The sequence below is a fragment of the Crinia signifera genome, unplaced genomic scaffold, assembly GCF_055691185.1.
Source record: "Crinia signifera unplaced genomic scaffold, ASM5569118v1 HAP2_SCAFFOLD_106, whole genome shotgun sequence".
NCBI lineage: Eukaryota > Metazoa > Chordata > Amphibia > Anura > Myobatrachidae > Crinia > Crinia signifera.
In genome coordinates, this window is record NW_028142000.1 from 14,840 (window position 1) to 76,213 (window position 61,374).

At 46.0% G+C, this 61,374-nt stretch overlaps 2 protein-coding genes and 1 long non-coding RNA gene across 3 annotated transcripts; 1 reads left to right on the forward strand and 2 right to left on the reverse strand.

The window, feature by feature from the left end:
* Window positions 1–19,999: 19,999 nt before the first annotated feature.
* LOC146052145 (uncharacterized) lies at window positions 20,000–30,399 on the reverse strand. The gene is made up of 10 exons (XM_083167918.1): window positions 30,330–30,399; window positions 29,907–29,969; window positions 29,338–29,418; window positions 28,885–28,944; window positions 28,604–28,684; window positions 27,879–27,947; window positions 26,317–26,493; window positions 25,406–25,456; window positions 23,531–23,566; window positions 20,000–20,331 (listed from the first exon to the last, which is right to left on the reverse strand). Coding segments are annotated over exons 1-10 (696 nt in total). The 5' UTR covers window positions 30,331–30,399; the 3' UTR covers window positions 20,000–20,254.
* Window positions 30,400–36,276: 5,877 nt separating this feature from the next.
* On the forward strand, window positions 36,277–38,669 carry LOC146052143 (uncharacterized). Its single transcript, XR_014467202.1, has 3 exons — window positions 36,277–36,673; window positions 36,856–36,933; window positions 38,639–38,669. It is a non-coding gene; the product is annotated as an uncharacterized LOC146052143 (long non-coding RNA).
* Window positions 38,670–47,057: 8,388 nt separating this feature from the next.
* On the reverse strand, window positions 47,058–53,023 carry LOC146052137 (uncharacterized). The gene is made up of 2 exons (XM_083167913.1): window positions 52,339–53,023; window positions 47,058–48,779 (listed from the first exon to the last, which is right to left on the reverse strand). Exon 2 carries the CDS (start codon window positions 48,758–48,760, stop codon window positions 47,369–47,371), a length of 1,392 nt encoding a protein of 463 aa, XP_083024039.1. The 5' UTR covers window positions 48,761–48,779; window positions 52,339–53,023; the 3' UTR covers window positions 47,058–47,368.
* Window positions 53,024–61,374: the final 8,351 nt, after the last annotated feature.

The following is a 61,374-nucleotide window of genomic DNA, read 5'->3' on the forward strand; positions in this document are numbered from 1 at the left end:
TAACAATGTGGGGCCATTTCACATACTTAATACCCAAAAATCGGGCCCATTGGGCCATTTCATATTGTTCCATACATGTATGTAAAATCGCGTTGATCGCGTCGGTCGCATTGCATGCCATTATAATGGCATGCGATGGACGCGATGAACGAGATTTTATCCATGCCGGCAATAAAGGCTAAAAATAGCCTAATATTGCATCGGTCGCGTCAATCTCATACCTTAAGTTACCTTAACTTAAGGTATGCAATTAACCACGACGGGACCCGTGCTAGAAAACAAGTACCAAATAAATAAATAAACTGTCTCCCTCATACATACATACATACATACATACATACATACATATATACATACATACATACAGTATATACGTACATCCATGCATATATTCAATGTCTCCCTGTACATGCATGATATGATCTCCCTATATAGTGCAGCAATGTCTGGGGAACACATGGGCAGAATTCCATGGGTGGCAGATAGTACCCCCCCTCCATTAGGGTCCATGGCAGTAGCCCCACTTCCTGATCTCCCCCCCCCCCCCAATAGGCTCCATGGCTGCACAACACTCCCCCAGGAGGCTCCATTGCATACAGTAGCCTCCCCCCCCCCCCCCCCCCAGCTAGTGGTGCGCTGTAGTTGCCGGCGCTGCTATTCATTGGACCTCACTCTCCTGTCCCTTATTTGCAGGTGGGCGGAGCGGTTGTAAGCAGCCAGCACCGTGAATGTGACTGTGTGTATCTTCCGGTGCTGCTGCTGCCGACCCGCCGGCGGAGAGACAGGGATGGGGGAGCCACAAAAGACACGGCAGTGCTTCTCTTAGCAAGGAGTACACCCGGCTACACCGCGGTGGTGGATAAAAAAAAATACTTGGTGCAAGGGGTTCCTTGCTGTGCCCACGGTCACGGGCCCCCTTAAATGGCAGGTGCACCCCCTGCACCTTCTATCGTTACACCACTGGCTGCTGCCTAGAAAGAGAACCCACCCTGTGCAAGCCTGCAAATGAATTAACAAAACTACCGCAAAATACTATTGTCCATTAACATCTAAAGGATTTTGCCATATGCAAATGTGAGAAACTCTGAGGCTTCAGAGAGTGCTGCTGTCTAAGAGTGATGATGTCACAGTGCACTACTGATCACATGGTCTGAGCTGTTTGGCTCTGGGCTCATATCTTCACGGAAACTGGATGAAGGAAGACGTTATCCGTGAAGATGGGCTGTTTATCTTAGCAAGTGCTGTGATGACGATGCTGATGTGCAGTGCGCTGCACCTGCGAGATCCCAGAATGCCGATGTCTGTGATAGAGATGGCGATTTCCCCACTGAAGAACAGAGATATTTGTTATGGAAGTGGAAGATAATTTCCACACCACCGGCGTTTAGCCATAGAAGGAGCAGATGGCTCAAGCGCCATAGGTTTACCACCAGAAAGAGCAGAAGGCGCAAGCTCCCCAGGTTTACACCTAGCCTGACCCCCATAGAGGAGGAGGAGCCTGAGATACTGTTGGCCCGGGTATTGGCAACTTGGCGCCTGACATCGGGCTACCAGAAGTGGAGGGATTTGTACCCTATAACATCATTATATTGATGCTTATACAGAACTGCCTTATCAGACTGTGTATATATATCCGTACTACTGCTGGTCGGTGGTGACATGGACAGTGTATACCTTTGTGTATATTTGTATATATGTAAATATTGTAAATATTGTACATAGTTATAGATAGATCTATCTATCTATCTATCTATAGATAACCAATGTACAATAAAACTCTGTACAATAACAGTCCGCGAGTGTGTGTGATGTGTGTGACACAACCCTGGTGCTCACGCTGCTGGCGCATACCTACACATATCCAACATCACACTAAGACCAGTCACTACCTTTGCTGTGCAGTGCTTCTCAGTGTCAGTAGTGGCACAGAAGGGTGTGTGTGGGGGGGGGGGGGGGGGGGGGGGGGGTACTTTCTACCTGGGCCTTTTGGAGAGTCCTGCTCCTCCTCCTTCATTTCAGGTTGAGAGAGACCAACTGTCACTGCAACTGCCTCTCTCCCCAGCTCAGCACATGCTGCTTAGTACTATGTCCTGAGCTGGGGAGAAAGGCTTCTGCAGTGCCCCTGAGTGTCAGTCCTCAGGGTACCTAGCAGTGCATGTTTTCCTCAAAGCCTAGCCAGCATACTTACGTACCATCTCGGAATGTCTGGGAGTGTCCCAAAATTCAGGTCCCACTCCCGGAGGGCGAAGCTAAAATGACGCAAATCGCATCATTTATTACCACCCCCTCCTCGAAGAGCGGCGAATCACGGCATTTACGGCACGGCATCTGCCCCCCAGACAAGCTGCAGAGAGTCTCATCTCCGGGCTTTTCCCAGAGAGGAGACAGTTGTGGTAGGCAAGTATGCTAGCCAGTACACAGGTGCAGTCATTACTAACTCACACCATATTCTGGGGAAGATGTATGAAGCAGTGATAAGGGAGGAGAAGTGAGCCAGAGTAGAAGTGGCCCATGGCAACCAGTCACTTAAGTCACATCTTTTATTTGCATAATATGAAATTATACAGAGCAGCTGATTGGTTGCCATGGGCAACTTCTCCTCTGGCTTATCGTATCTCCCTTATCACTGCTTCATACACCTACCCCAATATGTGCTGCATTCATTCCTAACTGACATACTGTAAGGATCCACAAGTGGTCTGTAGATCATTATGGGGCAGATGTACTAACCAGAGTTAATGCAGAAATGCACTGAACGCTGGTTAACTGGGGGCAATTACGTTTTCCATAATGTATTACTAGCGCACCTGATGTGCGCTGGTGACAGCCCGCCGAGTTACGCTCAGCGTGGCTGTCCCTGAAATCCCCCCAGTGATTAGCGGCCGGGGCGATGTATTAACAGCCGCTTCGCCAGCTCGGGGCTAGCGCTGTCCTATCCCCCACTTCGGGGACAACGCTAGCCCTGCTGCTGGCTCCAAGCTGCGCTGGAGATCTCATGATAAAAGTGAGATCTTGGCATGCCCATTAGAGCCGGCCCTGGGGAAAGCACGAGTGCACATGCACTTCGCCTCCGGGGCTGCTGATAAGGATTTAATACTCACAAATGGTGACAGGATATCAGACATACAGTATATGTGGGTGAGAACCTGGGATCCAGTGATCATCAAGCGGTATGGTTAGTATCAAGGCAGAGTCCAACTCCAGTCACACAAAAACTAAGGTGTTGGGTTTTAGGAAGGCTGACTTGCAAAAATGGGGAGATGTTTAAGCAATTCATTGGCGGATTGGAGGAACTTGAAAGGAGTGCAGGAGAGGTGGAAAAAAATAAAAAGTGCAATACTAAAAACAACTTTGTATTAAAAGGCTCAATATAGTATCAAGGGTACTATAATGGAAACTACTGAGGAGGAAAGAGATCTAGGAGTCACTATTTCAAGTGACTTAAAGGCAGGAAAGCAATGTTGCATAGGGAGAGGAATCAGTAGCAGAAAAAAGACGAAATAATGCCACTTTATAGGTCATTGGTACGGCCTCATCTGGAATACTGTGTCCAGTTCTGGAGACCATATCTTCAGAAGGATATAAATACATTAGAGAGTGTACAAAGAAGGGCAACTAAAATGGTGCATGGCCTACATCACAAAACGTACCAGGAAAGACTAAAAGATCTTAACATGTATAGTTTGGAGCAGAGAAGGGAAAGGGGGGACATGATAGAAATCTTCAAATATATCAAGGGTTTTAACATAGTACAGGAGAGAAAATTTTCTTCAAAGGAAAAGAAGTAATAGAACACGATGACATGCACTGAAACTGGGGGAGGTAGGTTCAGGGGAAATGTTAGAAAGAATTACTTCACAGAAAGGGTAGTGGATAAGTGGAATAGCCTCCCATCAGAGGTGGCTAAGACAGTAGAACAATGTAAACATGCTTGGGATAGGCATATGAATATCCTTACAAAGAAATAAGGATTAAAAAGGGTTGAGATTACCTGAAGGGTAAAAAAGGGGCAGACTAGATGGGCCAAATGGTACTGATCTGTCGTCAAATTCTGTTTCTATGTTTCTAAGTAGAGCCATTAACGCTGGGCATAACGGCTCTCTTTATCGACTGGAGGGGGGGGTCAATACATTTCCCCATAACGGGTGCCTGCTTCTCCACGTTATGCAGGAGAAGCAGGACCCGTTATTTTAAAAACGTTATAGCCATCTTAATCCATCTGCCCCTACAGTATGTAACTAGAGGCAAACTCACAGGCTGGGCCTCCTATTTTAATGTCTTGAAGCCCTTAGGTCTACATGTGTAGCTGCAGCCATGTAAGATCCAACGGAGTCACACCGGGAACCAACAGATGAGGAGGGAGCTGTACAGAATGCTGGTCAGAGGCACCCATTATAAATACACCACTGGCTGCACTGCATCCAGGTGTGATGATCCATTGGAATGGCCCTAGAACCGGCCCTGGTAATATTGTTCAACAATGGAAACTGATTCGCAACATGATGAGTTGGTGAAGCTGGCATACAGTCTGAGACACATAAACTGCAAACTATGGCAGGGCATGCTGGGATGTGTAGTTCCACAGCAGATGGCGGGTCGCTCACACTAAGTGCAGTGTATTTGGCCAATGAGTAGACAATTCTATCCAATACAAATCTGTTGGACAGGGCGGGATCCCCAGCAGCCAGTGGTGCACATCAGTATATGTACAGCATCACTGGTCTATCAGCAAGAGGAGAATAATGTGTATAACTGGCCATGGCCTCACCGCCAGATACACCACCAGGTATGGGGAGAAGTGGCAATAAGGCAGGTGTATAGATCTGCAGGTCTATGGTGGTATATAGAGGTGTATGGCGGTATATGAGGGTTTATGGGGGTCTATGGTGGTATATAGAGGTGTATGGCGGTATATAAGGGTTTATCAGGGTCTATGGTGGTATAGAGGTGTATGGCGGTATATGAGGGTATATGGGGGTGTATGATAGTATATAGAGGTGTATGGCGGTATTTGGGGGTATATAGAGGTGTATAGCGGTAAATGAGGGTTTATGGGGGTGTATGGTGGTATATAGAGGTGTATGGCATGTATGGCGGTATATGAGGGTTTATGGGGGTGTATGGTGGTATATATATAGGTGTATGGCGGTATTTGGGGGTATATTAGGGTATATGAGGGTGTATGGGGTATATGGGATCTCCTGCCAAAATATAACACTAGTGAGGAACCACTTCCAGCCACTGTGACCACCAGAGGTTTATAGAATGCCGGGAAGACCTCAGGTAAGACAAAGACATGAAGTAGCCTATCGTGTCATACTCTATGGGGGACATTTACTAAGATGGGAGTTCTATTTCAGATGGAATATTGCTCTGGGAAACCAATCAGATATTGTCTATTATCTTCTAGAAAAGAGGTGGGCAACAGGCGGCCCGGCCCGCATGACACTTAGGTCTGGCCCGTCACACTGACATATATTACTATGACAAGCGGCCCGACTATAGCCGCTTGTCAGCGCCATGACAGACATAACATAAGCTTTGCAATATGATTACTTTTATACTGCTGCCGACGCTGTTAATGCCCTTCTATGCCTGCCGCGCACAGCATTACTAAAAGCGTGGGAGGGGTCGCTTAAATTGCACTACATGTAGATCACTCATTGCCGCCTCCAGCTTCAATCACCCCCGCAGTGGTAAGCCTATTAACATCAGGTATAGGATATCATGCCAAACCAAATTCATTATATATATGATAATTTGGTTATGCTACGTGGGCAAAACTGAATGTACCCTGCGAGAGCGGATGGCGGGCCACCGCTCTGCGATAAAAAAGGCCTTGGAAAAGGGTACCGGTGACCAGCCTGTGGCAAGGCATTTTGCCGAGGCTGGACACAGCATGGCAGTACTACGATACATTATAATAGACCACATTCTCAGCAGTCTGCGACGGGGTGATCGGGATTGAAATTATTGCAGCGTGAATCAATGTGGATTCACAGGTTGGGGACATTGTCCCCGGGCAGTCTTAATGAGTATGCTGGACTCCACTGTTTTATATGAAGTATCTAACAGTACAGCCAGGATGTACCTTGTCAGTTTGCGCAATGTTTGTATTGCGTATAGTAAATCGAGCACATTATAATATATACCCTATAATAGCTGTCTGGATTATCTATCTTAAATGGGCGTATTTAATGATTAAATGTATAATTGTTGCATTATGGATTAGCAACATATGAGGCGTGTTATATATATCTATAAATGCATATGCCCGGTACTGATGTTGTAATTCTCTACGTATTTTAAAACTTTTGTAAATGTTTGTATTTGTTTTTGTTGTATCTAGTTGTAATTAGATGCAGCCGTGCTGGCGTAGCGCTCAGGAGTGACGTCATTGTGGGCGTCCCCTGACGTGCTCCAATGGCAGTGACTGTTTGCACGTGGTGTGGGGTATTTAAGATGCTTATATTCACTTTGTAATTTGTATCCTGAAGAAGAGATAAGTAATAAAATCTCGAAACGTTGATGACGACAGAAAGGCTGTCGACTACTTTCTTGCTGTTGTGCCGCCTCATCTGCGAAATTGTATGTGGGTCCCTTAGCTGGGATACCTGGAAGGCACCCGGCTGACGATTTGGAGAAGGAGTGCTGCTCGCTATGTATTATATATATATATATTTATATATATATATATATATATATATATACACACATACAATATATAATGTATGCGGCCCTCAAATATTTACTGGTTTTATTAAGCGGCCCCCCAGCCAAAATAATTGCCCACCCCTGTTCTAGAACATCCCATGTGGAATCGAACTCCCATCTTAGTAACTGTTTCCCTATGTGCTCTATAATGGTGCAGTGGATTCAGGTAATAAATCAGGGACAAAATAAAGATTGTTATACAGTATAGAAATGGGTGAATGACAGAAGTGAGGAAATGACACACACGCGTGTACACATCCCTGTATATCTCACATAACAGGGCCCTAAATACACGGCATTGCGCTTAAGGTTTGGGTACAGCTGCATCATCGCCAAGGGCATAACTACCATAGGTGCAAGGGGTGCAGCTGCTATGGGGCCCAGAGATGAAGGTTGCCCATCTTTAGTATGCATTACCAGGCTCGCCCACAACAGTAATATGTTTTACATACATTTATAACCATCAGTTACTAAATAGGGGGCCCTTATAAACGTTTGCTATGGGGCCTACGAATATCTAGTTCCGCCCCTGACCATTGCCAAGGGCAACAGAACTATTCTTAGGCAGCAATAAGGCCAATGTTACTTTCCCTTCAATGTGACCAACATAGATAGAAGCGCACAGATCCCTCCACCGTTGACTTTTCCCTCCTCTGCCATGGGCCTGATTCAGATCTGCTCACATGACAGTGAATTAGTAGCACGGTGCTAATAGTTAGCCGCCACCGCCGAGTACAATTCCTACCTTCCCAAACCTGCTAATGGGCAGCTCACTCACCATCAAATGATTTCATCACTATGGGCAGCCTGTGCGTAGCCCTGGACTCAGCGGCTGCAAGGAAATCAGCCTGATCGAGGCCAGAGCTAACGTCACACACCCTCCATTGAAACGCCTCGAAACACCTGCTTTTTCCCTAGGCACGCCTGCGTTTTTTCTGGCACTCCCAATGAACTTCTGCGGCTGAGGGGGCCCGATGGACAGCAAGCACTCCCCTGCACCATGCTTAAGTTTTTTTTTTAAAGAGAGCCGCGGCCGCCTGTATGGGGCAGCTCGCCGGAGGGGAGAGTAAGGACTGGGAGGAGCCGGGCGGGGGGATGGGAGGGGGCGCGAGTCCAGAAGAGAGACTGTCTGCGAGGAGGGATTGTCTTGTCTACGAGTCTGCCTAGCTGCCTCTGGCACGGCAGTGGGGGACTGACAGTGAGGGGCAGCCAAGGGAGGAATCCTGAGAGTGAATTGTGATGGCAGTGTCCGACACAGCCACTCACCACGGCCGCCACCTCCCCCAGCCTCCTGCCGGCTGACGGTGAAACCTTCCCCGCCGCCTCCACATGCTGCGGTCCCCGGCAACCACCCCCTCCCCTCCAGGCTCCTCTGCTCCCCAGTAGTGTCACACTTGTAGAAACAGGGCAGCAGCATTTTGAATCTACTGCTGTCAGTGAACTAATCCCTGCTCGCAGATCGGCAGTCGCTCCTGATTGGCTGCCGGTCCGTGAGCTGCGATTTACTTCAGGAGACCTGCAAATTCAAAATGCCACAGCGCTGTCTCAATAATACCCCTTTCACACTGACTGTCTGACCCATGTAATTGCTAGGACAAGCTGGTGCATCCCTGGTCCTGGCTCAGCATGAAAGAGTTTACCCAGTTGTACGGAATGGGATCATTCGTCAGACTGCATTTAGGTCTACAAGCAGTAGGTCCACACCATTAGGTCGACTTGCATTTAGGTCGACCTGTCTGAAGGTCGACATGGGTTAGGTCGACAGGGTCATTAGGTCGACATGTGTTAGGTCGACAGGGTCATTAGGTCGACATGTGTTAGGTCGACAGGGTCATTAGGTCGACATGTGTTAGGTCGACAGGGTCATTAGGTCGACAGGTATAAGGTCGACAGGGTCATTAGGTCGACAGTGGAAAAGTCGACATGTTTTTTTTTTCCGGCACACTATTTTATTCTCCCACCACGCCCTAGTGGATTGTAGGGCATGAAATACCGCCTGTCGGCACATGTCGGCTCAAAAAAAAGTCAAATGATCCCATGTCGACCTTTTGCCTGCCGATCTTCCCCATGGCAACCTAATGACCTTATAAAAGTTGACCTAATGACCTTCAGTCATGTCGACCTAAATGCATGTCTACCTAAATGCAGGTCGACCTAGTGGTGTAGACCTAATGCTTGTAGACCTAAATGCTGTAGACAATATGACCGTATCACGTCGTACAATCAGATTAGCTGTTGTGTGAAAGGTGGACCTGGGTCATACCTAAAAGGCTCCTTATTGGCAGACTAAGGATTCTTGGAGATAATGTAATCTCCAAGCATACTGTATTGATGGTGACAATGTGGGAATAAACCAGGTTCACCAAGGTGGTGTGAAAGGGATAAGTGTTTGGCTGCCAGTCCCCGATCTGCTTGACTCAGAGCAGAGACAGTCCTAGGGGGGGCGGAAATAACAGCAGTCTCCAGTCTCCTGCAGTTCAGGAGCTTTGTATCTGGGTCCACAATCTCCTGCCATGCCCCTTGTTTTTGGGTCTGATGCACCAGTCCCATTTATCCACCTGATGGTGGTCCTGCAGCAGCACGTACACCTGCTCCCCCACTCCAGCTATTGTCACATTATTAAATGGACCCCCATGCTCCCACATGTACTGCCCAGCAGTAATGTGATGGTGCAAAGGCCTCTCGTACTCCCACACCTGTGATGCAGACGAGCCGCGGTGCCTGAGGAACAGCGTGGGACAGAAGAAGAAAGAACATTGGTAAGTTTGTAACTGTTGCATAATGTGTGCTGGGCTTTGCGGTGTGTCGCATAATGTGTAATGGACTTTTCGGTGTGTCCCATAATGTGTAACGGGCTTTGCAGTGTGTCATATAATGTGTAACGGGCTTTGCGGTGTGTCGCATAATGTGTAATGGACTTTTCGGTGTGTCCCATAATGTGTAACGGGCTTTGCAGTGTGTCATATAATGTGTAACGGGCTTTGCGGTGTGTCGCATAATGTGTAATGGGCTTTGCGGTGTGTCGCATAATGTGTAATGGGCTTTGTGGTGTGTCGCATAATGTGTAATGGACTTTTCGGTGTGTCGCATAATGTGTAACGGGCTTTGCGGTGTGTCATATAATGTGTAACAGGCTTTGCGGTGTGTCGCATAATGTGTAATGGACTTTGTGGTGTGTCGCATAATGTGTAATGAGCTTTGCGGTGTGTTTCATAATGCGGTGTGTCTCACTCACGGTGCGACGCGCAATGGTAGAGACCTGAGTTAGGGGGGCCCCATTATAAATTTTGCTATGGGGCCCACAAAGTTCTAGTTACACCTCTGCATGTAATGTATTTCCATACTAGATTTCGCCTGACAGTCTAAGGGTAATTACTTGTTTTTAGAATTCTCTAATATTTTTACTACAGGTTGAGTATCCCTTATCCAAAATGCTCGGGACCAGGAGAATTTTGGATAACGGATTATTCCGTATTTCGGAATATTTTAATATTTCAATGATGTATTTTGAAGTATCTTGCATTTATGCTGTATAAACACATAATATACACACAAATATAGTTTATTACCACATAAAATACACACAAATATATTTTAATTGTTCAAAAAACAAGGGCCCTTATTCAGATCTGATCGCAGTACGAATTTGTTCTTAAACGGGCAAAACCATGTACACTGCAGGTGGGGCAGACGTAACATGTATAGAGAGAGTTGGATTTGGGTGAGTTATTTTGTTTCTGTGCAGGGTAAATGCTGGCTGAATTATTTTTACTCTGCAATATAGATTTCAGTTTCAACACACCCCACCCAAATGTAACTCTCTCTGCACATGTTACATCTGCCCCACCTGCAGTGCACATGGTTTTGCCCATTTTGAGAACAAATTTGTACTGCGATCAGATCTGAATAAGGGCCAAGGTTTCAAAACGTGAAACAAAATGTGTGTACTATCTCAGCACTGAATTTGAATGCCAAGCAATCATTGTCTTGCACATACAGTTATGGCCTGGTACATCGTGGTTTACAACGCGCCATTGAGGGCTCTGACTCGCGAGTTGCAGATCACGTTATGTCCTGCGTTATGTACCACGCCATGCAATACATAGTTTAACCACTGGGTGACTAATGCTCCACGTTAAGACTTTACGCTACGGATTTTTGCTAACCACTTTTCACTACGGATTTTGTCCTTACTTTACGGACAGATTGTTTTGTATTTATTCGCAGAAGCAGCTACGTACGGTCATTTATGTAATTGGTACAGAAGCCATGCTAACCTTTGCTATTGCTGGATGACTACTTAAAACATTATTTGAGGACCTACAGTATCATACTTTACACTACGGATTTTGTCCTTACTTTACGGACAGAGTTCTTTTCTTTTATTCGCAGCCGCAGTGACGTACTGGATGGTCATGAACTGTATTTGATTGGTGCAGAAGCCATGTTAACCATCTGCCAGGAATGAAGTCACAGGCAATAGTGGCCTAGCGGGTAGAGGCACGGCTTCACTATCTCAGTATCAGTAGTTCGATCCTCAGTTGATTACATTATATTTTTATTTTTTAAACGTTTTTTTTCGCAAAATAGATTTAGCTTTTCAGGTAAAACTCCTTGCCTTGAGGACCGTGTTTCGGGATTAAATTCGCTAACCATTGCTAACCAGCCACTTTTCACTACGGATTTTGTCCTTACTTTACGGACAGATTGTTTTGTATTTATTCGCAGAAGCAGCTACGTACGGTCATTTATGTAATTGGTACAGAAGCCATGCTAACCTTTGCTATTGCTGGATGACTACTTAAAACATTATTTGAGGACCTACAGTATCATACTTTACACTACGGATTTTGTCCTTACTTTACGGACAGATTGTTAGTACAGTATTTATTCGCAGAAGCAGCTACGTACGGTCATTTATGTAATTGGTACAGAAGCCATGCTAACCTTTGCTATTGCTGGATGACTACTTAAAACATTATTTGAGGACCTACAGTATCATACTTTACACTACGGATTTTGTCCTTACTTTACGGACAGAGTTCTTTTCTTTTATTCGCAGCCGCAGTGACGTACTGGATGGTCATGAACTGTATTTGATTGGTGCAGAAGCCATGCTAACCATCTGCCAGCAGTAAAATCACAGGCAATAGTGGCCTAGCGGGTAGAGGCACGGCTTCACTATCTCAGTATCAGTAGTTCGATCCTCAGTTGATTACATTATATTTTTATTTTTTAAACGTTTTTTTTCGCAAAATAGATTTAGCTTTTCAGGTAAAACTCCTTGCCTTGAGGACCGTGTTTCGGGATAAAATTCGCTAACCATTGCTAACCAGCCACTTTTCACTACGGATTTTGTCCTTACTTTACGGACAGATTGTTTTGTATTTATTCGCAGAAGCAGCTACGTACGGTCATTTATGTAATTGGTACAGAAGACATGCTAACCTTTGCTATTGCTGGATGACTACTTAAAACTTTATTTGAGGACCTACAGTATCATACTTTACACTACGGATTTTGTCCTTACTTTACGGACAGAGTTCTTTTCTTTTATTCGCAGCCGCAGTGACGTACTGGATGGTCATGAACTGTATTTGATTGGTGCAGAAGCCATGCTAACCATCTGCCAGCAGTAAAATCACAGGCAATAGTGGCCTAGCGGGTAGAGGCACGGCTTCACTATCTCAGTATCAGTAGTTCGATCCTCAGTTGGTTACATTATATTTTTATTTTTTAAACGTTCTTTTTTTTTTTTTTAAACTAATACAGTTACAGTAGTTGGTGCTTATCAAAATCTTTCGGACTTTTCCACAAACAAAAACGATAGTTAATACCCATACTGTACATACTGTACTGCGCTACAGAGAACGTTTTTTTTCAGCAACAATACAGTAGATTTCTCCAAACTCAGACACAGACCGACACCTCAGACAATAAGATGTTGATTGCAGTCATATGTTAATTTCAGTCTGCCTTTTTGTTTCGCTGGTAATTGTACATAATTCAAATGCACCTATCAGCTTCATGAAGGATTTCCTTTGTCTCTGCCAGCATAAATTCAGCTACATTAAAATTGTCAAACAATCCAGTTTTTTTTTCTGCATCTAAACCGTGTAGAATTGCTACGGATCGTCTCTTCATCTCTTGCCTGTATACAAGCACGAGATTCTACCTGTACACCTGGACTATTCATTCTGCTGAATCCAAAGTCAAGTTGTTGCTGCGTTCGTGTTTCTACCGTTTTACCATCATACTGCCTTCCTTCCGCAAGAACACTACTGTATCTTCTCGCTGGAGCAGTACAGTAAGTACACTATACAGTAGTACAGTCTTTTGTACATTTCACTGATTGCTGCATTACAGTATACAGTAAGCAGCACTACAAAATGGTCCCTGCGCGGAAGCGCTCGGTTCCCACCCTTCCCTGAATGAAGCTGTTTCCCTTCTTTTCCTACTGTTCAAATGCACCCGGTGCAGAATACTGTATACCATCGCTTGCTGTGTATACTGTATTCAGATACTGCAGGCTGCCGCTATGAGTATTGGGGCAGATGTACAGTATTAAGCGTTAACAAGAGATTCAATCCAAGGGTGATAAGGAGAGATAAACGTCCAGCCAATCATCTCCTTTCTGACTTTTTTCAAACACAGCCTGTAACATGGCAGTTAGGAGGTGATTGGCTGGATGTTTATCTCTCCTTATCACCCTTGGATTTACAGTACCTCTTGTTAAAGCTTAATACACCTGCCCCACTGTCCATAAATACTAGAGTCTGTTTCGCAGACTTACTGTATACAGTATCTACAGTGGTAGTGATATCGTGATTTTTGATGCCTTACACGTTCAGTGCAGTGCAGTAGAGATAGCGCCATTGAGAATATTGTACAATGTGTTAAAATTGCCTGGTGTGTATGGGCCGCAGATCCCCGACTAGCGATGACAGTACTCTATTAGGGTGGGCTACTTTAGGCTGCTAAATACTAGTTCTCTCCGTAATACAATTGGTGTAATACTGTAAATAACGTATTTTTTCGCTATTTTGCACTCATACTGTACTGTATTTGTGTAAAAAAATACCCTAGCTGTGTACAAAATCCCCTAGCTGTGGGTGTTCGTATTGTAAGTACGAGGGGCGGCAGTACGCATCCTCTGACCTTTTCATACCCACACTATCCACGTCGGCGTGAAGTTGATCTTACTGTACAGTACAGTATACACTGTAGCGTGGCGCGCGCAGCGAGCCCCGCGAGGGCACGCGCATTACTTCACAAGTATTACGCGTCCCCTCACGGGTCTTGCTGCGCTCGTCACGCTTCAGGTTCAGTGGCTCGCTGCGCTCTATATACTGTACTGTAAAATCAACTCCAAACTCCACGCCGACGTGTGTAGTGGGGGTATAAAAAGGTCAGAGGACGCGTACCGCCGCCCCTCGCGGGCTGGCTGCGCTCGCCACGCTTCGGGTTGGTGTTGATAATGGGGTCTCGTTAACAATGGTGGTGCATTTAAAATAGTCATTACCCATCAGGGTACTCATCTGGTTGCCTGTACAATTACAAATCGGTCCTATCGCTTCATATCACATGCGATGCGATTTTTGGTTGTACAATGCCCTGCGATGGAAATGGTGGGCGCCTTGATAATACACAAGTACCCCATTTTTTTTTAATCATGCTACTTTTTGCCAATTTTCAGATCTACAGTAAATCTCCAAGTGTGTATAGTGTAGGCCACCAATGGGAGACACAACACTAGCAAAGTCTCCCGTCTGCTGATTTGACCAGCATGCCAGCGATGATGGATAATTTTTCATCCATCATCGCTGTGTGTGTGTGTACACCGCGCGTGCTTTCAACTTGCGGACCGCCTCTGCGCCTCCCCTTCTCCTGTCCCTGCTCCTTCCCCCTGCTCTGTGTTGTTATGAGCCACACATTACCGGCCGCTAGGGTTGCCACCTCATCCCTTTAATCCTGGAGACTGTACTGTATTTGGTACTTGTCTATTATCATCGCATCGCATACCACTAATTAAGGGAAGGCAACCCTACTGGCAGCACGTCCGGCCCCAACTTCACTCCTGCCTGCCCGGCTGACAGCCAGTCGACTTGTTGCCGAAGTACCAAAATTTCCATTACTGGTCAGTACTGTATTTACGGTACATTACTGTACAGTATCTTGTCTCCACAGTTCCTGAGATTAAACATGCCGCCAAAAATCACCAAAGAAATGAGCCAGATCATCGTCAAGATGAAGCAAGATAACAAGACAACACGAGAGATCCAGGCTTGGCTGAAAGAAAGTGGTACTGAAGTTCATTTACAGACTGTGCGCAATCATGCTTCTATGAGGATGCGCCCCAGATACAGAACTTCTTCTCACTGCACATTGTAAGTACAGTACTCTATACAGTATTAGCAGATTCTATAATTACTGTACTGTACATTACTACTGTATACTGTACTGTACCAGGCGGCTTCAAGCTGTGGCCCTCCAGCCGTTGTGAAACTACTGTACAATTGCCATCATGCTGTGCCATCGATTTGCTATTAGAGAAAGATACAGATGTGTAGTTTCACAACAGCTGGAGGTCCACAGTTTGGGCATGCCTGCTGTACTGTACAGTATGCTGTACAATCATTTTTGTCTGTGTTATACTATAGGAAAGTCCAAAAGATTGTAGAAGAATTAACTTGTGGTGATGATGAGCGTACTGCTGGAAAAATAAAAAACATTCTTCATTCGGACTATGATATGGACGTTTCAGTTTCCAGTGTGAAACGGATGCGAAGAACAATGGGATGGAGATATTGTCGCACAAGGTAATGTAAAATACTGTACTGTACAGTACATCAACCTTAATTTTACAATACTGTATACTGCAAGTCATAAGCATTTAATGCCTCAATGGTCCTAATTTTTCTTTACTTACTGTACCTCTAGGCTGCATCCCATGATAAGAGATGTCAATAAAGAAAAGAGAGTGATACAAGCTCAACAGTGGATTGACAGTGCCGAAAAATTTAATGATGTACTTTTCACAGATGAAACTTCTGTTTCTATGGAGAGGTTCTCAAGAATGTCCTTCTGCAAACCTACCTTTATCTCATTGAAACCACGAGCAAAGTTTCCATTAAAAGTCCACGTATGGGGAGGTATATCTCGCAGGGGTGCTGGACCTATGTTAGTTTTTGAAGGTACTGTACTGTACATTTCTACTGTACTGTAGTTTTAAACAACTCAGAACCCTGAAATGTGTACATGTTAATGGCATCTTACTGTACTGTATCTCTGTAGGGATTATGGATAAGATCTTCTTCCAAGAACAAATAGTCGATCGTGTTTTGGTGCCATTTATCAGAAAATACTATCCATCTGGACACAGAGTATTCCAAGATAATGACCCAAAACATTCTGCTTCTGCAAAATACATGGAAGAGAGAGGAATAATTTGGCAACGCACACCACCAGAGTGAGTATTATTCGAACAGCATTTACTGAACTACAGTACACTACTTATTGTACAGTCGTGATTTTATTACTACTGTACTGTACAGTATGTTAATACAGTAGTACTTAACTTTTGTATGTACTGTACTACGTATACTTTAGGTCACCGGACATGAACCCAATTGAAATGGTCTGGGCACAAATGAAGAAGTTCATCAGGAATGAAGTGAAACCGAAAAATAAACAAGAACTTTTGGATGGGATCAGGACTTTTTGGGAAAAAAAACTGACACGTGTCCAGTGTATTAAGTACATAAACCATCTGGACACCGTCTTGCCTGTCGTCATTGAGCGAAATGGGCATGCAACTGCTAAGTAGATTCTCCAGTACTGTATAATACAGTATAAAGTACTGTACCTGTAAAAATGAACCCCTCGCAGCAGTCTCTTACAGTACAGTATACTGTACTGTACAGTACAGTACCTCTCCTTTTACTCGCTGTCCACCTCACAACTTACTGTATTTCCCTCCCTTCAATGTTTACTTGACATGTACTACACATTGCAGTTTGCTTGGGTCAGAGAACAAGGAAGAACCACTGGCCTGAAAAAAGTACAGTAAGTTTATGATCTTACTGTACAACACTCTTACAGATTGTCATGTGTACTGTATCTCTCCCTCGCTATTATTTTTTCTACTCTACCATGAGCAAAATCAAGCGTGTTTGGGCCAGAGAACAAAGGACTGGCAATGAAATGGAAAAAAAAGTAAGTTTATGATCTTACTGTACATTATCTCTCTCCCTCTCTCCCATCCCCTTCCCCTGCCAACATGTCCCCCCCCCCCCCCCCGAAACCCTTGTGACCATTCAGTACTAACGCTATTCTTTTTTCTTCTCCCCTTACTGTATCCACCACATGCCACTCTACCATGAGCAAAATCAAGCGAGTTTGGGACAGTGAACAAAGGACTGGCAATGAAATGGAAAAAAGTACGTTTATGATCTTACTGTACATTACTGTATCTCTCTCCCTCTCTCCCATCCCCTGCCAACATGTGTCTCCCCCCCCCCCCCCCGAAACCCTTGTGACCATTCAGTACTAACGCTATTCTTTTTTCTTCTCCCCTTACTGTATCCACCACATGCCACTCTACCATGAGCAAAATCAAGCGAGTTTGGGACAGTGAACAAAGGACTGGCAATGAAATGGAAAAAAAGTACGTTTATGATCTTACTGTACATTACTGTATCTCTCTCCCTCTCTCCCATCCCCTTCCCCTGCCAACATGTGTCTCCCCCCCCCCCCCCCCCCGAAACCCTTGTGACCATTCAGTACTAACGCTATTATTTTTTCTTCTCCCCTTATCCACCACATGCCACTACTGTATACTACAGTATGAGCAAAATCAAGCGTGTTTGGGACAGAGAGCAAAGGACAGGCAATGAAATGGAAAAAAGTAAGTTTATGGGGCGAGATTTATTGTGTTTACCGTTTTTCCGAAAATGCAATTTTTGCTCAAAACGCCCTTTATCGCCGTTTTTTTAAATCGCTTTTTTTTCCAGAACTAGAATATTTAATGAGGTGTGTATTCCGGCATGAAAAGTGGTACCTGGAGGAGTGGGGACCCCCCCAATAAAGGGGTCCCCCCCCCAGCCTTCACCCGTCCAGGGCTGAAGCCTGGGGCTGTCACCGGCGTCCCTGGCCATTGGACGCCGGCCTGATAGGGTTAAATTGTCATTCCTAGCATTGCTTAATACAGGAGAACTGCAAGTGCCAGCAGACCTCCCCAGCAGGCTGGGACTTGGGGAACCACAAGTCCCAGCATGCGTGGCATTAATGGGCCCGCTGGGACTAGTAGCCCACCTGTAAAAAGAATGTTAAAATAAAGCACACGAATGCGAATTCCGGAGTTAAAAATAATCGCACTTTTAGAAAAGTGCGATTTACAGTATGCCGCAAATCGCCACCCATTACAAAAATGGATTTGGGAAAACAATGAAAAAACGGCCGTTTTGGCGATAAAAATCGCCAAAAACCCACCATCGATCTCTAATACTGTAAATGTCACCAATGATCTTACTGTACATTACTGTATCTCTCTCCCTCTATCCCCTCCTCTTCCCCTGCCAACATGTGTCTACCCTCCCCCCCCCCCCCCCCTGAAATCCTTGTGACCATTCAGTACTAACGCTATTCTTTTTTTCTTCTCTCCCCATACCACTCTACCATGAGCAAAATCAAGCGTGTTTGGGACAAAAGAGAGACCCACTGCCTTGGAAAAAGCTTTCTTGTCACCTACTGTAAAATACTGTACTGTACTTTACTTAAAATACTGTGTTAGGACTGATTGAATTACTGTACTTTTTTATTATTATACTGTATTCTACGTTAAGTCCCCAGACAAACTGCAAACCATCTGTACAGGGTCTTGCCTGACGTCATTGAATGTAATGTAATGTACAGTACATGCATACTGTAAATACTGTAACACTTCTCCTGCACTGTATTGTACTGTACTGTATGTTTTAAGAAAAATGAAGTGCTGTAATGTACTGTACAATATTTTTGGTCAATGCTGTGTTTTGTCAATAAAGTACCGGTAGTCCTTGCAGGTGCTGAAGTACTGTAGCAGGCAGCGGCGGAGAGTTGAGTGCAGTGGTGGGTGTCAGGGTAGCGGCACTGCGGAGGTAGTAGGCGGCTTTGCGGCTGTGAGGGGAGTTGTAGCTTGGAGGTCGCGGCTGGAGAGGGTAGCAGGCATTGTGCGCACTCTGCAGAAGTGTGTCAGTGAGTAATGAGTACACCTGTGTGTCTGTGCTGTGACCTGGGAAGTGTGTCAGGGGGTGCGGGTGCATATACTGTACTACAGTATTTGGCTTTTGTGTGTGTGTGTGTGTGTGTAATGCTGGGGGGGCGGGGTTCATTGGGGAGAGAGTGTGAGAGAGAGAGCAGGGGATATAGAGAGACAGTGGGAGAGAGAGCAGGGGATAGATGCACAAATATTAAGTACTGTAGCACTGAAATGTACAGTATTAAGGTGGACCGCAGCAGGAATCTCCGATCCCTGCTGCGATCCCCCCCTGCAGCACCGCCGGCCGCATCCCCCATAGGTTTCTATGGGGGATGCGAAGCTGCCCGATGTATCAGCCCCCCTTTCGGAGCCCTGTCCCTGCGCACAGCAGGTGATACAGTACATCCCGGTGATACTGTATGATCGCATTTTACAATGCGATCCTGGAGGTACTGTAATATTCCGCCCAGATCGCATTGTAAATGCGATCAATGATAAATGGGGGCCATAGAGAGACAGTGGGAGAGAGAGCAGGGGATAGGGAGACAGTGGGAGAGAGAACAGGGGATACTGTAGGTGTACAGTGTGAGAGAGAGCAGGGGATAGATGCACAGTGTGAGAGAGAGCATGGTATACTGTAGATGCACAGTGTGAGAGAGAGCAGGCGAGTGGGAGTACTGTACCTGTGTCTGTTGTGGTCCGCAGTTACTGTAGCTGCTAGGTATAGAGCCAGCCTTCTTCTTTGTGCTGCCAATGGAACCCGGGAGGAAGAAGATGACCACGGGAGAGGTGAAGGGGGAGGGTGCTTCCAGTGGAGCGTGAGCTTCAGCAGCCGGGGGGAGAGAGCAGCGTTGCCGCTGCTGCAGGTCGGCAGAGCCCATGCTCTGGGATGTGTGGCTGCGTGGAAGACCAGCGTGGATTAGTGCAGAGGCTGTCCGGCAGTGTGAAGGAGACCAGGGGAGATTATTGTGTTGGCTGTCCGGCTCCTGCTCACCTTGTAATTCACCGCAGTACTGTAATTCCATTAAGGGGGGGTGGGGGGGTGGGTAGAATGGGACTTGTTTTATAACTTCCCTGTCTCCAAATCTCTGCTGCTTTGCATGACCCCCACTGTGCCAGTGCCGGGGAGATGGCAAGTGACATGCTGCGCGCTGTGGTCGGCCTTCTGGCGGGCCAGGGATTGCCCTGGTGGCTCCGTTTCCATGGGCGGGGTGATCAACCCCCCCAAAAAAAGTAGTCTACTACTAAGATGGATAGTAACACAAATAAATAGCACTGCACATTTAAAACAAAATTCATTATTTATATATTTTTTACAATATAATCAAAGAGTTGATTTTCTGCCCCAATGAGTCTCCCGATTTCACTTCGTATGGCATCTGTGAAAATAAAAAAAAATGAACAGTTTTAGAACAATAATACAAGTTGAGTACTTTACAGTAAACATTATTACAGTGTTTATAAGCTCCTGCATTCAGCAAGGCACAAAAAGGCCAAGAGGAATCATGACTGGCAGATGGCCTGACGTCATGATGTTGCCAAGCAGAGGCTAAAGGCCCCCATGCACTATGAGATTTACTGTATCTTAAGGCCCCCATACATTATGCGATTTTCGTCCGATTTCACCCGATTTCGGCACTTTGGGCCGATAAATCGGGTGAAATCGGACCAAAATCGCATGTTTGTGACATCTGATCCAATCTGATGCGCGTTCCCGTGCTCATCAGATTGGATCAGGTGGTCGTACCTGCAGAACATAAGATATATCAGAATCTGAGCCATCGTGGGTGCTTTTTAGCACCCACGATGTTTCAGATGCGATATATCTATATGTAGAACTCTAGGTACCTCCTTTAGGTGCGCGGCCATCCCCCAACAGTGTCAGTGACAGTAGCAGCAGCCGGCGTCACAGGAAGGGGCAGGCGCGATTGGAGGGAAGAGGGCTGAGGGGGCGGCAGTGACACACTCTTCCCTGCTTCAAGCTGGAATGACAGAGCCCGGACTCTCTCTCTTCCCTGCTGCTGAATATAAGAACGTGGTTTCGAGCCGCCCCCCCCCCCCCCCCTCTCCTCTCTCCTGATTGTCTGCACGGGCTTTAGAGCCCGGACCTCTCCCCTGCTGCTGGGGGAATGATACCACGGGCAGCAGAGCAGAGCCCAAACCCCCGTCTCTCCTGATGAATGAATGAATGACACCACAGGCAGCAGAGCAGAGCCCGGACCCCCTCCTCCTTTCCCCTGCTCCTGTAAAAGTAAATAAACTTTAGCTTGTGAGAAGTGTCAGACAGTGGTGTCTGTTATCTAGTACCTGTTTGGGGGGTGACACTGTCACTTTCTCCACACTGCCGCTGCCCATGTGTCCGTGTGTATAATGCCCACATGTATGTGCCACTGCCCATGTGTCTGTATGTATAATGCCCACATGTATGTGCCACTGCCCATGTGTCCGTATGTATAATGCCCACATGTATATGCCGCTGCCCGTGTGTACAATGCCCACATGTCTGTGCCGCTGCCCATGTGTATAATGCCCACATGTATGTGCCGCTGCCCATGTGTATAATGCCCGCATGTATATATCACTGCCTGTGTGTATAATGCCCACATGTATATGCCACTGCCCATGTGTTTAATGCCCGCATGTATATACCGATGCCCGTGTATATAATGCCCACATGTATATATCGCTGCCTGTGTGTATCATGCCCACATGTATATACCGCTTCCCGTGTGTATAATGCCCAAGTTTATATGCTGCTGCCGATGTGTATTATGCCCGCATGTATATATCGCTGCCTATGTGTATAATGCCCACATGTATATGCCGCTGCCTGTGTGTATAATGCCCACATGTGTATATACCGCTGCCCGTGTGTATAATACCCGCATGAATATATTGATAATTTTTATATGGCCCCCGAAGGATTTTATAAATATCGAAATGGCCCTTGGTAGAAAAAAGGTTCCCCACCCCTGCTCTATGCTCTTTTTGTACGAGTGACGACACCCCCGAACTACATATAAATATACCGCCATTCTCCTTTCCTCAGAACAGTAATACCTGCAAGGTATAGCCCTGTTCAGGCCACTCCCTAGGGCCACCCCATCAGATAAATCTCATGGCACATCCAATTTGCGTCAGATAAATCACGTGATTAATCACATGTGATAAATCATATGTGATTTATCTGACACAAATTTGATGTAAAAAATGGCACATCAAGTGTCAAATTGTATGTAGGCCTCCTGGGAAGCTGCCAGGGAAATTCAAGGGAAATCAGATGCAATTTTACAGGTCAGATAAATCTCATAGTGTATGGGGGCCTTTACTGTACCTGTAAAATTGCATCTGATTTCCCTTGAATTTCCCCGGCTGCTTCCCAGGAGGCCTACATACTGTACAGTACTGTACAATTTGACACTAGATGTGCCATTCTTTACATCCAATTTGCGTCAGATAAATCACATGTGATTTATCTGATGTAAATTTGGATGTGCCACTGAGACAATGCAGGTTAGCACCTAGCACACTGGCTAAAGCGTCTATGGGACATTGCAGGCTGGCACCAAGCACACTGGCTAAAGGCCCCCATACTGTACATTAGACCGACTTGTCCTAAGGACAATTCGGACCCAATTCTCCTGCGAGCTTCCCGGCAGCTCCCCGGGAGGCTCACAAACAATTTGGCCCTTGATGTGCAATTACAAAACCGGGAAGCTGCAGGGCGGTGAGGAGCAGTGGGGCGGGCAGCAGCGGTGCCGGTGAGGAGCAGGCATGGGGCAGCAGCGGTTCCTGTGAGGAGCAGTGGGGGCGGGCTGCGGCGGATCTCAAATGATCATCAGTGTGCACCGCCGCAGCGGCGGCTATTACAACTTTAAAATAATGTGTCGAATGACTGTCCAGCTTTTGATTGGCTGAGATAGAGCACTCTTAGCCAATCAGCGGCCTCCCTCTGGCGGCAGCTTATTGGCTGAGAGTGCTCTATCTCAGCCAATCAGAAGACGGACAGTCAATGGACACATTATTTTAAAGTTGTAATTGCCGCTGCTGCCTGCCCCCTGCACACAGCACACTGATGATCACCGCCGTGGCCGCACTGCTTCCCCACCGGCACACACACACCCCCCCGCCCCTTAAAGCGTCCCTGGGACAATGCAGACTGGCACCTAGCACACTGGGTACAGAGGGGCAGATGTATTAAAGATCGATATGAGGGAGAAGGGGTATCAGCGCACGTTATGTGCACTGATACCACATCTCCCCAATGTATTAAGGAGCCAGCATGCAGTAAATGACAGGGGCACTATGCGCCTCTGTCCATATCGGCGCTGCTATCTAAATGATAGCAGGCCAAATGTATGAACGGTCAGCACTGCTGACCATTCAGCCCGCTGCTGGTTTTGCGCCAGCAGCAGGCTGGCGTAGCCCTATCTCAACAGCAGGGACAGCGCTGTCCCTACTGTTGGCTCTGTGCTACAGTACTGTATGCTGGGGATCTTGCAATTAAAAAAAAAGGTTTAAAAATACCTGTACTGTACTGTAAGTTACAGTATTAAGAAGTATAAAACTGTACTGTACCTTGTTGGTCTTCATCCTCAGATGGTGCAGGAGTTGCTGTAAAAAAAAAAAAAGCACTGTCAGTTTACTACTAGTTTAAAACTAAACTTCTAATCTTCCATCCCCCGAACATACTACAGTACCCTTTTTCCCACTATCTCCATCAGCATTGGTGAAACCGAGATCACCTCCACCGACCAAACGCGCGGCCTTGGTGTCATCATTGACTCCTCCCTCTCTTTCACCCCCCACATTCGTGCTCTCTCCAAGTCTTGCCGTTTTAACCTACGCAACATCTCACGCATCAGACCATTCCTCTCCACTGACACGACCAAAATTCTCATTCACTCTCTTGTCATCTCCCGCCTTGACTACTGCAACATCCTTCTCTCTGGGTTACCTCGAACACGCCTTGCACCACTCCAATCCATTATTAACGCTGCTGCTAGGCTCATCTTCCTCTCCCGCCACTCTACCTCTGCCTCCTGGAACAACCTCCCGCCACCTACTGTATCAGGCTTTCTGATTCCCTTACCTCCTTCAAGCGCTCCCTCAAAACCCACTTTTTTCGACTAGCCTATCCCTCCTCCTAACCTCTTTTGATCCTCCTATCATGCCTCCGTTCCCATCTGTTCCTACAGTACTTACAGTACAGTATCCTATTGTTTTTCGTTCGTCCTCCTTTTACTGTAGTCTGTTAACTCTTATGAGTAGGGCCCTCCTTCCTCACGTACTCACCCTACCTCTTTACCTCACCTGTGCTCCTCTCCTGTTGTTCCCTTCATCTACTGTACTGTACTGTACTTCATTTCAACACCTACAGTACTTCTGAACTGATGCTGATTTTAGTTCTACCAGCTACAGTATACTGTACCCCTATTTACAGTATGCTGTAATTTTCAACACACCCTGTACAGTACGTTACCTTGTAATTTGTTTTTTTGTTTGCTACAGTACTGTATGTACGGCGCTGTGGACACTTTGTGGCGCCCAGGGGCGCTGGAACGTTTTTAGGTTGGGGGGGGGGGCAAGATATAATCTCATTTTGGCGCACCCTAAATTGCTATATGTTACCCCCGGGCACTATACACACTGGCAGCGGCATATACACGTGGGCATTATACACCGGGCAGCGGCATACAGTATACAGTACATGTGGCCAGAGACACCAGGACTGACATTAATCCAGGGGTTGTCATTTACTCGTAAAAAGTGGAAAAAGTGGCACTGTCACCTCCAAACAGATTTATGTGATTACAGTATGTCTGATTATGATAATCAGACATACAGTAATTACATAAACCTGTTTGGTTGTGAATCCAGGGGTAAATGACAACCCCTGGATCCAGGAGTCACTGGGGAAGGGAGGGTGAGAGGAGCAGCATTTACCTTTAAGTTTTAGTTGTGGCAGCACAGCGTGATGGCTGCTGCTGCGGCTGTTGTAGGATGCTCCCGCGGCTCCCGCCCATGCACTGATCCACGCGACCAGTCTCCCTCCCTACGGCCCGCATCACGCCCGCCAATCACTGTGGACGCATCACATCCACAGCCACTGTGATTGGCGGGCGCTGGTTCTCAACATCTCCCCGCAGAAGTCATCCATGTGGGCGGACGGCTGCGAATAGGAATCGGATTCTTGCTGAGGCGCTAAAGCAGCTGTGCGGGCGGGCGGCTGCGATTAATCAGTAATATAGGCGGACGGGCGGGAGGCTGGATCAAGCTTAATCAGCCCACCGCCCGCCCGCCTACTGTATATTACTGATTAATCAGCCGCCCGCACAGCTGCTTTAGCGCCTCAGTAATTTTGGGGGGGGCAAGCTGCCCCCTCGCCCCCCCCCCTTCCGGCGCCACTGGTGGCGCCTAATAAATAAACGTACTGCTACTATTACTACTTACATGGTTGGGGAGGAGTTTGTTCATACTGCCAAGGTAGCCAAGGGGAATGCACTGTGGAAAAAGAAATGTTTGATCATTTTCTGTAACAATAGTAATACAGTACAGCATATTGTACAGTACATACGGTACATTACTGTACACTACAGTACAAATACTTTACTGTACAGTACTGAACAATAGTGTCTCATACTGCAGCACATACAGTACAGTACTGTACACTAGTGTACTGTACAGTACTGTATGAACACCAATAAAGTCATAAGAATTGTCATAGTGGAGCACAACTTTCTGTGTACAGTAATGTACAGATGGAGCAGCTCCCATTTCAGCTGCTCCTGGAGACAGAATCTCAGGACAGCTATCCATACTGTAGGCCAGTATTCAATGCAGCAGAAGCAGTTGCAGCAGTGAGTGTTGATGAATGAAGGCATTACACAAGTCATGGGGCATTGTGCATTAGGTGATGGGGGGGGGGGGGGTTGAATGCATACTGTAATTACTGTAGGCACTAAAGGGGGGCATTCTTCATACAGTATGGGTCATTCTGTACAGTATACAGAATGGCAATATTGAGGGAATTTTGTAGTGCACAGGTACAGTACAGTACTGTACAGTATACAGTATGGCTTTACAGGTGGACTCCACAACTCCCTCAATGCTCCACACCATTACTCCCACCTTCCCTCCCTGCTCCACACTACTACTCCTACCCTCCCTCCCTCCCTGCTCCGCACTATTACTCCCACCCTCCCTCCTGCTCTGCATTATTACTCCCTCCCTCCCTCCCTTCTCCACACTATTACTCCCCCCCTGCTCCACACCACTACTATGCTTGATGGGGAAGGGGCCCCAGAGAGATCAATTTATGGGGCCCCAGGATTGCTGTTGCTGGCCATGAGTACAGTACTTACACCCTGGGGGAGTTCTGCTGGATGCAGGAGGAAGCGCTGCTGCCACCTCGCTTTCTTCCTCCGAGCGGCAGGAACAGTAGCTCCAATTTTCCTGGGGCTCCGGGGATGAACAGCTCCAGGTGTCCATACTGCAGGTGTCCATACTGTCCTCCTTTGGCACCTCTGGGTATTGCAGGTCTGTAAAAAAAATTGCACCAAAATTTGAGCTTGCTGATACAGTACAGTATACTAGGTAACAATAAATACAATAGGTAACAATAAAGTCTTGAGCGTAGAGGATACTGTATGCTGTACAGTAGAGAGGGGTGAAGAGAGACAGAGTGCCTAATTCAGAGGTGAGCACAAGCAGACACACTTGTACAGTATTTCTGCGCATGTGTAAGAGGGCATGGAAGGGAGGTGGGGTATATTAGCAGCACTTGCCTCCATAATATACTGTACTGTACTGTACTGGTAGAGATACAGTACCAGTGTTGCAAGTAAGGGGGTACGGCGTGGTACGGAGAAATACTGTATGTTGCAGGTACGCAGTACCACTTACTGTATTCCCTGACCCACTGTCAATTCTATTTTTATTGTAAGTCTAAATATACTGTAATGCATCCGCAGCCCGCCCACCCAGTGTTATGATTGGTGCTGTATGCAGCTACTGGCTACTGCTGATTTAGCCTGTCACACGGTGCCGACAGCATGAAGAGCAGGCTCCACAATTGTAAGTACAGTACAAGCTGCCCGGCTCTCCCCAAGCAAGAGCCAACCCACCCCCAGTCATTCCCTGTTTCTCATTCCCTGTCTCCCAATGCCATGCTACTATTGTCATTAATACCCCTTTTACACCAAGTGAGAAACCCAGGTTGGACACAGGTCAGTGTTGGTGTAAAAGGGGCCACCCTGGTCCAGTAACACTGGTTTCCTACCCAGGTCCTGACCGAAGTTAAACACTGGTTGGACCTGGGTCGTGGGTGGTGTAAATGGTCCCACCCCAGGTTCCACAGGGGAGCTCACATGGTTGATGCTGTACTTTTATACCGCTATGTGTCCTTGAGCACTGAATAAAACTTTTTGAACAAATATTTAACAAAATAAACAAACCGACATTTTTCAATGCTAACTTTTCATGTCTTTTTTATTTTATTTTTTTAATCAATGACGGAAGGTTGACTGGAAGTTTATCAGTCCTAAAATGGACATTTTTTAATGTCATCCAAAGGGAAAAGCAGGGCTGACCCAGGTTCAGTATAAATGGCGCAGACCTGGGTCCGACCTGGGACATAGTGCTGTGTAAATGGGGTATAAAGCTGGGTTCAACCCTGGAAACTCCTGTGTACAAAGATCAGGTCTAACCAAGGATTTTGGTTTAAAGTGGGTATAAGTCACTCCCCTAGCTTTGTGTGACCATGCCCCCTCATGACACATGGCCACGCCCATTTTTGGTGGAAGCTATCAGTACCACCAAGAAAAAAATTCTACTTGCACCACTGTACAATACTGTAACATCTGATGCAGCCCCATAGAGAGAAAAACTAACAAATACTGTAAACAAAAACATGTACTGTACTTACTAGGTGGAGGGCTGATACGGCCTCTCCAGAGCTGTCTGGGAGCTCCCACTTGTTGAGGGGGTTGCTGGGCTGTTGGAAGACATGTCACCGCAATTAGCAAACGGCCAACGGCACGCCAGACACAAGCATTAGGTCGACATGGTCTAGGTCGACAGTCAAAAGGTCGACATTTTTATCCGAATGTCGACATACTGTACTGTAGTTTTAAGTGTCCATGCACTCGGCACACTATTTTATTCTCACACAATGCCCCAGTGCAGTGATGGCTAACCTTAACACTCCAGCTGTTGTTGAACTACAGTACACATCCCAGCATGCCCTGCATCAGTTTTAGCATGGCCAAATAGTAAAACTGTAGCAGGGCATGCTGGGATGTGTAGTTCATTAACAGCTGGAGTGTCAAGGTTAGCCATCATCTACAAGCATTAGGTCGACCACTGAAGGTTGACATGCATGAAGGTCGACATGACTGAAGGTCAACATGGGTTAGGGAGACATGGTCATTAGGAAAACTAAATTATTAGGTCGACATGGGTATGGTCAACATTCAAAAAGTTCACCATCGAGTTTTTCATTATTGTTGACTGAATGTCGACACAGTCAACATGGACACTAGAAAAGTGCATTGCGTCCCCTCAGCCTCGGCCAACGGCACGCCAACAAAAGACACAAGTTGGAAAGGAAGAAAAAATACACAAACTCAATAAACAAATGACAGGACTTACTGTCAGACGGAGCGGCTGAGGCGCTGGGGGCTGTAACGGCCCGCAAGGGCAGGGTGCCCTGGTCTTCCTCTAGGCTTGGCACTGTGGGGAAATGATAAAATGTGCTGTTAAAATACTGTAAAGTTATTATTCTTACTCTAAATGGGGAGGAGGGGGTGTTAAAAAAAAAAAGCCGTGGACTGTTTTCAATAAAGTGCTGTGCCCACCACACTTGATAAAATAGACTCCACGTCAACGTGGATACTGGGGGTACTGTATGAACAGGTCGGGAGGACACTTACTGGCTGCCAAAGTTTGAGGGGACCTTCTTGGGGGTACCCTTTCCATCCTCCTCTGAAGTCCTGTGTAAAAATAATTACAGTACATTACAGTATACTGTACTGTAGTGTCCTTTGAAACATTAGTTCACACACACTACTGTAATCACTGAGGTTATGGTAGAGTATACAGTATTGCAGTACTGTATACTGTAGATAAATAATGTCTAGGTCAAAACGTCGTGCATCAGACGTACCGCACGCCTCCACTCCCACCCCCTTTGTGCACGAGACGCAGAGCTACAGTACCTGACGGGGACATTACGGTAATTGTGCAGGGCTCCCGTGGGGACACTACGCTGACTGTGCTAGGCTGCCGTTGGCCGATGCTGACAGCGTCGCCCAACGGCACGGCAAAAAACTACACAAGTTCAAACACACAAACACAAAACACAATAAAGAAATGACAGGACTTACTGCTTAGCATCGTGGCGATGCTTGAGGGGGGGCCTGTAGCATGCCCGCAGGGTAGGGTGCCCTGGTCTTCAATCGGAGTCACTGTGGGAAAATGTCAAAAATGAGAACAAGTAACTTACCGTACTCTTATTACTGTAAATGGGGCTGGGGTGGCTTTACAAAAAGGCGTGGACTGGATTTTATAAAGTGCTGCGCCCGCCATACTGTACTTTAGAAAATCCACTCTGCTCCACAGTGGATAGGACACATACCGCTGCGCATTCCCTGCTTACGGCTGCCCTGGATAGTGGTTGTTTCAAAAGGAGGCATTTGCCAGTGCAGTACCGGATGTAAACTAGTACTGCCAGTGGCAATTGCCTCCTTTTGTGCATCAGAGGCATTGGCGCAACGCTCCACCCCCACCCCCCTGACATGGACACAACGCTGACTACGCAGGGCTGCGCTAGGCTGCCATTGGCCCACGCTACCAGCGTGGGCCAATGGCACGCCAAGAGAAGACACAATTACTGTACAGTAGGAGAGAAAGAAAAAAAAAAACACAAACTCAATAAAGAAATGACAGGACTTACTCTCAGATGGAGCGGCTGAGGCGGTGGGGGCTGGAAGGGTGCCCTGGTCTGCAATCGGAGTCACTGTGGGAAAATGTCAAAAATGAGAACAAGGATGGATTGTACAGTATGGTCGACCGAAAGATTGTCGACAGTCATAAGGTCGACATACTGCAAGGTCGACAGGTGTCTAGGTCGACATGGGATAAGATCGACAGGTCATCAGGTCGACACAAGCATTAGGTCGACATGGTCTAGGTCGACAGTCAAAAAGTTCACCATTGAGTTTTTCATTATTGTTGACTGAATGTCGACACAGTCAACATGGACACTAGAAAAGTGCATTGCGTCCCCTCAGCCTCGGCCAAAGGCACGCCAAGAAAATACACAAGTTGGAAAGGAAGAAAAAATACACAAACTCAATAAAGAAATGACAGGACTTACTTTCAGACGGAGCGGCTGAGGCTGTAACGGCCCGCAAGGGCAGGGTGTCCTCCTCGCCTTCAAGCGGAGGCACTGTGTGAAGATGAGAAAATGAGAAAGTGTGCTGTTTAAATAAAGTTACTGTACTCATTACTGGGTTTACAAAAGGCGTGGACTGGATTTTATAAAGTGCTGCGGCCGCTATACAGTAGTGTACTTTATAAAATCAACTCCGCTCCAAAGTGGATAGGACCGCTGCGCTTGGTATGGTCGACCGAAAGATTGTCGACAGTCATAAGGTCGACATACTGCAAGGTCGACAGGTGTCTAGGTCGACATGGGATAAGATCGACAGGTCATCAGGTCGACACAAGCATTAGGTCGACATGGTCTAGGTCGACAGTCAAAAAGTTCACCATTGAGTTTTTCATTATTGTTGACTGAATGTCGACACAGTCAACATGGACACTAGAAAAGTGCATTGCGTCCCCTCAGCCTCGGCCAAAGGCACGCCAAGAAAATACACAAGTTGGAAAGGAAGAAAAAATACACAAACTCAATAAAGAAATGACAGGACTTACTTTCAGACGGAGCGGCTGAGGCTGTAACGGCCCGCAAGGGCAGGGTGTCCTCCTCGCCTTCAAGCGGAGGCACTGTGTGAAGATGAGAAAAATGAGAAAGTGTGCTGTTTAAATAAAGTTACTGTACTCATTACTGGGTTTACAAAAAGGCGTGGACTGGATTTTATAAAGTGCTGCGGCCGCTATACAGTAGTGTACTTTATAAAATCAACTCCGCTCCAAAGTGGATAGGACCGCTGCGCTTGGTATGGTCGACCGAAAGATTGTCGACAGTCATAAGGTCGACATACTGCAAGGTCGACAGGTGTCTAGGTCGACATGGGATAAGATCGACAGGTCATCAGGTCGACACAAGCATTAGGTCGACATGGTCTAGGTCGACAGTCAAAAAGTTCACCATTGAGTTTTTCATTATTGTTGACTGAATGTCGACACAGTCAACATGGACACTAGAAAAGTGCATTGCGTCCCCTCAGCCTCGGCCAAAGGCACGCCAAGAAAATACACAAGTTGGAAAGGAAGAAAAAATACACAAACTCAATAAAGAAATGACAGGACTTACTTTCAGACGGAGCGGCTGAGGCTGTAACGGCCCGCAAGGGCAGGGTGTCCTCCTCGCCTTCAAGCGGAGGCACTGTGTGAAGATGAGAAAAATGAGAAAGTGTGCTGTTTAAATAAAGTTACTGTACTCATTACTGGGTTTACAAAAAGGCGTGGACTGGATTTTATAAAGTGCTGCGGCCGCTATACAGTAGTGTACTTTATAAAATCAACTCCGCTCCAAAGTGGATAGGACCGCTGCGCTTGGTATGGTCGACCGAAAGATTGTCGACAGTCATAAGGTCGACATACTGCAAGGTCGACAGGTGTCTAGGTCGACATGGGATAAGATCGACAGGTCATCAGGTCGACACAAGCATTAGGTCGACATGGTCTAGGTCGACAGTCAAAAAGTTCACCATTGAGTTTTTCATTATTGTTGACTGAATGTCGACACAGTCAACATGGACACTAGAAAAGTGCATTGCGTCCCCTCAGCCTCGGCCAAAGGCACGCCAAGAAAATACACAAGTTGGAAAGGAAGAAAAAATACACAAACTCAATAAAGAAATGACAGGACTTACTTTCAGACGGAGCGGCTGAGGCTGTAACGGCCCGCAAGGGCAGGGTGTCCTCCTCGCCTTCAAGCGGAGGCACTGTGTGAAGATGAGAAAAATGAGAAAGTGTGCTGTTTAAATAAAGTTACTGTACTCATTACTGGGTTTACAAAAAGGCGTGGACTGGATTTTATAAAGTGCTGCGGCCGCTATACAGTAGTGTACTTTATAAAATCAACTCCGCTCCAAAGTGGATAGGACCGCTGCGCTTGGTATGGTCGACCGAAAGATTGTCGACAGTCATAAGGTCGACATACTGCAAGGTCGACAGGTGTCTAGGTCGACATGGGATAAGATCGACAGGTCATCAGGTCGACACAAGCATTAGGTCGACATGGTCTAGGTCGACAGTCAAAAAGTTCACCATTGAGTTTTTCATTATTGTTGACTGAATGTCGACACAGTCAACATGGACACTAGAAAAGTGCATTGCGTCCCCTCAGCCTCGGCCAAAGGCACGCCAAGAAAATACACAAGTTGGAAAGGAAGAAAAAATACACAAACTCAATAAAGAAATGACAGGACTTACTTTCAGACGGAGCGGCTGAGGCTGTAACGGCCCGCAAGGGCAGGGTGTCCTCCTCGCCTTCAAGCGGAGGCACTGTGTGAAGATGAGAAAAATGAGAAAGTGTGCTGTTTAAATAAAGTTACTGTACTCATTACTGGGTTTACAAAAAGGCGTGGACTGGATTTTATAAAGTGCTGCGCCCGCCATACTGTACTTTAGAAAATCCACTCTGCTCCAAAGTGGATAGGACACATACAGTACCGCTGCGCATTCCCTGCTTACGGCTGCCCTGGATAGTGGTTGTTTCAAAAGGAGGCATTTGCCAGTGCAGTACCGGATGTACACTAGTACTGCCAGTGGCAATTGCCTCCTTTTGTGCATCAGAGGCCTTGGCGCAACGCTCCACCCCCACCCCCCTGAAGAAAAAATACACAAACTCAATAAAGAAATGACAGGACTTACTCTCAGATGGAGCGGCGCCGCTTGTTGAGGCGGTGGGGGCTGTATCGGCCTGCATTTCCCTCCTCCTCCTCCTCTGAAGTCCTGTGTAAAAATAACATTTACAGTATACTGTAGTGTCCTTTCAAACATTAGTGCATTGGGTCAACACCACTAGGTCGACAGAAAGCAAGGTCGACATGGGTTTTGGTCGACTTTGGTCAAGGTCGACATTTCATTTGGTCAACACACCTACTATTACAGCATTCCCGACAGACAATGGGCCTTATTCTGATCGGTGCAGATTTCTCCGCATGCGGTCATCCCGCCGATGGTCACTCTGCGCATGTGCAGGCGATTTCGCCGCACGTATTCTTTACACGCTGCACAGGGGGCGTAGAGGGGCGTGAGGGGCGTGTAAAAGGGGGCGCGTGTGTAGGGGGCGGGCATCTGACATCGCCGGATGTCAGCTGCCCGCCCCCATACATGATTTCACACGGACAAGTGTCCGTGTGGTCTTGGGTGGCGGGACCTGGTGGAGCGTGCGGCCCTGCATTGGAATACACTGGAATATACCATGTCGACCTTTTGAATGTTGACATACTGTAATGCTTGTGTCAATCTAATCACATGTCCACCTTGGCCCATGTCGACCTTCCTGACAGTCGACCTAATGACTGTAGACCTAAGTTCATTCTGACCGATGTCCCGATTACCTTTTTTCATAGTAAACCACCCCCACTACCAACGCCGACCCGAAGCGTGGCGAGCGCAGCGAGCCCACGAGGGGCGGCGTTACGTGTCCAACGACCTTTTCATAACCCCACTATCCACGTTGCCGTGGAGTTTAGAACAGAAAGTGTGGCGAGCGCAGCGAGCCACCGAGCCCAGCAAGCACCGCGAGGGGACACGGATATGTACCTGTACAGATAAACGCTTACCCACGCGGGCTTCACAGGTGTCCGCGTCCCCTTGCGTTTGTGTCTATCCAATTATCCATACCCGCTATAATAACAGTAAATACTGTACTACAGTACTAATGTACTTTAATTTTGTTAATGTCATGTACTGTACAGTACCTCTGCTCAGCTTGGCCCTCAATTTGGCCAGTTTATCTGGCTGCCTCCGAAGCAGGTCACTCCACCTCTTCTGCAGCGAGAGGATACTCCTATCCCTGTGCAGGACTTCCAAAATCTCCTCCTTTGCGCTCCTGTATGCGCTGTTCTTCTCTGCATTACTGGCCAAGGATTTGTCCACATGCCGCAGCAAAATCAGGAGCTCCGCATCACAGAAGTTTCTGTTTCTGTGCGCCATGTTGTCTACAGTATACTGTAATGGTGGCCGCCTTCCACGCATGTCACATGTCGACACAGGTCACATGTCAAACAAAAAACGGAAGCCCTCCACTAAAAACGGAAAAATTCGCAGTACAAATTCCACTTAACATGGAAAAATTCGCATAACAAACTTGCGCCGCATAAACCTAAACGCCGTACAGCCTTCACAGATTACGGAAACCCTCCACTAAATATGGAAAAATTCGCAGAAGAAACTTGCGCCGCATAAACTGTACATACTGTACAGTATTAATCGCAAGAATAATACTGTAGCAGCTGCAACGCACAGTTTATTAAATTAAATTAATACAGTATGAGGCCTCCCATATACTGTACTGTACGGTATGAAGACACAATTTTATTAAAGTTAAGAAACTCATTCACTGTATAGTACTGTACAGTACTGGATTGATTACTTTAGCCTACTGACTACCATGTGTCCTGCGTTTTGTGTCATGCGCTGGGGAGTGTTCACTTCCAAAATGGATTCTGCTCAGAGACAGAGACAGCGTTACAGCTACGCAGAGCTGATCATTTTGGTTAGCTGCCGGGACAAGCCTCTGAGCAGTAACCGGGAGAAGCGCAATGCTTATAAGGATGCGCGCAGGATAATAATGCGCAAGTACTGCCGGCTGCGCAGGATTAGGTCACTCCAAAGAAAATGGAGTGACCTAGTCACAAGGCAGCCTGCGAAGCTGGAGGCCCTGCGCCGTTCCGTCGCCAGTAAGTACTGTACACTACTCCTGTTAAGGCCCATACACACTTGAAGATTTTCATTTCAAAAGACTTTGCCAAAATCTTTGATAGATATATCTGTCACCAAAGTAGTGCGTACACACTGATCTATTTTCCCAAAAGAGCAAGAGATGTTCAGGAGGTGAAAGACTTTGCTGAAAATCTTTCATGTAAAAGGCTATTTACTGTACATAATGGGCTGGGTTTGATTTCCAAGGGTGGGAGAAGGGGCCATATTATTCTGTGCATTTCAGTTTTTGGGTCCTGATTCAGAATTGATCGCTGGGCGGAGTATATTCGGAGAAATGCGATTTTGCATGCGATATCAAACGCAATTTAATACCTCTTTATTTCCCGACTATCCACTACGGCGTGGAGTCGAAATTATACAGTGTGGCGAGCGCAGCGAGCCACTGAACCCGAAGCGTGGCGAGCGGACACGGATTATGGTACATTACTGATATCGCATTCCGTGTCCCCTTGCGGCGCTCGCCAAGTTTCGGGCTCGGTGTCTCGCTGCGCTCGCCACACTATATAAAATCAACTCCACGCCACAGCGGATAGTGGGGATATGAACAGGTATTAAATCGCATGTGATATCGCATGCGATTTAGTGGCGCCGTGAAACTACACAAGTACCCGCCGGTCTATCGGATTATGTGTGTACGCAGCACGGGCTGAAAGATTAGCCACTTTCAGCCCGCATGCCGCCCCGCCGCCTCCCCCTGCTTCCTCCCCCAACATGCACCTAAATTCCGGCTACAGTACCCCTCCGAATGGCCACAATTTCATCAGGCTGCTGGGCACCCCTCCGCCCGCAGGTCCTTCCGGCCACACGCCCACCTGACATGTCTGCCTGGATGCCCCCGCACCCCCGCAGCAGCTTCCAGGGTCCCCAGCCGCTGCCTCCTCATACAGTATGTTAAAAAAAAAAGCAGTTGTTAAAACTTTTATAAAATGAGACCACTGCCATCAATGTGAGATTGCCCACAAGTGTATTTATATTATAGATATATTTATGTATATACTGTACAGTATATAGTTAAATATATATATCTATATATCTATATATATATAATATATATATTATATTTATAGATAATAAATATATATATATATATATACTGTATATACAGTATATACTGTATACAGTGTATACATATCTATTATAATGTGTAAGGGGCATTATGGTTATACAGTAAGGACATTAATAACATGTGTCATGTGTAAGGGGCATTACTGTGTGGTATTATCAGGGGTGCCGAGAGAAAGGGGTAGGGGGTACAAATTACCCAGGCCAAAGTCTGATGGATGATGTCCCTGATCACATGACGGTACAAACATTGGCTGGCGGGAATGCTGTAATACTGTAGGTGAAGGCTGCGTGGGCCACATGTCGAGGTCTTGCGGGCCAGATTTGGCCCATGGGCCTTGTGTTTGACACCCGTGCACTAGAGCGTGGTGGGATAATAAAATACAGTACTTGTACTTTACTGTACTAATGTTTGAAAGGACACTACAGTATACTGTAAATGTTATTTTTACACAGGACGTCAGAGGAGGAGGAGGGAAAGGGCACTTTTGTCATCAAGTGGAAGCGTGGCAAGCGGTATGTGTCCTATCCACTTTGGTGGGGAGTGGATTTTATAACGTACAGTATGGCATCCGCAGCACTTTATAAAATCCAGTCCACGCCTTTTTGTAAACCCACCCCTTCCCCATTTACAGTAATAAGAGTAGAGTAACTTTATGAAAACAGCACATTTTCTAATTTTTCTAATTTTCCCACAGTGCCTCCGCTTGAAAGTTTGCAGGCCGCTACAGCCGCCCCATCCGGCTCAACAGGCGCAGCCGCTGCCCAGTTTGAGAGTAAGTCCTGCCATTTCTTACCGTGGTTTTTGGAATCATTTGAATTTTTTTTCTATTTTTTAACCCCTAACCCTCTTTTCATACTTACCAAGTCCCCGGGCGTCCACAGCAGGCTTCCGGCATCTTCTCCAGGGTCTCCAGCGGTCCCAGGAATGCATTGCGCGCGCACACTCGCGCAATGCATTCCTGGGACCGCTGGAGACCAGGAGAAGATGTCGGAGGCCTGCTGTGGACGCCCGCGGACTGCGCGGACGCCGAGGGACGCCCGGGGACCATCAGGGGACAGGTAAGTATGGCTGCAAAAAAAATATTCCAAAAACCGGAAAATTCCCCTATCCAAAATGCTCGCGGTCCTGAGCATTTCGGATAGGGGATACTCAACCTGTACTGTACTGTACTGTATTTGTGAAAATCTGAAAGTTTTCTTCAAATGTGATGACTGGATTCCCCTTTTCAAAGCTGCATTGTACTAGAGATGCCAGTTCAACCTCCTTTCTGTAGTGTTAAGTGCAGACAGATACAGTAATTTGATTAAGGGTCGCTATAAACCTGCATTGTCTAAAGACTGCATTGTCTAAAAAGGACATTTACATTTGAATCTTGTATCTGTGAAAGGAAAAATCACACTATTAGCCTCCCCACTCCAAGTACACTAACTCATTAGCATTTCTATGTGTTAAAGCTCTCCACCACCAACCCCCACTAATGTATTGTCGTTTATAGGATACTGTATTTGTGAGAAACTGAAGCCAACCTTCCCTCGATGATTTAAATAAAAATTAAAAGACATGAAATGTTAGCATTGAAAAATGTTGGTTGGTTTATTTAGCAAAATATTTTGTCAAAAAGTTATACAGTATTCAGTGATGAAGCGCACATACTGTAGCGGTATAAAAGTGCAGCATCACCCATGTGCCCCCCCCAGTCCTCTGCCCCTGCAGCAGCATTCAGTTGGTCGACCTAAAGATGGTCGACAGTCATTAGGGCCTCACCACTAGGTCGACATACTGCAAGGTCCACATGGGACAAGGTCAACAAGTCATTAGGTCGGCATAGGATTTTTCACTGTTTAAAGAGCCGACAGGCGGTATTTCATGCCCTAATATCCACTAGGGCAGTGATGGCTAACCTTGACACTCCAGCTGTTATTGAACTACACATCCCAGCATGCCCTGCTACAGTTTTACTATTTGGCCATGCTAAAACTGATGCAGGGCATGCTGGGATGTGTAGTTCAACAACAGCTGGAGTGTTAAGGTTAGCCATCACTGCACTGGGGCATTGTGGGAGAATAAAATAGTGTGCCGAGTGCATGGACACTTAAAACTACAGTACTGTATGTCGACATTCGGGTAAAAAAAAACAGTGGAAAAACCCCATGTTGACCTTTTGACTGTCGACCTAGACCATGTCGACCTAATGCTTGTGTCGACCTGATGACCTGTCGATCTTATCCCATGTCGACCTAGACACCTGTCGTCCTTGCAGTATGTCGACCTTATGACTGTCGACAATCTTTCGGTCAACCATACCAAGCGCAGCGGTCCTATCCACTTTGGAGCGGAGTTGATTTTATAAAGTACACTACTGTATAGCGGCCGCAGCACTTTATAAAATCCAGTCCACGCCTTTTTGTAAACCCAGTAATGAGTACAGTAACTTTATTTAAACAGCACACTTTCTCATTTTTCTCATCTTCACACAGTGCCTCCGCTTGAAGGCGAGGAGGACACCCTGACCTTGCGGGCCGTTACAGCCTCAGCCGCTCCGTCTGAAAGTAAGTCCTGTCATTTCTTTATTGAGTTTGTGTATTTTTTCTTCCTTTCCAACTTGTGTATTTTCTTGGCGTGCCTTTGGCCGAGGCTGAGGGGACGCAATGCACTTTTCTATTGTCCATGTTGACTGTGTCGACATTCAGTCAACAATAATGAAAAACTCAATGGTGAACTTTTTGACTGCCGACCTAGACCATGTCGACCTAATGCTTGTGTCGACCTGATGACCTGTCGATCTTATCCCATGTCGACCTAGACACCTGTCGACCTTGCAGTATGTCGACCTTATGACTGTCGACAATCTTTCGGTCGACCATACCAAGCGCAGCGGTCCTATCCACTTTGGAGCGGAGTTGATTTTATAAAGTACACTACTGTATAGCGGCCGCAGCACTTTATAAAATCCAGTCCACGCCTTTTTGTAAACCCAGTAATGAGTACAGTAACTTTATTTAAACAGCACACTTTCTCATTTTTCTCATCTTCACACAGTGCCACCGCTTGAAGGCGAGGAGGACACCCTGACCTTGCGGGCCGTTACAGCCTCAGCCGCTCCGTCTGAAAGTAAGTCCTGTCATTTCTTTATTGAGTTTGTGTATTTTTTCTTCCTTTCCAACTTGTGTATTTTCTTGGCGTGCCTTTGGCCGAGGCTGAGGGGACGCAATGCACTTTTCTATTGTCCATGTTGACTGTGTCGACATTCAGTCAACAATAATGAAAAACTCAATGGTGAACTTTTTGACTGCCGACCTAGACCATGTCGACCTAATGCTTGTGTCGACCTGATGACCTGTCGATCTTATCCCATGTCGACCTAGACACCTGTCGACCTTGCAGTATGTCGACCTTATGACTGTCGACAATCTTTCGGTCGACCATACCAAGCGCAGCGGTCCTATCCACTTTGGAGCGGAGTTGATTTTATAAAGTACACTACTGTATAGCGGCCGCAGCACTTTATAAAATCCAGTCCACGCCTTTTTGTAAACCCAGTAATGAGTACAGTAACTTTATTTAAACAGCACACTTTCTCATTTTTCTCATCTTCACACAGTGCCTCCGCTTGAAGGCGAGGAGGACACCCTGACCTTGCGGGCCGTTACAGCCTCAGCCGCTCCGTCTGAAAGTAAGTCCTGTCATTTCTTTATTGAGTTTGTGTATTTTTTCTTCCTTTCCAACTTGTGTATTTTCTTGGCGTGCCTTTGGCCGAGGCTGAGGGGACGCAATGCACTTTTCTATTGTCCATGTTGACTGTGTCGACATTCAGTCAACAATAATGAAAAACTCAATGGTGAACTTTTTGACTGCCGACCTAGACCATGTCGACCTAATGCTTGTGTCGACCTGATGACCTGTCGATCTTATCCCATGTCGACCTAGACACCTGTCGACCTTGCAGTATGTCGACCTTATGACTGTCGACAATCTTTCGGTCGACCATACCAAGCGCAGGGGTCCTATCCACTTTGGAGCGGAGTTGATTTTATAAAGTACACTACTGTATAGCGGCCGCAGCACTTTATAAAATCCAGTCCACGCCTTTTTGTAAACCCAGTAATGAGTACAGTAACTTTATTTAAACAGCACACTTTCTCATTTTTCTCATCTTCACACAGTGCCACCGCTTGAAGGCGAGGAGGACACCCTGACCTTGCGGGCCGTTACAGCCTCAGCCGCTCCGTCTGAAAGTAAGTCCTGTCATTTCTTTATTGAGTTTGTGTATTTTTTCTTCCTTTCCAACTTGTGTATTTTCTTGGCGTGCCTTTGGCCGAGGCTGAGGGGACGCAATGCACTTTTCTATTGTCTATGTTGACTGTGTCGACATTCAGTCAACAATAATGAAAAACTCAATGGTGAACTTTTTGACTGCCGACCTAGACCATGTCGACCTAATGCTTGTGTCGACCTGATGACCTGTCGATCTTATCCCATGTCGACCTAGACACCTGTCGACCTTGCAGTATGTCGACCTTATGACTGTCGACAATCTTTCGGTCGACCATACCAAGCGCAGGGGTCCTATCCACTTTGGAGCGGAGTTGATTTTATAAAGTACACTACTGTATAGCGGCCGCAGCACTTTATAAAATCCAGTCCACGCCTTTTTGTAAACCCAGTAATGAGTACAGTAACTTTATTTAAACAGCACACTTTCTCATTTTTCTCATCTTCACACAGTGCCACCGCTTGAAGGCGAGGAGGACACCCTGACCTTGCGGGCCGTTACAGCCTCAGCCGCTCCGTCTGAAAGTAAGTCCTGTCATTTCTTTATTGAGTTTGTGTATTTTTTCTTCCTTTCCAACTTGTGTATTTTCTTGGCATGCCTTTGGCCGAGGCTGAGGGGACGCAATGCACTTTTCTATTGTCCATGTTGACTGTGTCGACATTCAGTCAACAATAATGAAAAACTCAATGGTGAACTTTTTGACTGCCGACCTAGACCATGTCGACCTAATGCTTGTGTCGACCTGATGACCTGTCGATCTTATCCCATGTCGACCTAGACACCTGTCGACCTTGCAGTATGTCGACCTTATGACTGTCGACAATCTTTCGGTCGACCATACAATCCATCCTTGTTCTCATTTTTGACATTTTCCCACAGTGACTCCGATTGCAGACCAGGGCACCCTGCCCTTGATGTGGCTGGACACCCCTCCTCGTCCTCTTTACCCCTTCCAATATAACAGTCCCTGTGCTTCCATCCGCCATGAAGAAGGTACTGTAAGCATTGCTGCGCATACTGTACAGTATAGTAGGTGTGCGTAGCCCATTTTATTAGGGGGTGCACCATTCAAGGGGCATGTCAATCACTGGACATGTCCATCACCGCCTATTATTACACAAAATGCCACACACTTTAATGCCCATTAGAGATACTGTAATTACACACACAGTAATGCCAATTCCACATACTGTACTGTAATGCCATGCACAGTAATGTCCATTCCACATAATGCCACACACAGTAATGCCCATTCCACATAATGCCACCCAACATACAGTACAGTAATGCCAATTACACATAATGCCACACACCATAATGGCCAACACTCATACTGTAATGCTACACACAGTAATGACCATTTTACATACAGTAATGCTACACACCATACTGCCCATGACACATTATGCCAGGGCTTGACCAATGTTTGTAAAACAGGGATAATAGAAAATGTGCGTTCCAATGGTGCACGTCAAAAATTTACACCGTAATGCCGATTACATGTCACACAGCCAATACATACTGTAGTACTGTATACCACATGCCATAATGCCCATTACACGTTATGCCACACACCGTAATGCCCATTGCACTGCAAACTGTGATGCCCTCACTGTGATGCCCATTACATGGTACACCTCACACTTCGTAATGCCTATTACATGTCACACAGACATTACACATTATGCCTCAGACCGTGATGCCCATTCAACATTAAGCCTCACACCGTGATGCCCATTACACATTATGCCACACACCATGATGCCCATCACACATAATGGTACACACAGTAATGGCCATTACACTGAATGCTATACACTATAATGGCCATTACACATTAGGCCACATACTGTATTGCCCATTACACATTATTTGACACACATTATGCCACACACCGTAATGCCCATTACATACTGTACTGTACAGTATTAACTGCGGCTTACCTACAGTGCATTCTCATTGCTAGATGTTACATGCTTGATGCCAGGGATTTATTGCTCGATGCCAGGGATTACAGTACATCTTATTGCCCTGGTCTACATGCTCCATTCCAGGTGTCTCATGCTCGTTGCCAGAGGGTGTGAAATGCTAATTGCCAGGGGGGTGGGGTGAACTGCTCATTTCCAGGGGTAACATGCATTTTACCAGGGGTTCCATGCTACCTGAGAAGGGGGTGGTTAAATGCTAATTGACAGTGGAAGTTTCATGCTCATTGCTTGGGGGCACACTGCACACACTTTCGGAAAGCATTAAGCACTCTTCGTATCAGATACCTGCCGGAGCCGCAGCCTTCTTCCTTTTTAAACTGCATTCCCACATGCCAGAGCCACAGCAGCCTCCTTCCCTTTTGAGCTGCTGCCATATGCTGCACGTCATTTTTGTAAAGCCACCCCCGCCCTATTTACAGTACTAAGAGTACGGTAAGTTTATTAACAGTAAACAGCACTTGTTCTCATTTTTGACATTTTCCCACAGTGACTCCGATTGCAGACCAGGGCACCATAACAGCCCCCACCGCCTCAGCCGCTCCGTCTGAGAGTAAGTCCTGTCATTTCTTTATTGAGTTTGTGTTTTTTTTTTCTTTCTCTCCTACTGTACAGTAATTGTGTCTTCTCTTGGCGTGCCATTGGCCCACGCTGGTAGCGTGGGCCAATGGCAGCCTAGCGCAGCCCTGCGTAGTCAGCGTTGTGTCCATGTCAGGGGGGTGGGGGTGGAGCGTTGCGCCAAGGCCTCTGATGCACAAAAGGAGGCAATTGCCACTGGCAGTACTAGTGTACATCCGGTACTGCACTGGCAAATGCCTCCTTTTGAAACAACCACTATCCAGGGCAGCCGCAAGCAGGGAATGCGCAGCGGTATGTGTCCTATCCACTGTGGAGCAGAGTGGATTTTCTAAAGTACAGTATGGCGGGCGCAGCACTTTATAAAATTCAGTCCACGCCTTTTTGTAAAGCCACCCCCGCCCTATTTACAGTACTAAGAGTACGGTAAGTTTATTAACAGTAAACAGCACTTGTTCTCATTTTTGACATTTTCCCACAGTGACTCCGATTGCAGACCAGGGCACCATAACAGCCCCCACCGCCTCAGCCGCTCCGTCTGAGAGTAAGTCCTGTCATTTCTTTATTGAGTTTGTGTTTTTTTTTTTCTTTCTCTCCTACTGTACAGTAATTGTGTCTTCTCTTGGCGTGCCATTGGCCCACGCTGGTACCCTGCGGGCATTCTACAGGCCCCCCCACCAATTGTTAATGTTGATTTATTATGACCAAAGGACAATAAGTGAAAAGCCTAGGTTACGTATTACAGTATGTCCGTAACCAGCGTACCTTTTATACCTACAGTAGGTACGTGCGAACAAATCGTGGCGCAGCGTAGCGTACCTTTATTGTGTATTATACACCAAAGAACCAATACCTTAATAATAGATCCCTTCGCAGTACTCTGTCTCTAATCTGCGAATACACCTTTAAGGACAGTGTCCGTAATATACCTTATCGCTATATGCGAATAACAGACGAGACCACAGTATACTGTAGAAGTAAGGAGATAGAAACTCCGTAAATGATGTATTAAAGTCCCTAATGGACAAAAGGGGGTTACAGGAATAGGAAATAACAGGTACTGTATAACAAGTAATACAATAGTCTAACAATGAGTATAATAATCAAGCTCTGATAGGGGAAGAAAAACAGACACAGGATACAATCAGCCAACAATACACCGTTACACGTTATGCCACACACCGTAATGCCCATTGCACTGCAAACTGTGATGCCCTCACTGTGATGCCCATTACATGGTACACCTCACACTTCGTAATGCCTATTACATGTCACACAGACATTACACATTATGCCTCAGACCGTGATGCCCATTCAACATTAAGCCTCACACCGTGATGCCCATTACACATTATGCCACACACCATGATGCCCATCACACATAATGGTACACACAGTAATGGCCATTACACTGAATGCTATACACTATAATGGCCATTACACATTAGGCCACATACTGTATTGCCCTTTACACATTATTTGACACACATTATGCCACACACCGTAATGCCCATTACAGTACATACTGTACTGTACAGTATTATGCCACACAACTGCGGCTTACCTACAGTGCATTCTCATTGCTAGATGTTACATGCTTGATGCCAGGGATTTATTGCTCGATGCCAGGGATTACATCTTATTGCCCTGGCAGCAGCCTCCTTCCCTTTTGAGCTGCTGCCATACAGTATGCTGCACGTCATATCGCACACTTACTGTACTTTACAGTAATAACCATACAGTAACTAGTGTATTACAAGTAATAATAATAATAATAATACTACAGTAATAAAAACTTTATTTTTAAAGTATATTTTCTCATTTTTCCACAGTGCCAAGGGTACAAGAGGACGAGGCAGCCTCCACCCCTCATCCAAATCCGCCCATGGATAGAGGTAAAGTACAGTACAGTATACTGTAGTAATAGTAATGCTTACTGTACTGTAAAGTACAGTATTCAACATGTACAGTATTTCTGTTCTAAAACTGTACATTGTTTGTTTGTTTATTTTCACAGAAGAATTAAGAAGAGTGGTGCAAATGCTGCAGGGGATAATAAATCACATTTTCAATTTATTATTAAGATTAATATAATTTTTTTTTTTTTTTTAATAAAAAATTTATAACAATCATTACTGTCAGTACGTTTCATTACAATTTGAATCATGTGTGGGGACTTCAAATACAGTATAATAAAAAATAAAATAAAAAAAACACAGCACATTAATTTAAACAGGACAAAGTCATACAGTATTTTAGGTACAATAATTTAAAGTACTGTTGGTCACAACAAAGCTTCTTGCAAGGCGTGGCTGTCCTTTGTTCTCGGTCCCAAACTCGCTTGATTTTGCTCATTGTAGAGTGGCATGTGGTGGATAAGGGTTGAAGAAAAAAGAATAGCATTAGTACTGAATGGTCACAAGGGTTTCGGGGGGGGGGGGGGGGGAACATGTTGGCAGGGGAAGGGGATGGGAGAGAGGGAGAGAGATACAGTAATGTACAGTAAGATCATAAACGTACTTTTTTTCCATTTCATTGCCAGTCCTTTGTTCTCAGTCCCAAACTCGCTTGATTTTGCTCATTGTAGAGTGGCAAGTGGTGGATAAGAGTTGAAGAAAAAAGAATAGCATTAGTACTGAATGGTCACAAGGGTTTCGGGGGGGGGGGGGGGGGAACATGTTGGCAGGGGAAGGGGATGGGAGAGAGGGAGAGAGATACAGTAATGTACAGTAAGATCATAAACGTACTTTTTTTCCATTTCATTGCCAGTCCTTTGTTCTCGGTCCCAAACTCGCTTGATTTTGCTCATTGTAGAGTGGCATGTGGTGGATAAGGGTTGAAGAAAAAAGAATAGCATTAGTACTGAATGGTCACAAGGGTTTAGGGGGGGGGGGGGGGGGAAATGTTGGCAGGGGAAGGGGATGGGAGAGAGGGAGAGAGATACAGTAATGTACAGTAAGATCATAAACGTACTTTTTTTCCATTTCATTGCCAGTCCTTTGTTCTCGGTCCCAAACACGCTTGATTTTGCTCATTGTAGAGTGGCATGTGGTGGATAAGGGTTGAAGAAAAAAGAATAGCGTTAGTACTGAATGGTCACAAGGGTTTCGGGGGGGGGGGAACATGTTGGCAGGGGAAGGGGATGGGAGAGAGGGAGAGAGATACAGTAATGTACAGTAAGATCATAAACGTACTTTTTTTCCATTTCATTGCCAGTCCTTTGTTCTCAGTCCCAAACTCGCTTGATTTTGCTCATTGTAGAGTGGCATGTGGTGGATAAGAGTTGAAGAAAAAAGAATAGCATTAGTACTGAATGGTCACAAGGGTTTCGGGGGGGGGGGGGAAACATGTTGGCAGGGGAAGGGGATGGGAGAGAGGGAGAGAGATACAGTAATGTACAGTAAGATCATAAACGTACTTTTTTTCCATTTCATTGCCAGTCCTTTGTTCTCGGTCCCAAACTCGCTTGATTTTGCTCATTGTAGAGTGGCATGTGGTGGATAAGGGTTGAAGAAAAAAGAATAGCATTAGTACTGAATGGTCACAAGGGTTTCGGGGGGGGGGGGGGGGGGGAAATGTTGGCAGGGGAAGGGGATGGGAGAGAGATACAGTAATGTACAGTAAGATCATAAACGTACTTTTTTTCCATTTCATTGCCAGTCCTTTGTTCTCGGTCCCAAACTCGCTTGATTTTGCTCATTGTAGAGTGGCATGTGGTGGATAAGGGTTGAAGAAAAAAGAATAGCATTAGTACTGAATGGTCACAAGGGTTTAGGGGGGGGGGGGAAATGTTGGCAGGGGAAGGGGATGGGAGAGAGGGAGAGAGATACAGTAATGTACAGTAAGATCATAAACGTACTTTTTTTCCATTTCATTGCCAGTCCTTTGTTCTCGATCCCAAACACGCTTGATTTTGCTCATTGTAGAGTGGCATGTGGTGGATAAGGGTTGAAGAAAAAAGAATAGCATTAGTACTGAATGGTCACAAGGGTTTCGGGGGGGGGGGGGGGGACATGTTGGCAGGGGAAGGGGATGGGAGAGAGGGAGAGAGATAATGTACAGTAAGATCATAAACGTACTTTTTTTCCATTTCATTGCCAGTCCTTTGTTCTCGGTCCCAAACTCGCTTGATTTTGCTCATTGTAGAGTGGCATGGGGAGAGAAGAAAAGAGAATAGCGTTAGTACTGAATGGTCACAAGGATGTCAGGGGGGGGGGGAGAGAGAGATACAGTATGTTGGAAGGGGATGGGAGAGAGGGAGAGAGATACAGTACAGTAAGATCATAAACGTACTTTTTTTCCATTTCATTGCCAGTCCTTTGTTCTGTGAGTACAGTAGATGCCAGTTTGAAGAGACGTCTCCAGTTGCTGTGCTACAGTAAGCACGTCCAGCGTGTAACTCTGGGCATCCGTAGCAATCCATTTATAGTGTCCTTTATCTTTGTACAATCAGCCTTTGTAAGCTCAAATTTCCCCATGAGCCGTGTCACTATATCGAGGCGCAGATTTTCTGGGATTGCAAATTTATTACGTTGCCCATCATAATTGACCCGATTGCACCAATTCTTATACAGGTCAAAAGAAACATGCTCTTGGAAAATCTGTTGTGCATAACGGTGCATTTCCATCTTCGCTGCTTTAAAGAGAGTGTTGACACCCTCAGCTGTGATGACTTTGAGCGGCATGTCAGGCAAGGAAATCCCCACAGCGCACAATTCTTTGGGTATGATTCTAGGTGTTCTTTCATGTAGAGGTGATGTTCTTTGATGTTGAGGTAAGGTTGCGACGATCATATTTCCAGGGGACAATTGGGATGATGCAACCATTGCAGTGTCCATGTTGTTAGAGGCTTGGGATGGTGCATTGTGTCTGTCAGCCAACCAGTGAGATGTCAGTGGGGTACTTGTTAAGTTGGTCTGACGTTGTTGTGTATCTGAAGCATTATGTGTGGCAGGCAACCAGTGAGATGACACTGGTGTTGTGTCCATGTTCACCAATTCATTTGGTAAAACAGTTTCTGTGTCCATGCTAGGGCTGGCCAATCGGTTGGATGAAGCTGGTGTCATCTCCAAATCAGAAAAGTGGAAAGATGTGGTTGGTTGGGTCATTTCCAAGTCAAAATCCTCTGTTTCAAATGCATCAGGGCAGTCAAATTGTGATTGTACTGGATTAGATGTTGTGGGTGTAATGGGTGGCCCTGTAGCAGCTTGCCATTGTTTGGCTTGAGCAAGCATGTCAATCAGACCTCCTGACAGCACTTTAATTTGTCCTGTCAGTACATGAATTTCCGCTTTCAGTTCATCCACATGTACAGACAGTCCATTGTTTTGGGTTTCCAGGTGGGTCATCTTGCCCAAAATGTCTCTCACCAGCCCTGTGCAGCTACATTGTGGTGGGTTGTGATCCAGAAAGTTAAGTTTCCTACGGGACGGTGATTGAGATTTTTGTTCCAGAGGTGTAATGTGAAGCTCCAAAGGGTGCAAGTCATTATCTACGGGAACTGACACATCTGTCACTGTGTTAATGTCTTGCTGTGCATCAGTGTTAATGTCTTGCACCAGACAGTCATCGTGAGATTCTCCTATAGTCGCGAACAAAGACTTGTTCTTGGCCTTGGCATTTTTCCGTAGTTTGACAACAGGAATATTTTCTTTTCCTGCTTTCTTCTTAACGATATTATTTTTAATGTTTGGCACTAATGCAGCCATTCTCTTGGGACATGCAAGTGTAGGTTCTCCAGAATAGAATTTTTTTGTTTTCACCATCTTCAGTAGGCAGTGCACTCTACAATACACAACAATAAGATTCAAGTTAATACAGTACATACTGTACAGTACAGTACATTAGTTACAGTACAATACAGTAGCATACAGTATTGTATTATGGTATTACAGTAGTGAAAATTACAGTAGGTACAGTACTTGTGACTTATTTGGGCGCCTGATTTTCTTCATCGCACCTAAAATCGCGTCAAATTGCATCGCATACAATCATACAATTGACCCCATTTTTTATTGTATTCCCACCCTGATGGCTAAATGCCCCCATTGTTAACGCCACCCCACTTGCGCTCGCCACACTATATAAAATCAACTCCACGCCGACGTGGATTGTGGGGGTATGAAAAGGTCGGAGGACGCGTAACGCCGCCGCTCGCCACGCTTCGGGTTGGCGTTGATAGTGGGGTGGCGTTAACAATGGGGGCATTTAGCCATCAGGGTGGGAATACAATTAAAAATGGGGTCTGGGGGGCCATTTCACATACTGTATGAAACAGGCATCTGGGTACATCTGTACATACAGTACAGTATTAAAATCGCATCAAATCGCATCGCATGCAATACAATAGCATACAATGCAACAGCAATTTTCTCTTCAAAGGAATTTCAAGGGAAATCGCATCAAATCGCATGCTTAGGGTACTGGCATACAATTTCAACATTGGCTGCCCAGATACTGTAAGTCACAAGTACCGAAAATTATGTGACCGTACTGCATAGACATGAGCTTTTTTTTTCAATAAAAGGGATGAAGCGATAAACAAAAGTACAGTACGTTAACAGATGGGGCTTAGACAGACAGACTAGGAGGGGTGGAGGCAGGGGCGGGCTGGGCCGGGGGGCAGGATGCCATCTGCCCCCCAGGCCGCTCTGGCAGGTGTGCTGCGGGCCGCGCCGCCGCGCCCGTTTCTGAGGCCGCATTGCCGTTTGTTTTTTTTTTCACTGCCGGCGGCCATGTTACTGTGGTTTTTTAAATGATGTCTGAGGCCACAGCAACATGGCCGCCGGCCTCCACGGCTACGTGGAGGAGGGCTCCGGCCGGCAGCCTGTTCCCTCTTATCCCCAGTGGCAGTCGGCAGACGCTGGGTGCGGTGTGGACGTCATGACGTTGACGCCTCCCACCCACGCGTCTGCACTCAGAGACTGGAGGAAGGCTGGGGCCGCCCGCAGAGCAACTCGTGGGGGACGCTTCAGGAGGCCGCAGAGAGGGGAACAGAAATTTGTGGAGCCGCAGCAGGACAGGAGGAGCCTGGTCGAGGATAAAACACAGGATAGTAGTAAGTTAACATGATCTAAAACGACATACAGTATCTGTAATAATGCAATGACACCACAGGCTGCTCCCCCTGTATAATAATTTGTGTCATGGCATTACTATTAATAATAGTAATGCCATGACACAAATTATTATACAGGGGGAGCAGCCTGTGGTCATGGCATTACTTTTATATTATACAGGTGGAGCACCCTGTGGTGTCATTATTATTGTACAGGGGGAGCAGCCTGTGGTGTCATGGCATTATGCCATGACACCACAGGCTGCTCCCTCTGCATAATAATAATGCCATGACACCACAGGCTGCTACCCCTGTATAATATAAAAGTAATGCCATGACACCACAGGCTGCTCCCTCTGTATAATAATAATAATGCAATGACACCACAGGCTGCTCCCCCTGTATAATAATTTGTGTCATGGTATTACTATTGTTACTGTACTGTACTGTATATTATACAGCGGGAGTAGCCTGTGGTGTCATTGCATTATTATTATACAGTACAGCAGGAACAGCATGTGGTGTCATTGCATTATTATTATTATACAGAGGGAGCAGCCAGTGGTGTCATGGCATTCATTTTACTGTATATTATACAGGGGGAGCCACCTGTGGTGTCATAATTATTATTGTACAGGGGGAGCAGACTGTGGTGTCATGGCATTATGCCATGACACCACAGGCTGCTCCCTCTGTATAATAATAATGCCATGACACCACAGGCTGCTCCCCCTGTATAATATAAAAGTAATGCCATGACACCACAGGCTGCTCCCTCTGTATACTGTAATAATAATAATGCAATGACACCACATGCTGTTCCTGCTGTATAATAATAATGCAATGAATTAATAAAAAATGTAATAAAAAAAATAAAAAAATAAACTGGTACAGTATTCTGGTTCTCCGGATACCTGTAATCTAGTATTACTGTACAGTAATTACTGTACAGTATTACAATACGAACACCCACAGCTAGGGGATTTTGTACACAGCTAGGGGATTTTTTACACAAACAGTATGACTGAGTCTGCGAAATAGTCTATTAATATGCGCAAAAATCCCCAAACTGCGAAAAAATACGTTACTACAGTATACAGTATTTACAGTATTACACCAACAGTATTTACAGTTGCACAGATTATACGAGAATACCCATAGTAGCAGCCTGCCAGTAGTAGCCCACCCTAATAGAGTATTGTCATCGCTAGTCGGGGATCTGCGGCCTATACACACCAGGCAATTTTAACACGTACAATATTCTAAATGGCGCTACAGTATCTCTACTGCACTGCACTGTACTGTATGTGGCATCCATGTTGATCCCTAAAATGGCGGAAAATCACGATACCACGTGATCCTATTGCTGTGACTACTTCAATTACAAGTACAGTATGCGGGAAAAAATGCCAAATGATCCGTTATTTACGGTATTACAACAATATTACTGACAATACCCCAATCCAGGATTTATTACACATTATACGGACAATACCCATAGCGGCAGCCTGCAGTAGCCTAATAAAGTATTCTCATCGCTAGTCGGGGAACTCTGGACCATACACACCAGGCAATTTTCAGATGAAAAACGTTTAGTGTGTACTGTATGATCCTCAAGAGAATCATGCACTGTTCATTATGGTACTTACTGTATGGTACAGTACCTGAAGCAGAAGTGCAGTAAGGGGGAGGGAAAGTTGATCCTGCCCTCGCAAATGTAGCGGGGGATCTGCGTCCCATACACACTAGACAATTTTAACACATTGTACAATATTCCACATGGCGCTATCTCTACTGCACTGTGCAGCCATCTCGATTCCCAACATGGCTGAAAATCACGATACTGTATCACATGTGCTCCTATTACTGACTGACTCTGCGAAACAGTCTGTAAACATGAGAAAAACACCGGTCCCCTCGTTTGAGGAAAAAATACGTGTTTTACGGTATTACACCAATGGTATTACGAAGAGAACTAGTATTTAGCAGCCTACAGTAGCCCACCCTAATAGAGTACTGTCATCGCTAGTCGGGGATTTGCGGCCCATACACACCAGGCAATTTTAACACATTGTACAATATTCTCAATGGCACTTGTACAGTATACAGTATTCTGCACCGGGTGCATTTGAACAGTAGGGAAAGAAGGGAAACATCTTCATTCAGGGAAGGGTGGGAACCGAGCGCTTCCGCGCAGGGACCGTTTTGTAGTGCTGCTTACTGTATACTGTAATGCAGCAATCAGTGAAATGTACAAATGACTGTACTACTGTATAGTGTACTTACTGCTCCAGCGAGAAGATACAGTAGTGTTCTTGCGGAAGGAAGGCAGTATGATGGTAAAACGGTAGAAACACGAAAGCAGCAACAACTTGACTTTGGATTCAGCAGAATGAATAGTCCAGGTGTACAGGTAGAATCTCGTGCTTGTATACAGGCAAGAGATGAAGAGACGATCCGTAGCAATTCTACACGGTTTAGATGCAGAAAAACAAACTGGATTGTTTGACAATTTTAATGTACTGTAGCTGAATTTATGCTGGCAGAGACAAAGGAAATCCTTCATGAAGCTGATAGGTGCATTTGAATTATGTACAATTACCAGCGAAACAAAAAGGCAGACTGAAATTAACATATGACTGCAATCAACATCTTATTGTCTGAGGTGTCGGTCTGTGTCTGAGTTTGGAGAAATCTATTGTTGCTGAAAAAAAACGTTCTCTGTAGCGCAGTACAGTATGTACAGTATGGGTATTAACTATCGTTTTTGTTTGTGGAAAAGTCCGAAAGATTTTGATAAGCACCAACTACTGTAACTGTATTAGTTTAAAAAAAAAAAAAAGAACGTTTAAAAAATAAAAATATAATGTAACCAACTGAGGATCGAACTACTGATACTGAGATAGTGAAGCCGTGCCTCTACCCGCTAGGCCACTATTGCCTGTGATTTTACTGCTGGCAGATGGTTAGCATGGCTTCTGCACCAATCAAATACAGTTCATGACCATCCAGTACGTCACTGCGGCTGCGAATAAAAGAAAAGAACTCTGTCCGTAAAGTAAGGACAAAATCCGTAGTGTAAAGTATGATACTGTAGGTCCTCAAATAAAGTTTTAAGTAGTCATCCAGCAATAGCAAAGGTTAGCATGTCTTCTGTACCAATTACATAAATGACCGTACGTAGCTGCTTCTGCGAATAAATACAAAACAATCTGTCCGTAAAGTAAGGACAGAATCCGTAGTGAAAAGTGGCTGGTTAGCAATGGTTAGCGAATTTAATCCCGAAACACGGTCCTCAAGGCAAGGAGTTTTACCTGAAAAGCTAAATCTATTTTGCGAAAAAAAACGTTTAAAAAATAAAAATATAATGTAATCAACTGAGGATCGAACTACTGATACTGAAATAGTGAAGCCGTGCCTCTACCCGCTAGGCCACTATTGCCTGTGATTTTACTCCTGGCAGATGGTTAGCATGGCTTCTGCACCAATCAAATACAGTTCATGACCATCCAGTACGTCACTGCGGCTGCGAATAAAAGAAAAGAACTCTGTCCGTAAAGTAAGGACAAAATCCGTAGTGTAAAGTATGATACTGTAGGTCCTCAAATAATGTTTTAAGTAGTCATCCAGCAATAGCAAAGGTTAGCATGGCTTCTGTACCAATTACATAAATGACCGTACGTAGCTGCTTCTGCGAATAAATACAAAACAATCTGTCCGTAAAGTAAGGACAAAATCCGTAGTGAAAAGTCGTGGCGGCCACTGTTTTGTAGAAGAGATTTTTACGCATGCGCTGTACTGTTTGGGAAAAGTGACATCTGGTGGTCAATGAGTGTAAGTGCAGGTTACATTTACAAGATTACGTTACGTTATAACGCGATCTATAACGGGACTATAGCGCAAGGAGCAGGCGCGATCCAGGCGCGATTTGCATGGCGCACTGTATGCGCAACGCAGCCACGATGTACCAGGCCATAACTGTATGTAGTGCCAGTTACATATCATGTCCCCAGTGATGCTGTTACAAATGTCCCCAGTGAGTTTTTAGCAAAAAAAAATTTTTTTTTCACTTTCTGGAATGTCCGTATTTCGGAATAATTCGGATAACGGATATTCGGATACGGGATACTCGACCTGTATTACTTTTTTATACTAATACTTCAGTCAAATATTGATTATGGCTTTAAAATATATATTTAGTTTAAATATATATATATATATATATATATGTAGAAAGAAATTGGAGAAAAAGCGCAGATATGAGCAAGTGTAAAACAAATTTTACTAAAAGTGCAGGCTGACATACATCATAGATAACAGCAAACAGCTTGCCACAGTGATATCCAACACGGTGCACCAACGACTTGAATAGCCGGGACCAGCCTTTTCGCCACCGCCAGGGCCTCCGTGGTCAGGAACTCCAAAACAACGTTGTCAGTTTAGGCCACGCCCAACCGGTTTCGTCATCTGGGGACTTCGTCCTCCAGGAGGACTTGTACAGCAAATAAATTGCTTTTTTTTCCACTCATTCAAATCCTGGAGTGCCACCTTCTTGCCTACAAACCTGTATCCAAAGGACTTGCTCCTAATAGGAAGGCACCGGGTAAGATACCATTGGATGGATGCTTAGGGAGTACCGGTCACTGTGGACTATATATATATATATATATATATATATATATATATATATATATATCCACTACCCACAATAGTGTCTCTAGCGTTCTATGTGCAATATGTAATGTCCATTCTAATATATAATAAAATAGAATAAAAGAAAGAAACACTTGTAGCTCCTGATTTTCTGGAATGATTCTCCGTTTATTTTGATCAACACCCAGGGTGACATTCTATGGGATGCGATTTGCGTTTTTTGGCGTTAATTAGACTACAAAATGGCGATATCGCATTTTTCCATCAAAACGCATATTTAATAGGATGCGCTAAGGGACAGAAATCGCATATTATGTGCGTTAAGGTATGCGGAGTAAAAGTGCGAGATTAATTCGCATTTTTATCGCATCCAGATGTTTTCGTACAGAAAAGTATACAAGTCGCTTATTTAATGCAATGCGCATTTGCACATCGCACTTTTTAGGTGTCTAATTAGCGCACGTATTTCAGACCAGGTTCTGTTTGGCGAAATAGGCAGAACCCTGCACAGATCGCAATGTTCTGTGCAGGGTTCTGCTGTAAAAAATAAAATAAAGGGTTAAAATAAAAAAAAAACGAGCGCGGGGTCCCCCGCCAGAGTATAACCAGCCCCGGGCTCATTGAGCCGGTGCTGGTGACATAAAATCAGGGTCCCCGACAAATAGGGGCCCTTTAATGCCCCGCATGCTGGGACTTGTGGTTCTCCAAGTCCCAGCATGCGGGGTAGGCTTGCTGGGACTCATAGTTCGCCAGTACAAAACAATAGTTTTAATTCTTTTTTTTTACACAAGCCATCAGCCCGATGCCCACCGCCCAGGGGCATCGGGGACAGCCCCGGACTATCAGCATGGGCTGGTAAGTCCTGGAGGGGGGGGACCCCTTCATTTGGGGGGTCCCCACTTCCCCAGGACCCCTGCCCATGCTGACCAGCCAGGGGGTTAATGCTTTGGCCGCGGGAGCTTATATAATAAGTTTCCCCCGGCTGTGGCATTACCCTGCTGGCTGGTTGTGTCCGGTGCTGGTTCTTAAAATACGGGGGACCCCCAGTCATTTTGTCCCCCGTATTTTGGGAACCAGCGCCGGACCTTGAGCCTGGTGCTGGTTTCATGAAATCAAGGGGACCCCTATTTGTCGGGGACCCTGATTTTATGTCACCAGCACCGGCTCAGTGAGCCCGGGGCAGGTTATGCTCGGGCGGGGGACCCCGCGTTCGTTTTTTTTTTTTTTTTTGCGCTTTCCTGAAAATGTGCGATTTTCAGACATGAAAATCGCACATTTTCAGGACTAAAGACAGCGCACCAATTCGCCGCAAATCGCACCACTTCGCACTTTTCAGCCTCAAAAACGCATCGCATTAAATATGCGAATTTTGACTGAAAAGTGCGATTTTAAAAAGTGCGATTTGCGGCGATGTGGTGCGCGAAAAAAACATGTGCATTTAGCGCAAACCATAGAATGTCACCCCCAATGTGTTTCGTTCCGGTTAGGAACTTTATCAGAGTTTTTTTATTATCTTAAATGTATTTGTGCCTTTTAGGCTGGGAATTTTCATGTGTTCTTTAATTATCCAATGGTGTGGGATGAATTCCTCTAACGGTAGATTTATATATGGTTTTGACCTTGTATTTGGTCAAAAGGAGAAAAATTCTCTATTATAGAGCCTTTATCATAAGAGTGGCCTTGAATAGGTCCCCTATGTTCTGAGTTCGAACTGTCACTCTTAAGGTGCGTACACACGGGGGCGATTTTGTCCAAAATCGAGGGAAATATGGTTGCTGAGCGACCATATTGCCCGCAATGGGAGTGTGCACTGGCGATATATCGCCGGGTGCGCGCTTGCGTTTTTACCCCTGTTGCTGGGACCAGCTGATTACCACTGCCGGCTCCCCGGGCAGTTTCTTTTTCATCAGCGACCATCTCTGGTCGCTGATGAACAGGAGAAACTGAGCAATATATTGCTCAGCCATATATTGCTCAGCAATATATGGCTGAGCAATATACAGTATCTCTCCCGTGTGTACACAGCATTACATCAGATGGTATTTCAGAACCAATTTTCCAATTTAAACAGGTACATAATCAGGAAATAATTCCACTGCTGTGTGTGTCTGTGTTTAGTCCTTGGAGTCCAGCCTTGCAGAGGTGGAGAGTGGTAGGCCCTTGTGTAGAACAGGGCCCCACTCAGGGGCGGATCCAGGATAAAATGACAGGGGGGGCACCGTGATAAAAGAGGGTTTAGGTGGGGGAGGGGCGGTGTTAGTAGCGCCAGTGTAAATGCTAAGAGAGCGGCAGAGAGAGGGTGAGAATAGGATTAAAAATATGCCCTGGCATTTAAAATAAGCAGGCCCACCATGGCGACAAAAGTGAAGGATGTAGTTGTGCGCGCACCGAAGGCGCGCTCCAGAAAAGGGGGTATGGCCACCCAACAGGGGGCGTGTCCTTGAGTGTAATGTACCACACCATATACAACTTCTACACATTATGCAACAGAATACGAGACCCCATTATACTTGCCCCTTACACATGATTCCAAATGGAATGAGCCAAAATTCACATAATGCCACATGGATTGTGTCAAAAATCACATAGTGCCACAAGGATTGTGACAAAATTCACATAATAACACACGAATTGAGCCAAAATTCACATAATGCCAAATGGATTGAGCCAAATTTGACATAACGCCACATGGATTGTGTCAAAATTCACATAATGACTCATGGATGGAGCCAAAATTCACATAATGCCACACGGATTGAGCCAAAATTCACGTAATGCCACACGGATTGAGCCAAAATTCACGTAATGCCACATGGAGTGAGGAACCACTTCCACCCACTGTGACCACCAGAGGTTTATAGAATGCCGGGAAGACCTCAGGTAAGACAAAGACATGAAGTAGCCTATCGTGTCATACTCTATAGGGGACATGTACTAAGATGGGAGATCTATTTCAGATGGAATATTGCTCTGGGAAACCAATCAGATATTGTCTATTATCTTCTAGAAAAGAGGTGGGCAACAGGCGGCCCGGCCCGCGAGACACTTAGGTCTGGCCCGTCGCACTGACATATATTACTATGACAAGCGGCCCGACTATAGCCGCTTGTCAGCGCCATGACAGACATAACATAAGCTTTGCAATATGATTACTTTTTTACTGCTGCCGCCGCCGTTAATGCCCTTCTGTGCCTGCCGCGCACAGCATTACTGGAAGCGTGGGAGGGGACGCGGCGATGCGGCAGCCGCCTCTCCGCCATTGGTTGGCACGGCCGCATCACCGCGTCCCCTCTCACGCTCCCGGCAGACACAGACGGACATTAACGACGGAAGCAGTAAAAAACTAATCATAATGCAAAGCTTATGTTATGTCTGTCCTGGCGCTGACAAGCGGCTATAGTCGGGCCGCTTGCCATGTTAACGGCGGTGGCAGCAGTAATAGTGTCACCGTGTCCGCTCCCAGGCTCTCTGAAATTCTGTGCAGGGCGGGCGCAGTAGGGTTTTGGCCGGCAAATCTTTGAGGCAGCAAAACGGCTGCTACGCAGAAACGCAGCTCTCTCCTGGCTTCCCCCTCTCAAGGAACACCACACCGCACCGCACAGAGAATTATTAATAAATAAAACCAAAGTAAGGAACAGGCAATTATTTTATGTGCATCAGCCTGATGACAATGTTTGATGAGCATTGAAACGTTGCTGACAAGCCTCAGTGTCTGAGTATTTAATTTCTTTGAGTGTCCGTATGAAGCATGTCCGAGTGCTGGGATATATTACCGCTGTAATGTGGATGACATGCTCTAGACCAAGTTGTGTTTATTGAGCAGAGTGCCGGCTGGATATATACACACACACACACATACACACACACACACACACACACGTGTAACACTGTGTGTGTGTGTGTGTGTGTGTGTGTGTCTATATATAGACACACACAACAAAAACAAATACAAACATTTACAAAAGTTTTAAAATACGTAGAGAATTACAACATCAGTACCGGTGACCAGCCTGTGGCAAGGCATTTTGCCAAGGCTGGACACAGCATGGCAGTACTACGATACATTAGTGGCCTTTTTTAGTGGCTACTTTTCCAAGGCCTTTTTTATCGCGGAGCGGTGGCCCGCCATCCGCTCTCGCAGGGTACATTCAGTTTTGCCCACATGGCTACATGGGCAAATTATCATATATATAATGAATTTGGTTTGGCATGATACCCTATACCTGATGTTAATAGGCTTACCACTGCGGGGGTGATTGAAGCTGGAGGCGGCAATGAGCAGTGGCGTAGCTACAGGGGTCGCAGCGGTCGCACCTGTGACCGGGCCCCTGAGCCAGGGGGCCCAGCCCCCGCCACTGTCCGGCCTGGTTACTCAGAGGTCATACCTCCGCTCCGAGTCCTCATCTCAGCTCTCACTAGGCTGCCGGCAGCACTGCAATAGCTGCCGGTGCGCCTATGTTTCCGACCACCAGCCCGTCAGCTACGGCTGCCCCTGCCTTCCCCTGCAAACAGAGACAGACGCTAGAAGTCATAATTCACCTCTAGCGTCTGACAGGAAGCGCAGCTCTGCACTTCCTGGTAACGCGGCTGCAGAGCTGTGCTCCCTGTCAGAGACGCTGGAAGTGAAAAATGACTCTAGCGTCTGTCTCTCTCTGCGCAGGGTAAGGCAGGGGTAGCAACAGCAGCGTACAGGCGGGTGGCTGGGGTGGGCACATACGTATTAACTCCTTGGCAACGAGCTAGAACCCCTGGCAATGGGAATAAACCCCCCTTGGCAACGAGCATTAACCCCTGATAAAAAAAAATTTAACCACTTGGCAACATCCAATAACCCCTGGCAACACATATTAACCCCTTGGCAACGAGCAAGAACCCATGGCAACGGACATTAACCCCCCTTGGCAATGATGTATTAAAATATAAACAGACCGAGATTTTAATTTTGTTGTATGTAGGGGGGCCCCAATGTGACCTTTCGCACCAGGGCCCATGAACCCTTAGCTACGCCCCTGGCAATGAGTGATCTACATGTAGTGCAATTTAAGCATTTAAAGCAGCAATATGGGTGCAATATGGGTGTAATAATCTGAGCCGGATTGAGTTCAAAGCACTAAAAAGATTTATCCTCCTACAATGACATTATTATTCGCCCCGTGGATAAAGGCGGGGCGATTGTTATTCAAGATCTTTCTGCCTATAAATGTGAAATTGAGAGACAATTATCTGATCATTTGGTTTACAGATTGCTTGATGAGGATCCCACCCCGATCCCGGTTGTCCCCGGGCGGTCTTAACCCCTTCCCGTCATTTGACGTACATTTACGTCATGGTCGGGAAGTACTTCCCGACACATGGCGTAAATGTACGTCATGGCTTTAAACTGTCACCGCGTCTATAGACGCGGTGACAGTTTGGAAATGTCTGCTGTCCCTGACAGCAGACATCCCCCCTCGCTGCCCAGGGGGGGCAGGGATGCCCCCCCCCCGGTCGGCGATCGCTGTGATTGGCTGTTCAAATGTGAACAGTCAATCACAGCGTTTCCTGTGTTACCGGCGGCTAAGCCGCTCGGTAACACAGTGATCGGTGGTGATCGGTGCTGTTAAGTACAGCACCGATCGCCAGCCCCCCCTCCCACCCACCCGGCAGTCCCTGCAGTCCCTCCTTCCGGCAGCCGCAGCGCACGCAGCGCACCCCCCCTCCCACCCCCCCGCCAGCCGCAGCACAAATAAAATAAATAAATTAACATGTAATGTACTGAATTATATATATATATATATATATGTGTGTGTATATATATATATACACATATATATATATGTGTGTATATATATATATACACATATATATATATATATATACATATATACAAATATATATATGTGTATATATATATATATATACACATATATATATATATATATATATATATATACACACATATATATATATATATATATATATATATATACAGATAGATAGAAAGATATTCCCGACATATGACGTATATATACGTCATGGTCGGGAGGTACTTCCCGACCGAAGACGTATATATACGTCATGGTTTTAAACTGTCACCGCGTCTATAGACGCGGTGACAGTTTGGAGATGTCTGCTGTCCCTGACAGCAGACATCCCCCCTCGCGGCGATCGCTGCGATTGGCTGTTCAAATGTGAACAGCCAATTGCAGCGTTTTCTGTGTTACCGACGGCTAAGCCGCTCGGTAACACAGTGATCGGTGGTGATCGGTGCTGTTAAGTACAGCACCGATCACCACCGATCGCCAGCCCCCCCCCTCCGACCCGGCAGCCCCCCCTCCCTCCCACCCACCCGGCTGCCGCAGCGTCAGCACCCCTCCCACCCCCCCACCAGCCGCAGCGCCAGCCCCCCTCCCAAAGCTGGTGAGCAAAATGGGGTCACATGTGGGGGGGTTCCACTGTATTGGTGCTTCGGGGGTCTTGCTAATGCGACATAGCACCCACCATTCATTCCACCACCAAATATCACTCCTTCCCTTCTGAGTCCTGCCATGCACCCAAATGGTATTTTTTGGTCACATATGAGGCATTGCCGTACTCGGGAGAAATTGGGGCACAGATTTTGGGGTGCTTTGTCTCCTTCATTCCTTGTGAAAATGAAAAATTTTGAGCCAGAACTGCATTTTTGTGTAA

Coding starts and splice junctions, on each gene's coding strand:
- LOC146052145 (XM_083167918.1), bottom strand. Junction 27,948..28,603: donor CTCAGCCGCTCCGTCTGACA/GTAAGTCCTGTC, acceptor GTCTTCCAACAG/CCCAGCAACCCCCTCAACAA. Junction 26,494..27,878: donor CCGTATCAGCCCTCCACCTA/GTAAGTACAGTA, acceptor TTTTTTTTACAG/ACCTGCAATACCCAGAGGTG.
- LOC146052137 (XM_083167913.1), bottom strand. CDS start 48,760: ATGGTGAAAACAAAAAAATTCTATTCTGGAGAACCTACACTTGCATGT.